The sequence below is a fragment of the Xenopus tropicalis genome, chromosome 9 (genome assembly GCF_000004195.4).
Source record: "Xenopus tropicalis strain Nigerian chromosome 9, UCB_Xtro_10.0, whole genome shotgun sequence".
Taxonomy (NCBI): Eukaryota; Metazoa; Chordata; class Amphibia; order Anura; family Pipidae; genus Xenopus; species Xenopus tropicalis.
In genome coordinates this window covers 85,786,773-85,858,861 of record NC_030685.2, presented here as the reverse complement: position 1 = coordinate 85,858,861, position 72,089 = coordinate 85,786,773, and positions in this window count along the sequence as shown.

The following is a 72,089-nucleotide window of genomic DNA, read 5'->3' as shown; positions in this document are numbered from 1 at the left end:
GGAGGAGTCAATGCTTCTTTCCACTTGCCCTGAACTGGGTCAGTAGCCTAGGTATAGGAAATAGGAAGGTTCCAATCCCTGTATGTTGGTAAGTGCTGGAAGAAACGTGGAAGCAGTTTGGATAATGTGAATGAACTTTCCTCAATCCCAATGTGTCTATAATTGTATTAGGATACACAATGTGTACTCCCCAGTACTTGAATTAATAAAAAATCATTTAATGTAATTTATGCCACCCCAGTCCAATTACTTTATCTATTAATAAAGTCACTTGGGTTGAAGGACAGGGTGCAAATTGCAAAAATTGGTCACGATCTGTCCTGCCACAAGTCTTTGTGCTCCAAAACAGAGACCTGTGTTCACTCCATGCATATAGTGCTGTTGCATGTAGGGTAAAGGAGGCAGCTAGGTGACTCCCCTCCTCTCCTGCACCCAACCCATTGCCTAATTCGGGTATCATTGAGATGTGCAAGTTAGAGGAGGCAGCTAGGTGTCTCCCCTCCTGCCCCCAACCCATTGCCTAAAATGGGTATCATTGAGATGTGCAAGTTAGAGGAGGCAGCTAGGTGTCTCCCCTCCTCTCCTGTACCCAACCCATTGCCTAATTTGGGTATCATTGAGATGTGAAAGTTAGAGGAGGCAGCTAGGTGTCTCCCCTCCTCTCCTGCACCCAACCCATTGCCTAATTCGGGTATAATTGAGATGTTCAAGTTAGAGGAGGCAGCTAGGTGTCTCCCCTCCTCTCCTGCACCCAACCCATTGCCTAATTCGGGTATAATTGAGATGTTCAAGTTAGAGGAGGCAGCTAGGTGTCTCCCCTCCTCTCCTGCACCCAACCCATTGCCTAATTCGGGGATCATTGAGATGTTCAAGTTAGAGGAGGCAGCTAGGTGTCTCCCCTCTTCTCCTGTACCCAACCCATTGCCTAATTCGGGTATAATTGAGATGTTCAAGTTAGAGGAGGCAGCTAGGTGTCTCCCCTCCTCTCCTGCACCCAACCCATTGCCTAATTCGGGTATCATTGAGATGTGCAAGTTAGAGGAGGCAGCTAGGTGTCTCCCCTCCTGCCCCCAACCCATTGCCTAAAATGGGTATCATTGAGATGTGCAAGTTAGAGGAGGCAGCTAGGTGTCTCCCCTCCTCTCCTGTACCCAACCCATTGCCTAATTCGGGTATAATTGAGATGTTCAAGTTAGAGGAGGCAGCTAGGTGTCTCCCCTCCTCTCCTGCACCCAACCCATTGCCTAATTCGGGTATAATTGAGATGTTCAAATTAGAGGAGGCAGCTAGGTGTCTCCCCTCCTCTCCTGCACCCAACCCATTGCCTAATTCGGGTATAATTGAGATGTTCAAGTTAGAGGAGGCAGCTAGGTGTCTCCCCTCCTCTCCTGCACCCAACCCATTGCCTAATTTGGGTATCATTGAGATGTGCAAGTTAGAGGAGGCAGCTAGGTGTCTCCCCTCCTCTCCTGCACCCAACCCATTGCCTAATTCGGGTATAATTGAGATGTTCAAGTTAGAGGAGGCAGCTAGGTGTCTCCCCTCCTCTCCTGCACCCAACCCATTGCCTAATTTGGGTATCATTGAGATGTGCAAGTTAGAGGAGGCAGCTAGGTGTCTCCCCTCCTCTCCTGCACCCAACCCATTGCCTAATTTGGGTATAATTGAGATGTTCAAGTTAGAGGAGGCAGCTAGGTGTCTCCCCTCCTCTCCTGCACCCAACCCATTGCCTAATTCGGGGATCATTGAGATGTTCAAGTTAGAGGAGGCAGCTAGGTGTCTCCCCTCCTCTCCTGTACCCAACCCATTGCCTAATTCAGGTATAATTGAGATGTTCAAGTTAGAGGAGGCAGCTAGGTGTCTCCCCTCCTCTCCTGTACCCAACCCATTGCCTAATTCGGGTATAATTGAGATGTTCAAGTTAGAGGAGGCAGCTAGGTGTCTCCCCTCCTCTCCTGCACCCAACCCATTGCCTAATTCGGGTATAATTGAGATGTTCAAATTAGAGGAGGCAGCTAGGTGTCTCCCCTCCTCTCCTGCACCCAACCCATTGCCTAATTCAGGTATAATTGAGATGTTCAAGTTAGAGGAGGCAGCTAGGTGTCTCCCCTCCTCTCCTGCACCCAACCCATTGCCTAATTTGGGTATCATTGAGATGTGCAAGTTAGAGGAGGCAGCTAGGTGTCTCCCCTCCTCTCCTGCACCCAACCCATTGCCTAATTCGGGTATAATTGAGATGTTCAAGTTAGAGGAGGCAGCTAGGTGTCTCCCCTCCTCTCCTGCACCCAACCCATTGCCTAATTTGGGTATCATTGAGATGTGCAAGTTAGAGGAGGCAGCTAGGTGTCTCCCCTCCTCTCCTGCACCCAACCCATTGCCTAATTCGGGTATCATTGAGATGTGCAAGTTAGAGGAGGCAGCTAGGTGTCACCCTTCCCCCCGGCTCCCAACCCATTGCCTAACTTGGGTCTCATTGAGATGCACAAGTCAGGGAGCGTTGGCGTATACAGGCTGCTTGGATCACTTAGGCTCTATCTGACAACCCTTAATGCTCTTTCAATGGCGTCCGGGGTCAGCGTAAACGACCCCCTACAATAGGCCAGATTCAAATCAATGAAAAAAAAATATTTTATGGTTCATCACATGAAAACTCAAGAGTGAGATTCCATTTGAGGGGCAAACACCTTTTTTCCTAATTCAGTTCTAGTTTTTCCCATATAATAAACATGAGTTTTTCTCATTGAATTGCATCTGGCTCCAGTGGACCACCTGGAACTGAATAAGGAGATAAGTCTTTCTCATCTGATTTATTCTGGCCCAATATGTTTTGTGTTTGTTCTGCTTCAAGTGGGCTCCTTGGGTCTAAAGGGTGGAAGACAAGACTGTTCTGAAGACCTAGTTCTCATGATATATCAGTATAGACCCACACTCCCCCAGTCTATATGGGCTTCAGATATCCACACATCAGTATAAAGATCATTTGTTTATTTTCAACAAAATATGTATTGCATGTGACTGTTATTTTATGACCTGGCAGAGCCCCAGTTCCAAGCGGAGCCAGCTGTTGGATCTGAGCAGAACTGCAATTAAAAGCCCTTAACCTATTTAGCAATTGTTACAACTGCACAGATGTGCAACGTTGCTAAGCCCTTTACTGCCTGCTCGTGGCTGCCCTTGTAGCATAGCAGGGTAATTGGATCAAAGACATCAGGTCTCCGATGTACAAGGGGGAACTATTACTAGGAGACCCTTGTGACCTTCTGCGTTCAGGGTAGCCAGCTGAAGTTTGTGGGAACATCCATGAATGTTGGTGCAACAGTTCAGGTTCTGCCTAAAGCAGCAGAGCTTGTGTGGCTCCCCACTACTTTTTGAATCTGCCTGTGGCTCACGAGTGAAAAAGGTTGGGGATCCCTGTTCTAGACTCACCCACTGCTTGGGTAAAAGCTCCCTGCTCCACTCACTGGAAGCTTCCATTACTGCATTTTAGTCCCACCTATTGTTTGAGTCACAGACTCTCTGCCCCTCCCCCTATAAGTTTCCATCAAAGTCTTCTAGTCCCACCTACCTTTTGAGTTAAACTCCTCCTTCTGTAAGATGCCATCAACATCTATTGTAAGCTACCACCCCAATGTTCTTGCCCCACCCACTGCCTCAGACTTCATTAAAGGCTTCATTTACCTTGTCCTGTAAGATGCCATCTTCTTGACCCACTCACTGCTTGGGTTAAAAGGTCTCTGCTCCACCCCCTGTAAGTTACCATTGAAATGGTCTAGTCCTACCCACTGCTTGGGTTGAAAGGTCCCTGCTCCACCCCCTGTAAGTTACCATTAGAATGATCTAGTCCCACCCACTGCTTGGGTTGAAAGGTCTCTGCTCCACCCCCTGTAAGTTACCATTAGAATGATCTAGTCCCACCCACTGCTTGGGTTAAAAGGTCCCTGCTCCACCCCCTGTAAGTTACCATTGAAATGGTCTAGTCCTACCCACTGCTTGGGTTGAAAGGTCCCTGCTCCACCCCCTGTAAGTTACCATTAGAATGATCTAGTCCCACCCACTGCTTGGGTTGAAAGGTCCCTGCTCCACCCCCTGTAAGTTACCATTAGAATGATCTAGTCCCACCCACTGCTTGGGTTGAAAGGTCTCTGTTCCACCCCCTGTTAGTTACCATTAGAATGATCTAGTCCCACCCACTGCTTGGGTTGAAAGGTCTCTGCTCCACCCCCTGTAAGTTACCATTAGAATGATCTAGTCCCACCCACTGCTTGGGTTGAAAGGTCTCTGCTCCACCCCCTGTAAGTTACCATTAGAATGATCTAGTTCCACCTACTGCTTGGGTTGAAAGGTCTCTGCTCCACCCCCTGTAAGTTACCATTAGAATGATCTAGTTCCACCTACTGCTTGGGTTGAAAGGTCTCTGCTCCACCCCCTGTAAGTTACCATTAGAATGATCTAGTCCCACCCACTGCTTGGGTTGAAAGGTCCCTGCTCCACCCCCTGTAAGTTACCATTAGAATGATCTAGTCCCACCCACTGCTTGGGTTGAAAGGTCTCTGCTCCACCCCCTGTAAGTTACCATTAGAATGATCTAGTCCCACCCACTGCTTGGGTTAAAAGGTCCCTGCTCCACCCCCTGTAAGTTACCATTGAAATGGTCTAGTCCTACCCACTGCTTGGGTTGAAAGGTCCCTGCTCCACCCCCTGTAAGTTACCATTAGAATGATCTAGTCCCACCCACTGCTTGGGTTGAAAGGTCCCTGCTCCACCCCCTGTAAGTTACCATTAGAATGATCTAGTCCCACCCACTGCTTGGGTTGAAAGGTCTCTGTTCCACCCCCTGTTAGTTACCATTAGAATGATCTAGTCCCACCCACTGCTTGGGTTGAAAGGTCTCTGCTCCACCCCCTGTAAGTTACCATTAGAATGATCTAGTCCCACCCACTGCTTGGGTTGAAAGGTCTCTGCTCCACCCCCTGTAAGTTACCATTAGAATGATCTAGTTCCACCTACTGCTTGGGTTGAAAGGTCTCTGCTCCACCCCCTGTAAGTTACCATTAGAATGATCTAGTTCCACCTACTGCTTGGGTTGAAAGGTCTCTGCTCCACCCCCTGTAAGTTACCATTAGAATGATCTAGTCCCACCCACTGCTTGGGTTGAAAGGTCTCTGCTCCACCCCCTGTAAGTTACCATTAGAATGATCTAGTCCCACCCACTGCTTGGGTTGAAAGGTCCTTGCTCCTCCCCTGTAAATTACCATTAGAATGATCTAGTCCCACCCACTGCTTGGGTTGAAAGGTCCCTGCTCCACCCCCTGTAAGTTACCATTAGAATGATCTAGTCCCACTCACCGCTTGGGTTGAAAGGTCTCTGCTCCACCCCCTGTAAGTTACCATTAGAATGATCTAGTCCCACCCACTGCTTGGGTTGAAAGGTCCCTGCTCCACCCCCTGTAAGTTACCATTAGAATGATCTAGTCCCACCCACTGCTTGGGTTGAAAGGTCCCTGCTCCACCCCCTGTAAGTTACCATTAGAATGATCTAGTCCCACCCACTGCTTGGGTTGAAAGGTCTCTGCTCCACCCCCTGTAAGTTACCATTAGAATGATCTAGTCCCACCCACTGCTTGAATCTCCCCTCAGTTCTGCCATAGCCCCAAAATGATAACACAAAACATCTCACCTGTACCTCTGCTGATAAATCGGTTATTTAATAATTCTAGGGAGAACATCAAGATTGTATCCTTGAAAATGAAATTGAACATCTGGATATTTTCCCTCACAACCATCTGCCGGTTGATTATAACGATAATGACACTGATTCTGTTAATAATTTCCCTTGACAACCGGCGCTCTTGGTCCTTTTCTTCTCTCTCCAGTATCCAGATGCGGCTAATTAATCCTGTATCTGCTGCTTGGGCCCATTGAGTCCCAGCCCGGGTGTGTCTACAGACCCACATCAGAGTGTCACGTCCGGAACTGGATTTGTCAGCGCATCCAGGAAATGTAGTCAAGTATTTGCCTTTGGTTCCAGATCTTCTCTCCAGCTTCTTCCTGCCCAGTAGGACTGAGGCTTCTTCATATAAATCAGGAATAATGAGAAGCACAAGGCTCAGATTTCAGCTCCAATGACCGTAGTGCTAACATTAGTTGTGATTAGTGATGAGCGAATCTGTCCCATTTGGCTTCGCCGGAAAATTCACAAATCTTTCAAAAGATTTGCGAAACAGCGTCAAAAAAAATTGCCGCCCGCAGCTTTTCTTTTGTCACGCGGCTATTCTTTTGTCGCATGGCTATTCTTTTGTCACGTGGCAATTCTTTTGTCATGAGGCTATTCTTTTGTCGCGTGGCTATTCTTTTGTCCTGAGGCTATTCTTTTGTCTCCCACGGCTATTCATTTGTCGCGCGGCTATTCTTTTGTCGCATGGCTATTCTTTTGTCGCGTGGCTATTCTTTTGTCCTGAGGCTATTCTTTTGTCTCCCACGGCTATTCATTTGTCGCGCGGCTATTCTTTTGTCGCATGGCTATTCTTTTGTCACGCGGCTATTCTTTTGTCACGCGGCTATTCTTTTGTCATGAGGCTATTCTTTTGTCGCTTGGCTATTCTTTTGTCATGAGGCTATTCTTTTGTCGCCCGCAGCTATTCTTTTGTCGCGCGGCTATTCTTTTATCACCCGCGGCTATTCAACTGTCGCGCGGCTATTCATTTGTCGCGCGGCTATTCTTTTGTCACATGGCTATTCTTTTGTCGCCCGTGGCTATTCTTTTGTCGCGTGGCTATTCTTTCGTCACGCGGCTATTCTTTTGTCACGCGGCTATTCTTTTGTCATGAGGCTATTCTTTTGTCACCCGTGGCTATTCATTTGTCGCGCGGCTATTCTTTTGTCGCCCGTGGCTATTCTTTTGTCGCGTGCCTATTCTTTTGTCGCGCAGCTATTCTTTTGTTGCAAGCGGCTATTCTTTTGATGCACACGGGAGACATTTTTTGGACGCGCGGCTAATTTTTCCCCGCCAAATTTTTTCATCTGTTTCGCGAAACAATCAGCCAATAGCGAAACGCTTAAATTCGCCGCAAATACATGCCTGTCGAAACATTTCGCCCATCACTAGTTGTGATGATTATCTATTTGGGCACTGATCTTAACACTTTCTGTGATAGAAGAGAATCTGAAGACATTGAGCTCATTTTTAAGAGGTGTAGACACAAGTTCGGAAGCGATTAGGAGCTCAAACTGGACCCCTGTTGGACTCATCCCTGTTCAGTACCAGCGAAAGGTGCAAGTGGTGCACTGTACCTTGCACTGGATTATTCCATTGGTAAGTACAGGGTTCCCTGGTGCTCCCGAGGTTGTACTTTTGAATGACAAAGCTCCAAAGGATGCCCACGTGCCACCCACCTCCTGCTACTTCTCTATGCAGTCCTATTGGACACAGGCGGTTCTACATACATGTGTGATTCTTGGCTCTCCATTTTTGGAAAATCATTTCAGTGAAGTGTTTCCAAAAGGACCTCAAACCACTGGTTGGAGGAGTAAAGTGCAAAAAAAAACAAGCCTGGAATACAATGGTTTTTGTCCACAACACACCCAAGACGTTGCAATTGTGACTGGGTCCTAGAATGGAGTTGTGCCTGTATTATATATTGTACTATTTGCATCTGCCAGGGGGTACATGAGTAGGGGCCTCTTGGCATTCCTATACACAGCATTTCATTTAGGGTTGAGACTCAAGGTACTTCTTTTCATCAAGACACACCCCAGCCCAGGGTACTGCTTGCAGATCAATGCACCACAGTCAGGACCACTCATTGCATTTCTGGGGCCTCCAACAGTCCCATAATTGTCTGTGTCAAATGGTTGTGCCAAATGTATGGCCTTTGTGAGCCTCTTAATCTGATCATACACAAACCAACTAGCTTGCCCATGGGACTTCATGAATGGCAACATACTCATTAGGTGTCTTTCCCTAAAAACTATCATGGCCCATAGTATGTGGGTCATTGGGACTCAGTAACCCATTGCAGCCAATCAGCAACAGCCTTTTTTTGGAAACTAAGCAGGGATTGTATGACCTTTATAGGCAAATGTTGGTGTTAAACGGCAAATAAATGTGGCAACCTTCAAACTGTTTTATTTTTCTCTTTAATGATAATGATATTTATGTCTGGAATTCCTGACATATTATTAACTGAATACTTTAGGCTCACTGCCATCATTATTAGATGGCATCCAATTCCTGGGAATTTCCATAGCTCTCCCAAGAGCCACACTGCTCCTCTGTTAGAACCAATGGCACCATCTCCTGCCCCTCGTGCCAGGGCACAATTATCTCCTGCTGGAATGATGCTCAGACAGATTGTCACTTTCCAGGAAATCTCTTGTTCATCTGCTTATTATTTCAGTGAATCTATTGTTCTTACCTCCTACGCTGGTGCCAAGGGAGAAGTATTTAACATTTGGGATGTTTTTATAACTGACTGAGATGCTATAATACATTACCTCTGCACCATTGTGCCTACAGTTGCCACCTTTTTCTGTAAATATACCAGCCTTAGGGTTGGAGGTGGGACATGACATTATTTGGGGGTGGGGAAAAAGCGGTTGGTCAGGGAAAGGTGTATAGGGCCAATAAATGGGCAGACTGGGCAGGGATATAGATGGAGCAGTGGTGGGTCCATAGTTTTAATGGGTGATCAGCAGCAGAGAGTGTTAGATTGTACATTGCCAGTAACTGGAATACCTTTGCTAGCCCTCAATGGTGATTTACGAGCAAGGCTGGTCAAATACCGGCCAGGTGGCCACCCTAATGGTGCCATTATATAGTTCTTGTCCTTGGTATTCCTCTTAGCAAGGTAATAAAAGCCACAGAACTCATTCTTTTTGTTATGGAATTCCCTTCAGTGGGGTGTTAATTAGCCAACTGGGAAATGGAGATGGAGCCCTGTCTACTGTGATTGGGGGAGTAATTAGAGACATCATAGACCAACCATGAGTATGACTCCTGCTATTGAACATTAACACTGACGTCCGTTGTCCATTAGGGGTTGTAGATCAACAAGAGATGGAGGAGAGCCAGTAGGATGCCATTGGTGTTGCATGACAACAACTGGTACCTCTTTGGCTCTGTAGGGGTTAGTTCAAGTGATTGGTGGCTGCAAGTTGGACATCCCCGGTTGTTGGGAAAAAAGTGTGTAAGGAAACCTAGTGCCATATTGCTGCAAAAGTCCAACTCCCAGCAATAAGGAGAGTCTGCAAGTAACAATAGATGCCCTGGCCATGGACATGGGGAGGAAGGGAAGACTAGTGTTGACTAGAGGTCTGGACTGGGGATCTGCCATAAAGATGAGAATTAAAGATCATTAAGAGACTGTTGGGTTTCAGTTGAGTGTCTGTCTACATTCAATGGAGCAGGTTCTATATGTTACTATGGCACAGAAGAGCTCTTGGGTATAAGCACAAATATATTCAGCTTCAGTGGAGCATTAAGATTATTCTTCCACAACATGACCCATAAGGGCTCTTTTTCCATTGGGCAGCAAACACTCATCTGGAAATGTTACTACTGCTTGTAGGTATGCTACTCCACCCAACACAGAAGCTGCTGTGTAACCATGGGAGCAGCCAATCAAGGTGAAAAAGAGCTATAGGGCATATGGATAAATAACAAATTCCAGAAATGCTGCACAGAACACAATGGGTTTCGTTCTTACACAGAAGATAAACAAGGTCAGGTACCACCCATCTCTACAGAACTTCCTGATATAAAATAAAACATTTGCCGCATAGATTTCGATTTTGTAAAAAGATACATCATTTTTATGGTTTTACTGGCCCTTCCAAAGGTTAGGAGAACTTGCCCTTTAATTTCCAGTACGGCACTGTTTTGTTTACATACGGCTGTCTGTGTCCCAACATGCTTTATGGATAATAGCTTGTTGTTTTCTGGCATTAATATGCATTAAATTATGAAGCAGCTAAATCAGACTGCTCCACCGCAAAGCTGGCAAGATAAAAATGTTGAACAATTAACTTCAAGTGAGGTGGTGACTCTGCGGTTTGGGTGGAATGCGCTCACTTTATTAGTCATTGTGTTACTCAGACAAGTACTTTTCTGGAGATTAAATGATTGCTATCAGGTGGAAGAATTATATTCTATAGAGGAATGTAACTGCGCTCGCTCAGCCGTCCTTATTCCTGAGTCTGTGTCACGTTATAGTAGCAGTGGGATAATAGCCTCTGGGAAGGGACTGGGGCTGTGGGATAGCAGGTATAGTAGGGAGAGATGGTGCCTATAGTAGCAGTGGGGGGATAATAGCCTCTGGGAAGGGACTGGGGCTGTGGGATAGCAGGTATAGTAGGGAGAGATGGTGCCTATAGTAGCAGTGGGATAATAGCCTCTGGGAAGGGACTGGGGCTGTGGGATAGCAGGTATAGTAGGGAGAGATGGTGCCTATAGTAGCAGTGGGGGGATAATAGCCTCTGGGAAGGGACTGGGGCTGTGGGATAGCAGGTATAGTAGGGAGAGATGGTGCCTATAGTAGCAGTGGGGGGATAATAGCCTCTGGGAAGGGACTGGGGCTGTGGGATAGCAGGTATAGTAGGGAGAGATGGTGCCTATAGTAGCAGTGGGGGGGATAATAGCCTCTGGGAAGGGACTGGGGCTGTGGGATAGCAGGTATAGTAGGGAGAGATGGTGCCTATAGTAGCAGTGGGGGGATAATAGCCTCTGGGAAGGGACTGGGGCTGTGGGATAGCAGGTATAGTAGGGAGAGATGGTGCCTATAGTAGCAGTGGGGGGATAATAGCCTCTGGGAAGGGACTGGGGCTGTGGGATAGCAGGTATAGTAGGGAGAGATGGTGCCTATAGTAGCAGTGGGGGGATAATAGCCTCTGGGAAGGGACTGGGGCTGTGGGATAGCAGGTATAGTAGGGAGAGATGGTGCCTATAGTAGCAGTGGGGGGATAATAGCCTCTGGGAAGGGACTGGGGCTGTGGGATAGCAGGTATAGTAGGGAGAGATGGTGCCTATAGTAGCAGTGGGATAATAGCCTCTGGGAAGGGACTGGGGCTGTGGGATAGCAGGTATAGTAGGGAGAGATGGTGCCTATAGTAGCAGTGGGATAATAGCCTCTGGGAAGGGACTGGGGCTGTGGGATAGCAGGTATAGTAGGGAGAGATGGTGCCTATAGTAGCAGTGGGATAATAGCCTCTGGGAAGGGACTGGGGCTGTGGGATAACAGGTATAGTAGGGAGAGATGGTGCCTATAGTAGCAGTGGGATAATAGCCTCTGGGAAGGGACTGGGGCTGTGGGATAGCAGGTATAGTAGGGAGAGATGGTGCCTATAGTAGCAACGGGGGGATAATAGCCTCTGGGAAGGGACTGGGGCTGTGGGATAGCAGGTATAGTAGGGAGAGATGGTGCCTATAGTAGCAGTGGGGGGATAATAGCCTCTGGGAAGGGACTGGGGCTGTGGGATAGCAGGTATAGTAGGGAGAGATGGTGCCTATAGTAGCAGTGGGGGGATAATAGCCTCTGGGAAGGGACTGGGGCTGTGGGATAGCAGGTATAGTAGGGAGAGATGGTGCCTATAGTAGCAGTGGGGGGATAATAGCCTCTGGGAAGGGACTGGGGCTGTGGGATAGCAGGTATAGTAGGGAGAGATGGTGCCTATAGTAGCAGTGGGGGGATAATAGCCTCTGGGAAGGGACTGGGGCTGTGGGATAGCAGGTATAGTAGGGAGAGATGGTGCCTATAGTAGCAGTGGGGGGATAATAGCCTCTGGGAAGGGACTGGGGCTGTGGGATAGCAGGTATAATAGGGGGAGATGGTGCCTATAGTAGCAGGTACAGTATGTTACATTTTGGTTAATGGTACCTTACACACTGGTTTTCATTTGTTGCTGAATAAGGTGAACAACTGCCGAAGGGCAAATGATTAGAGAGCCCTAATTAAACACACCATTTGGCCTCCTGTAAGTCTGCTTTGCCCTTGGTCCCACTGCCAATTAGACAGCCCTGCCTTTAAGTGAAATAAATGAGTTACTTCAGCCCTCACCCTCTTAACAACAGAATCCCGACATGGAGCAGAGCTTGTTTCTATAGATCCACCCATCAGTAGGAGCCAACAATGCCGGCGCAGGAGAGACGTTGGAGCTTGCACACTTCATGTCTGCCTGCAGGCACCGGTGCGAGGGGCCGAGAGCGGCTGATAGAGTATCTATCACACCGCGGAGTTTGCTTTTGTGTGCAGTAATTACCTAGCAACTAAAAAGGAACCCAAAAATTCTTTTTTTTTTTTAACTCATTCCTGGAACTTCATTATTGTTGATGTGCTACAGAATGTCGCTTGACAATAACGTTTTGGTGACACTTAGACCCCTGGGCTGTCGATAGTTTTACCAATACGTAGACTAAAGCAGACTTTGTGGGGCCCCATTATGGCTGACAAACCTTTGGCCTTTTGGCTTCTCCAAGTACCCACTCACAGTCCTTGGATCTTAGGTGCTTTTCAGTAGAACCGTTATTCACCTTCCAACCATTCTCTACCATAGTCCTTCTTCTCCTATTCTTCTTGATGCAGGGCATGTGTAGTGTGCCGCCGGTGGGTAACAGGTTCTGGTGCAGAAGACTAAACTGTGGGCTACCTCCTCTTAACAATGTAGGGATCCCAAAGAATTGGGCCCCTTAGGTTGGGTTCCCCTTTAGACAGACACCAATGGGTGGCCTTGTGAATTATGGACACCTAAGGGCGGTCCTAGCTGTTTATGTGTGAAAAGGGAGTTCCCCTGTTATTCAGCAGCAACCACTAGGTGGCAGTGTGCTGCAATATAAAAAGGGATGACACCCATTTTATGTAGGATCTTTAGTCCTGGGACCCCCCTCGGTAAGAGGCTAGCTACAGGCTAGGGAGTGTCCCTTGGTGGGAGTACCGGGGAGAGACCTAAGGGAGAGTCTCTTGGTGGGAGTACCGGGGAGAGCCCTAAGGGAGAGTCTCTTGGTGGGAGTACCGGGGAGAGCCCTAAGAGAGGGTCTCTTGGCGTGAGTACCAGGGAGAGCCCTAAGGGAGAGTCTCTTGGTGGGAGTACCGGGAATAGGCCTGAGTGAGAGGGTCTCCAGAGAGAAGTAAGGAGAAAGTACCTGAACCTGCATGTCATAATACTGGATACTGTGTGGATACAATAAAGAAGTTTATTTGGTTAATCAGCACTTCCAGTCTCCTGGTCAAAGAGTGGATCCTAAACTGCCTGATAAGCAACCACCCCAAGGGGGGCAAGGTCCCGGGAGTTGCAGGGAGTCCCTGCATTTGGAGGACTACACAAGGACTAAGAGAAGTTTCCCAGGGAGGGGTGTTATAGTTTAACCTGTCCCTAACCTGGGTGGAGGCACGCTAAGTATAAAGTATACCTGCTTCCCCATAGTAAGCGGGGGCACAGGGATCCTGTTAGCGCCACATGCATACACCTACGTGTTAGAAGTAAAGCCATAGCCAAAAGTGGACTACTATAATTTAACATGCTACCTGCTTGTTGGTTGACCCAGGAGACTGAACTTGTGGGCCACCTCTACTGAATAATGTAACTTGCTCCTACCTTGTTGGTTGACCCAGGAGACTGAACTTGTGGGCCACCTCTACTGAATAATGTAACTTGCTCCTACCTTGTTGGTTGACCCAGGAGACTGAACTTGTGGGCCACCTCTACTGAATAATGTAACTTGCTCCTACCTTGTTGGTTGACCCAGGAGACTGAACTTGTGGGCCACCTCTACTGAATAATGTAACTTGCTCCTACCTTGTTGGTTGACCCAGGAGACTGAACTTGTGGGCCACCTCTACTGAATAATGTAACTTGCTCCTACCTTGTTGGTTGACCCAGGAGACTGAACTTATGGGCCACCTCTACTGAATAATGTAACTTACTGCTACCTTTTTCGTTGAACCAGCAGACTGAACTTGTGTGCTACTTCCTCTGAATAGGTTTACATGCTTCCACCTTGTTGGTTGGCCCAGGAGACCAAACCATAGGTTACCTGCTTACTTAACAATGTACAATGCCCCAAACTTGTTGGTTGACCCAAGAGACTGAACTTTGTACTACGTCCACTAATAACATTATACGATGCACCTTTTTCTGTTGACCCAACTACCTCTGTATAACTGTACATGCTTCCACTTTGTTGGATGACTAGGAGACTTGGATTGTGGGCTATCTCCTTTGAATAATATAACAAGCAATCTGAAGGATGAACTTCTCCTGAAGGATGGGCTTCTCCTCTAGATAACTTATACCACGCTCACTTTGCTGGTTGTCCCAGGCGACCTCCTCTGAATAATATCTCACAGTCTCACCTTGTTGGTTGATCCAAGCGACTTAACTGTTGGCTCCCTCCTAATTTAACAACCTTTCACCATGTTGCTTGGCCCACGGTCCCTTCTGCATAGTGTAACTCCATCTCACCTTGCTGGTTGACCTACGGGCTCCTTCTCTCAACAGTATGTGACACAATCACTTCAGCTGTTGTATAACTATCATTTCCAGCTGGGAGTTAAACCTCAGCAACAGCTTTTAGACCTCAGTTTGACGTCTCATAAGACTGCTGGAATAAACCTTCCTCCCTAAAAAACTGTGTCTAGTTGGGTTGGTGTGGGGGTCTGAGGAATCCCCCTCCCATGACTGAACTTAAGCCATTTTTACAAGAGGACGGGGAAAGTGCCGGATATTTGTAACACGATGCTGCAACCTGCTAGTACAGCCGAAGACATATGGGTTGGGGTGGGGGAGTTCTATACGGTTGCAATGTAGAAGGACTTGACCTGCCAAAACAGTAAACAGCGGAACATGAACCTTGAAGGGATCTAAAGTCCTAAACAACGAAAGAATCCCACACATTGAATGAAAGTGCCTTCTAATATACATTTACTATTAGTAGTGCAAATCTGCTCCTCCGTATCCACACGAAACATCTGATCTTGTAATACATGGGCATCTACCGGGTGTCGTATACGCAACATCAAAATTCCTTTTCAAGAGAAAGCAAAAGGTTTCCCAGGAACTTTTGACTCCGAGCAATGAATGAAAAGCCAGCTGGGAGGCTCAGCTGTGATTGGTCCAAACATGTTGAGACTCTACTAACGTCTCATTGGTTTCTATCACGTGTAATGGGCAGCTCCGTATGGAGAAAGGACATGGGAATGTTTTTGTTTTTCTTTTGGGAGGCCTCTTGACTTCAAGTCAAAGGCTTGGGATTTAGGGAAGGCCAAGGTCCAAGACTGAAGACAAAAGTCCAACTGAGGTTTTGGTCCAAGGAGGTCTTTATGATCCTGATAAGGTCTCCATTCATCACAAGACGAGTAAATGGAAGCCCTCAAAACAAAATTTGTGTGAAATTTTTGGAGTGCTCTTCTGAGCAATTTAATTTAATTAGGAGCAGCTTAGATCTGAGCAGTTTGTACTCTGCAAGTATAATGAGTCTGGAACTTGGTAGGAGATTAAAGGGGAACTCCACCCAAACGTAACTTGAGCTTTTTGAAAAGTAAACATAATGTCAAGCAACTTTGCAATGTACATCAATTAACAAATATGTAATAATCTGGTTTGGAACAGTTCCCTAAGCCCCACCCCCCTGTTCCCCTGCTGGGTTCCCCTACAATGTAAAAGTAGTCAACTGTCCTCAGCCTGCCTTCATCCTGCCTCCCCCCAATCCCACAATCCCCTGCTGCACACGTGATGTCAATAAGAAAGGAAACATCCCAGTGCAATGCATTGTGGGTTATGTAGTTCCTGCATGCTGTCTGTAAGCTGTGGAGAAGTTGTTTCAATTTGTAACATCAGTGTTTTAGTCCCTCCTCCCCTGCCAGGATTTCAAATGATGCAGAAAGAGAAGAACTGTTTTGCGGCTGGATTTTCAACATATAAACTAGTATTTATTCATACAGATTACAGCGATAGGGATATTAGGGGTTTCTGTGTTGTGTGGGCTGTTCAACAAAGTTTGGTTTGGAAGTCGTAGTTCCCCTTTAATTTACTGAGCAGAGGAAAGCCTTGTGACGTTGCTCTGCTTGGAACTGACTGAAGAAAGGTCAAATAACTCTATTTTAGCTCACTAACTTCATTTTCCGAGCAGAGAAACATCACACGACTTTCCTTTTCTCAGTAATTACATTTTCCACCATCTCTGTTCACTTAGAAGGAATGAGCAGCAGCTGGTGATGGGCTCAGAAGTGAATGGTGAGTAGGGATGAACAAATTTTTTTGGCAGGCATGGATTTCCAGCGAATTTATGCATTTCGCCATTGGCGAATTGTTTCGCAAAACTTCCATGAAAATCCGCTGCGGAAAAATTTGTTGCACGGAATTTTTTTTTGTCATGCGTCAAATTGGGCATGGTCGCGTCAAAAAAGGGTGCAGTTGTGTCAAATTGGGTGTGGTCGCGTCAAAAAAGGGCACAGTTGCATCAAATTGGGTGTGGTCGCATTAAAAAAGGGCGCAGTTGCATCAAATTGGGTGTGGTCGCATCAAAAAAGGGCGCAGTTGCATCAAATTGGGCGTGGTCGTGTCAAAAAAGGGCACAGTTGCATCAACTTGGGTGTGGTTGCATCAAAAAATGGTGCAGTTGCATCAAATTGGGTGTGGTCGCATCAAAAAATGGTGCAGTTGCATCAAATTGGATGTGGTTGCGTCAAAAAGGGCGCAGTTGTGTCAAATTGGGCATGGTCGCGTAAAAAAGGCTGCGGTCATGGCAAAAAAAACACGGGCAACAAAAAATAGACGCAGGTAACAAAAAAGACACGGGCGACAAAAAACCACGCGACAAATGGGTTTCGCTCATTTTTTGCCATTTCGCAAATTTTCTTGCCGTTTCACGAATTTTATGGCGAAGCGAAACAGGACAGATTCGCTCATCACTAACGGTGAACAATTTGACTTTATTTATACATATCAATAAAATAAAAGGAACCCATGGTGGTTTGTTTCCCTGAGTATCGGGGGTTTTCTAATGAGATCAATGGAAACTGGTGCCAGTTCAAAGTCCAGTTGGGTTTATTCAACTCTCAACTCAACGAGGGCAAGGGCTGAGCTTCCATGATCCCGAAATCTTATTAATTCATGAATTAATTGTATTTATTTGTCAGGTTCCAGTTCACTCGGCAGCTCATTATCTCCTTCCTCTGCTTTCATGTTTTCCAGTGACCTCATGAAGTCTCCCGAGCCACCCAACGCGTAGGAAAACTCCGACACGCGAGAAGATCCAACATCTGAGGCTTCTGCTCCTGCAATCAGCTCGGATGAGATGAAGATGGAAAATCACGTAACGCCGGGAGTTCCAAAGCAAACGCGCGGAGTCACAGGGCTTGTGCAACGGCCAATCGGCCGTCGCTTGCCTTTCCCAGTAGGGAGGTGGGGAGTAGGTTGAAAAGGGCCGGTAAACATTTGCTCATTCGTGGATTAGTTGGTCAAACAGATGAAGTCATTGAATCGAAACCATCCACAGTCGGCATTAGATCTGCTACATTTCTGTTTGCTCGCCCCCGGCTCAGAACAAAGCTTGATTCTCTGTTGGTATAATGTATTTATACAGTAAGGTGTGCATTTTTATTTTATATTTCTGGGGATATTTTATTACTGAAGGGCTTCTTCCCCGTCCAGTGTTTAAAGGAACAGTAACACCAAAATATGAAAGTGTTTCTCAAAGGAGAAAAGGTGCAGGTTACATAGCAGATAACAGATAAAGCCCCATTATATTCTAAAGGTGGCCATACACCTTCAGGTCATGTCGCCAAGCGAGCGGATCTTCTCCCGATATCCCCCACCTACGGCCCTGGGGCCAAACGATCGAATTATAACGACTGGAATAGGCAAAGTCAGTTCTGGGACCACATCAACGAGCCGATGCGGTCCCTGATCCGACTAGATTTTTTAACCTGCCCGATCGATATCTGGCCAATTTCAGGCCAGATATCAGTTGGGCAGGCCCGTTGGTAGTGCCCATACACTTAGCTGCTGAGTCGGTCTAAGAGACCCATATCGGCAGCTCGAACCGGCCCGTGTATGGGCACCTTAACTCAGCCCCCTTGCTTTGTAAACAGCCATTAGAGTGCACTAATCCGGCCCACTTGCTGAGTCTGTGACCTGGAAGGAGAACCAAAGCTTAAGTAAAGTAATAGGCTAGAATTTTAGTGCATTATGTTCTGGGCTCCTCTACCAGCCCAAGGCAACCACAGCCCTGTAAGCCCCCAAATGTGCCTCCAGAAGCCCCCCATCTTCTCAAGTATCTGCGCTTAGGGACCGACGAACAATACACTGTATATATAGAATATAAATCTAACAGTATAAGGCTGATTAGTAATTCATTTAAATTCACAATACATGGAAACCAGTGCAATTAGTATCAGAATTAGTGATGAGCGAATCTGTCCTGTTTCGCTTCACCATAAAATTCGCAAAACAGCAAGAAAATTAGCGAAACAAGATTTTTTTTTGCCGCCCGCGTCTTTTTGACACGACCCCGCCCAATTTGATGAGACCACACTTTTTTTGACACGGCCACACCCAATTTGATGCGCCACCCAAAAAAAAAATCTGCGCAATGAATTTTTCTGCAGCGACTTCTTCTGCAGCGAATTTTTCCAGAAGTTTCACGAAACAATTCACCATTGGTGAAATGCGGAAATCAAAAAATTTGCTCATCACTAATCCGAATTTAATAATCAGACCTGTAGCATCAGTTTATATGGCAGGCCAACTTCATTTTCTGCTTGATAATTTGCGACGATCCCTAAGCTTAGATTCTCAGCAGCTGCTCAGAGCCCACTGAGCATGTGCAGTGCCCCGGGCAGCTCTAACATTTTTCATGCTTGTGTTGCTCTCCAAAAATTTTTCATTTGAATGTGGCTCGCAGTCATAAAAGGTTGGTAGATCCCTGCTCTATAGACACAAGTCAGATATCAGAGGGTGTTTGACTCCAGTAGATCAGACTTGATCTTGGTGTTGGGACCAGGGGTGGGCCAAGCCGACTGGGCCCCTGGGGGGCGTTTGAGATGGGATTGATCATTGCCCCCCACTGAGTAATGACAAGCGGCGGGGGCAATGACTAGAGCAGACTAGGGGTAGAATGTAGAGGCTCCTACCTGATGCCCCCCAATCGTTACGCCCTAGGCAGTTGCCCCTTCTGCCTACCCCTAGTTCCGGCCCTGGTTGGGGGTGCAGGGGGTGCCCATGGCATGGGGGGCAGCCAAGCATCTGACACCTGATTGCTCAACATTCACTCATCGCCCCTCTGGTTACAGCCAATCAAGTAGAGTGAGGATATATATATATATAATACCGTTGGTTGAAGGTCAATGCAAAGCCCTTTGGCTTCATATGCTCATGGAACAGCTCACCTTCCTATTTCCCAGTACAGTAGGGGTACAATATAATTCTTCTTAATTTCTAATCCCTTCAGTTTAGCAATATCAGACCCCTCCAGTAAGAAAAAAAAAAAAGCAATGGAAGAAATTTTTTTTCCATGATTTCATCATGAGATCAAAACCAGACTTCGCTTAGACCACACTGAGAAATGGCCAAAAATCATACTTTTTAATACGGATAATTAAAGTTTTAAATAAATCCATCCCTTTTCCAACAGACTCCCGCTCGGCCGCGGAGGAGCGCGGGGCCTCAACCAGTTTAATAACCCAATAGATGATCTCATTCTCTAAATACATTCGGCTTCTCTCTCTCTCCGCTTGTTTATCTTTATTCTCTGGGGCGGCCGTGCCAGCCGGGGGGTTCTGGGCTCCGGCCCTGGGAATCTTTTTAGCCCAATTGGTGTCTCTTCCCTGGATATACGACGGGGAGAGGAGCCGCCATTGAGCATAAAGGAAAGGGCCGCAGGTTGCTGTTGGGCGTCTTTAATCCCCACGTTGGGCGCCACCCACAATAAAAATGTCTTTTTTTTTTCATTATATTCCAGCCCTGGCTATTGTTAATATCCCCAGCCTTTATTTTTATAGGAGGGCTAAACGGAATGGATCTAGTAAAATATACAGTAGGGTGTGGGACAAAGTCTGTGTAAATTCCCTGTTTTATTCGGGATTTTAGCTCCCGACTCGTTCTCGTTTACGTTGCCATCAGTCTGACAGAGATGGATTTAAAGAGACAGGATCCGTATCCCGTTCATGCAGGTAACAATAAACAAACCCCTACCTTCCCCCAGATGCAGGCTGTTAGGCTGTTAGATAAGGAACAGCTCACTGTACTACTGAGGCTTCTCTGATGTGTTTTGGTTGTGATCGTTGGGACCAGGAAGTAGAATGTGACAATTTCAGATTTTACCCTGTTTTGTACTAGAAATATCTAGAAAACCATAGCATTTCCTAATTGAAACAATAAGAATAAAGTATGTTTAGAAGAAGCCACATTTATTGAAGTAATATTAAAAGGGGGATATAATGCCCCTTTAAGCTTCAGACAACCCGCACTTCCCCTTTAAATTGTCATCAGTGTGATCCCAGTCCCACCCACTGCTTGAGTCACAGACTCTCAGTCCCTCCCCCTGTAAGCTATCACAAGACTGTTCTAGTCCCACCCTCTGCTTAAGTAATAGACTCCCCGCCCCTCCACATGGAAGCTGCCATTAAAGTGTTCTAGTCCCACCCTCTGCTTGAGTCACAGACTCCCAGTCCCCCCCCTGTAAGCTATCACCAGACTGTTCTAGTCCCACCCTCTGCTTGAGTAACAGGCACCCTGCCCCTCCCAGTAGAAGTTGCTATTAAAGTGTTCTAGTCCCACCCACTGCTTGAGTCACAGACTCCCAGCCCCTCCCCCTGTAAGCTATCATCACACTTTTCTGCTTAAGTAACACATTCCCCGCCCCTCCACATGGAAGCTGCCATTAAAGTGTTCTAGTCCCACCCACTGCTTGAGTCACAGGCTCCCAGCCCCTCCCCCTGTAAGCTATCATCACACTGTTCTAGCCACACCCTCTGCTTAAGTAACAGATTCCCCGCCCCTCCACATGGAAGCTGCCATTAAAGTGTTCTAGTCCCACCCACTGCTTGAGTCACAGGCTCCCAGTCCCCCCCCTGTAAATTATACTCACACTGTTCTAGTCCCACCTTCTTCTTAAGTAATAGACTCCCTGCCCTTCCACATGGAAGCTGCCATTAAAGTGTTCTAGTCCCACCCACTGCTTGAGTCACAGACTCCCAGTCCCTAACCCTGTAAACTATACTCACACTGTTCTAGTCCCACCTTCTTCTTAAGTAATAGACACCCTGCCCTTCCACATGGAAGCTGCCATTAAAGTGTTCTAGTCCCACCCACTGCTTGAGTCACAGACTCCCTGCCCCTCCCCCTGTAAGCTATCCTCGCACTGTTCTAGTCCCACCCACTGCTTGAGTCACAGACTCCCTGCCCCTCCCCCTGTAAGCTATCCTCGCACTGTTCTAGTCCCACCCACTGCTTGAGTCACAGACTCCCAGCCCCTCCCCCTGTAAGCTGTTTCAGTCCAGCCCACTTCCAGCATCTTACCATCAAAAGGGTTTATTTACTAATGTGAGGTGGCACGGGGGTGGGAAATAGGTGTTCTGTTACGCCCCCTGTAAGTGGCACAAAAGAGAGCCCCTAGGGGCACAATATGGGACAGGGAGCCCTGTATTTAGTGCTGGTCGGGGCAAGTGTTAGATGAGGGGCCCTTGTACCTGAGTGTTGCCCCTTTTGCCTCATACACCAAAGCAGGTGCAACTGGAAAACTGGCAAAGTGGGCAAGAGTGCATTGGTTATGGCACTTTAATGGGTACAGTCTTGCACCAATCTGCTTTCAATCAAAAATAAGTGACGTACTGTGCTGGAATACTGCTTAAAGGAGAACTAAAGCTCAAAAAAGAGTTTGGCTAGAAGCCTGTGTATATTATATAGGGTGTTGGCGGCCCCCGTGGTTACACCGTCTCTTGGCACCGGGGTGCAGATGGCAGGGTGCTCGCTAGCGCTCACCCATATCATTACACTTTATTAGTTGTGTTTATGTACTTAGTCTCCTTTATTGCAGCGCTTGCCCTGATTACATGTTGGCACTGGGTCTGATTAAAGGTTATTGGCACACAAAGCGCCACCACTCCCGCTGGCACCAACGCCGATCCCATGTTCTACCTCCAGCTGCAAATAAAAACTCCTTCTCTGTAAATATCAGCGATGGAACCGACGGCACTCGGGCCAAAAATCCCTTTTATTGCTGCCACTGACTCTCTCCTGACCGGCCGAGCAATATTCTCCCATACGGGACCCATTCACGTTCCTCACAAGTCGTTTTCTCGTGGCGCCTTGCAGCGACCAATGTAGAGAGCCGCACCCCAATGTACCCCAACCATTAGCCTCCCTTTTACCCCAGAAAAGAAACACAGCCTAGGGTGGGTGTATCTAGGCTACAGCTTTATTAATACAGTGATCAATAAAATGGGGTGAAACCAAGATCTAGAACTGATACCGAGCACCAAGATCTAGAACTGATACCCAGCACCAAGATCTAGAACTGATACCGAGCACCAAGATCTAGAACTGATACCCAGCACCAAGATCTAGAACTGATACCGAGCACCAAGATCTAGAACTGATACCCAGCACCAAGTTTGGATACCTGTAAGTACCATCGCTCCCCCAATAGCAGCAATGTAAGCAGGCCCGTTTATTTTAAGCAGGCCACAAGGGCCCAGGCCTAGGGTGGCAAAGTTCAGGGGGGGGGGTAGCATGCCGCCCACTGGCTGCATCTCCACAGGGGACTGGGCAGGAGATTTTGACTGGCGTTTGAATTTCCTGCCTGCCCAGTCCCCAATGGTAGCAATTGTGAGGAAGCTAGGGGTGGAGGTGTGAGCGGCAAGGGGGGTGAGTAAGCAGTGGGGGGGGGGGGGTGAGTAGCAAGGGGAGGGTGAGTGGCAATGGGAGGTGTGAGCAGTGGGGGGGTTTGAGCGGTAAGGGGGGGTGTGAGCAGTGGGGGAGGGTGGCAAGGGGAGGGTGTGAGCAGTGGGGGGGGGGTGTGAGCAGTGGGGGGGGGTAAGTGGCAAGGGGGGTGTGAGCAGTGGGAGGGTTTGAGCGGCAAGGCGGGGGGTGTGAGCAGTGGGGGGGGGTGAGTGGCAAGGGGGGGGTGTGAGCAGTGGGGGAGGGTGTGAGTGGCAAGGGGGGGGTGTGAATAGTGGGGGAGGGTGTGAGTGGCAAGGGGGGGGTGTGAGTAGTGGGGGAGGGTGTGAGTGGCAAGGGGGGGTGTGAGCAGTGGGGGAGGGTGTGAGTGGCAAGGGGGGGTGTGAGTAGTGGGGGAGGGTGTGAGTGGCAAGGGGGGGTGTGAGCAGTGGGGGAGGGTGTGAGTGGCAAGGGGGGGGTGTGAGTAGTGGGGGAGGGTGTGAGTGGCAAGGGGGGGTGTGAGCAGTGGGGGAGGGTGTGAGTGGCAAGGGGGGTGTGAGCAGTGGGGGAGGGTGTGAGTGGCAAGGGGGGGTGTGAGCAGTGGGGGAGGGTGTGAGTGGCAAGGGGGGGGTGTGAGTAGTGGGGGAGGGTGTGAGTGGCAAGGGGGTGTGTGAGCAGTTGGGGGGGGTGAGTGGAATGCGGGGGTGGGAGCAGTGGGGGTGGGTGAGTGGCAAGGGGGGGTGTGAACAGTGGGGGGGACGGTGAGTGGCAAGGGGGTGTGAACAGTGGGGGGGACGGTGAGTGGCAAGGGGGGGTGAGCCGTGGGGGGGGGGTTTGAGCGGCGGGAGGGTTCAAACGGCACGGGGGCCTAGGGGCACCGAAATGTTATGTCCAGCCCTGAATGTAAGTCTAGGCAGGCCCGGATTTGTGGAGAGGCCACAAAGGCCCGGGCCTAGGGCGGCAGAAGTTTAGGGGCGGCATGCCACCCGCCGCAAGAAAAATGTTAAATTTGGCTCCCATACGGAGCAGTCGGGACCTCTCCCCACTGCTCCGTATGGGAGTTTAAAGGAGTGCATGCGCACGGGTGGGGAGGGGGCGACCAACAGGGGCGGCCTCGGGGCGCCCAAAACAGAAATCCGGCCCTGAGTCTAGGTGCATATGGAGGGGGGGTGCTGGTGGGGGGGATGAGCAGGCAGCCATTAGGGGCCCCTGGGGTAGCAGTCCCAGTAGTCCTCAGAATCCAGTCCAATGCTGTGTCAGGGGTGGGGCAGATGATACCAAGGGTGGACAGGTGATGTCAGGGGACAGGTGATGTTGGGGGTGGGGCCATGATGTCAGGGGGTGGGGCATTTAAGGAGATGTCTGTCTGCATTCCCTACTATGGAGGACCAGGCAAGCAGTTTTGAAAACCGGGTTATCTGAGTCAAAACTGGACTGGTGGTTGCCCCAGGTGGTAAGCTGCACTCTGAACCCCTATCTCAATACCCAAGGAGGATCCTACTGAACTCCATTAACCAGGGCGGGAGGGGGGGGGCGGCTGCTCCCCACGTTGCACACGTGAAAAAGATACAGAGAAACGACTTGAGCTTCGCCTGAAGACTTTTTCATTCTTGACAAAGAGTCTGGGAAAATCCATGAAATACATAAAAAAAATGCAAAGGTTTAGTAACCCATAGCAACCAATCAGCAGATTGTGACTGTTCTAATTAAAGACCCCCCCCCCCCGGCCACTGCAACTGTCATGCCCAGGATACAAACAGCCAGCTCAGCAGATTGCAATTCAATACCGGCCACAAGGTGGCAGTCGACTTTCCTCCAGACTCGGCACTGAAATTCCCCGTTTGGGACGTCTAACAATGTCACCGAGTGACCCCCCCGAGTGAAAAATCAGAACAAGTGAATTGTAATTTTTTTGCTGCTAAAACTGCAACTTCAACCTGCTGCCCAGTCTCCATAGGAACAAACTGGGGTTTACTGGTGCTGTTCTGGGCTTTATACACGGTGCCGGTTGGGCCTAAAGCAAAGCGGAATGTTGTTGGGCTGCGTTTATCTCACCAAAGTACCAATAAAAAAGGTCACAGCTAAAAGCTATAATACAGATACGTGGGCACCGGTGATTCTGTGCCGGATAAAATTCCGGTTATAATGAGAAGGCAGCGGAGACCAGTAACATGCAATTGTAGGAAAAGCGGCAATTGCAGTCATTAAAATGCCGTACATAGTTACTCCTTGTGCTAATTCCTGTGGAGAACAGACCCTATGTCTGTGGGGGGGAGGCCCAGTAAGGACCAACGGAGAGATGGTTTGTGGGTTGTTCCCCCCAACTGGGGTGGATTTATTTAAAAACATGTGCCAAATTTGCCTCCATTGACTAAAAAAGAGCAAGGGACCCCTGTGAAAATATCTTTGGGGGGCCAAGCTCAGGCAGTCCCTACACTTCTTACACCCCTCTGGGCTAGGGAGGGTGGCTACCATAAACCAGACACAGGGTCGGACTGGGGGGTGAAGGGCCCACCGGGGCTCCCGTCCCAGGGGCCCTGCAGGTGCCCCCAGCCAGGCACGTCACCTAACCCCCCCTCCGCAGGGGCCCCCCTAACCCCCCTCACAGGGCCCCCCCACCCGCCGTCCTTCTCCGAGATCGTAAATTTGACGCGTCAGGGGAGGAGCAGTCGGGAGGGGGAGTGCCGGCAAGGGTCGGGTCTACTAGAGCCGGGGGCTCACCGGGATTTTTCCTGGTGTCCCGGCGGCCCAGTCCGACCCTGACCAGACACCATGGTCCAGGTCAAACACCCCCCGCGTAGTTCGCCACTGGAGTAAGCAAAGGGCTTCCTTGGTGCATTGCACCTACTGGGAAACCATTTGGCGCTCAACTGAGCCAATTCTAATGTATGTATTCTATGGGCTTCTGGTTATAATGAGGCCATTGTTCATTATACGCTTATATTCAGTAGGGACACCCTATGGCACCTACACAAGGAGCCCCCCCCCCTGTTTGGATGTAGCCGTCCTCATCCCCTGCCCTGGTATAAACTCTCTGTTTGGGACAAATGACTTGCAAGTCTAGTGAGAAAAGGTTCCCTGAATATACACAAGGATTCAGTTCCAAGTGACAGTTAATCCCCCTATCTCTTACCATCTCTCAGCACCTGGATTTGACTTATCTGACCGCTGGGGTAGACAGTCCTGGGAGGCCGGAGAGAATTGCACAAAGTGCTGAAACGAGGAGCGGCCAAGTCATTTTTGGCATAGCGAGAAGCCCCGAGTCTGCCTCATATTCACTGACCCACAAAACTTGGGCTCTCAGTTACAAATCCCTTAATTGCCTGATGCTGACACACGGTGTTATGGGTATGAAGACGGTGATGTTAAGTGAAGCTGCTCTGGACGCGGCACAGATGTTAGGTGTTACTCTGACAGGGTTCCTTGGGTTTCCATTTCATCCCCTGCTCTTGGATGTCCCTCTAATGCTCTGTCACACGTCTCCAGCCTCTGGTAGCAGCTAACGAGCCTGAAGTCACTTGGGAGGTCATTAGATCATTGCTATAGGGGTTTTTATTTTTTTTTTCTACAGCCAGACAGAAGCTCCAAGTTTGTCCTAATTTGTTTTTCAGCCATTAATCAAAGAACAGTACATTAGCAGAAACTGTGGGACCGTTCTCCAAGGCAGGAAGGAAGCAATGACCGTGTCCAGAAGTCTGCACACTGCACCCTTGGCAAGAATCCCCCCGCAAAGCTCTATAAAATGTTCCAGGAAGATGTTTTTTTAACATTCGCCCGTTTATTGTAAGTGACGAAACCACATAAAAAGGCAAAGCGGATGGGTATACCTCTTACCTTGGGTTGGAGACGGGCAATAGGGGTTTGTGGGGAGTTTTTGGAATTGGTTGTTTTGGAGCTTCTGAATCATTCCATGAAGGTTGAGTAGCTAAAGGGTTTTGGCACCACGTGTGGAAGAGTAGATGTAACCTGGGATCACTTCAAGCAGAAGGTCCGGCCCCAAGAAACAGCTCAGAATTGACTCATGGTCATGACTAATTGTCACTGATAGGTCAGCTCACTCATGTGATAATATATGAGGGAAGTTTGAGCTTTGATTACATGTTTTTATATCATTGCTTGCCCCAGCTTAATAGTGTAGTCTCGTCTAAGCCTGTATTGTTCTATCTCTTGTCTCTTGTCCCATAATGTAGAGTCATAATACCCTTAGAAAGACGGTTGTCTTTCTTTACCAGTTCCAGCCCCCTTAGGAGGTCCAGTGCTTGGTCTGGGACCTCCTTATCTTATAACAAGTTTATAATATTGGTGTATCACGCATTCAGCCAAACTAGCACATTTGTTTTTTTACACCAAGTCTCACCATAACCTTGAATGTGGGCTTTCAAGTCCTTCAGGCTGAACCTCCTCTGCTACATCTCTAAGACATTCCAAGGGGCTAGCCCTACAGTTTTGGAAGCAATGCCTTAGAACCCTAAACCTTTCTTATTCGTGAGCCACAATCAAGTGTAAAAAGACTTGGGGAGCAACACAAGCACCATAAAAGTTCATGGAGGAGCCAAATAAGGGCTGTGATTGGTTATTAGGCAGCCTCTATGCACCCTATCAGCTTACAGGGGCTTTATTTGGTAGGAAATCTTGTTTTTATTCAACCAAAACTTGCCCCCAAGTCAGGAATTCAAAAATAACTCCCTGGTTTGGGGGCACTGAGAGCAACATCCAAGGGGTTGGGGAGCAACATGTTGTCCCTGAGCCACTGGTTGGGGATCACTGCCTTAGACGATGCCTCTGTGGGTTGCAGTCTTCCATCTGAGGAGCATGGAATTATATCATTTGGAAGATGCCATGAAAAATGGCTGTTGATTGAATTACAAGAAGCAGAATGAACAACACCCAACATAAATTTTATCTTCATAAAGATCTAGTAAAACACACAATCTCACCCAACGACTCCCTTGGTGACCAAATTACTATGAGAAATGGCAGAAGGCTGGCTTGACTTAATCAAGAACCAACTGTTTGGTGAATCATACTTGGAAGAGCAGGACCTGTTGGGCTAGGGCAGGGATCCCCAACATTTCTTACTCGTGAGGCACAGTCAAATGTAAAAAGACTTGGGGAGCAACACAAGCACCATAAAAGTTCATGGAGGTGCCAAATAAGGGCTGTGATTGGCTTTATTTGGCAGTAAGTCTTGTTTTTATTCAACCAAAACTTGCCCCCAAGTCAGGAATTCAAAAATAACTCCCTGGTTTGGGGGCACTGAGAGCAACATCCAAGGGAGGAGCATAATAAGGGCTGTGATTGGTTATTAGGCAGCCTCTATGCACCCTATCAGCTTACAGGGGCTTTATTTGGTAGGAAATCTTGTTTTTATTCAACCAAAACTTGCCCCCAAGTCAGGAAATCAAAAATAACTCCCTGGTTTGGGGGCACTGAGAGCAACATCCAAGGGTTTGGGGAGCAACATGCCGCTCACGAGCCACTGGTTGGGGATAACTGTTCTAGATGATACAAGCCATGCTCTAGAATGCTGATGCTGAATGTGTCTCCTTGGAGATGCAAAATAAACTGCGACCGTTACGGTGCCACACCCTTAGATGTTGAGAGCACCCGAGCCACTGGTTGGGGATCACTGGGCTAGGACCACATCAACGAATCAATACAGTTTTTGCCTGATGAGATTTTCACACCTGTCTGGTAGATATCTGCCCAATTTGTGACCAGATATTGGTCAGGCTGTTCAGAGCCCCCCATATATATCTGACTGGAGGGGCCACATCAACAGCTTTTTTGGGCCTGTATATGGGCAGCTCAGCCTCGGGCACCTATGCACAGACCAGCATGAATTCTAAATCGGCAGAGGTATACATTTTACTCAAGGGCGGAGGTCGCCTGGCGCACATCGAGAATATTTTCATGCTCCCTTAAAAACACCCCCCGGGCCATTATTTTTTTTCCCCAGATGCAATAAGAAGATCTTTAAAAAACCAAAATAGACATTTCAGATGGAGATGTATTGTCTGTACTTTCTAATATATATTTACACCCCTGAAACCATTTATCCATAATTATCTGCAGGAATAGTTGAAATCCTTTCAATGCCGTATTGATACACAAACCATAAATTATCCCGAACGTTATGTGGAAGTGGAAGTAAATACCATGTGAGAAGGCTGATTACTGGCCCACGCTGGAAGCCCAGAAAACCGCTTGCTCTAATTAGTATTTAGAAACTGAGGTTTTGGTTGTGTTTTGGCTGAAGTACAGAATTTGCTACTTATGTGCAACTTGAACAAAAGATCCAAAGATACATAGAAATGAGAAGGAACGTTTCTTTGGAACGTTCCAGGGGTCATACAGTAGTGTGTTCTACTCCCAACCAACCGCGGTTATCAAATGATCCTATTCAGCTTGTGTATGGGAAGGTAAGTTACTCATTGGTACCTACTGGTTTGGTGTAGTGTTCTTAGCCTGGGATAAGGGTATTATTACTGTCAAAAGAGCCTTACCCAAGGGGCTCCTCCTCTTTATTCAAGGGGCTGGGTTTCTTTTGACGTATATGCAAGTAGAGGGCCCCTTAAGTGGTTGAGATGAGTTGCACTTGAAAAACATGAAACTCAAGGCAATCAGCTTGGGAACTAAGAGTTGTACCTGACCTAGCACTGCCAAAGTGTGGGCAAGTTGCATTGTGGGTAAAAATTGTGATTTGTGCCAGTATTTTGCCCTTTGCATCTTGCCCGGCCTTCTGGATTAAAATTGTTAGAACAATTATTGAGTATATGATGATTTTCAAACCATGGCAGGGCTTCAAGGTTGGCAGGAACAGAGTGTAAGAACTTAGGAGAAGAATTGCAAATAGAGAGGTACCAAAGGGGTCATACATGAGCATAATCCATGGTTCGGGCAAATATCTGGGTATGCAGCGGGTAGTAGTTGAGTTAGGAACAGTCTGAGAGCAAGGGGCCAGGGGTCAGAACATTATAATCACACCCAGGAGCTACTCACCAAGGAGACCAGGAGGCAGGACAAAGTATTTAGGGTGCAAATCTCCATGTTTTTTTTAACAATATGTAATTTATCCCCATAATTCCAACTTAATTTTAGCAGTGAGGGCAACAGGGATCTGACACAATCAATGAATTAGACACGATTGTGAGCCAGGATTGTGTCATTTCCAGTACTCTGTGTCTACTGTTCCTATTGACATTGGCCATTGTGATTTTTCTTCTTCCCACCATTCTCTCTCCTTTTCCACCATTTTCTCTTCTCTCTCACCATTCGTTCTCCATTCCCACCATTCTCTCTCCTCTATCACCAGTCTCCTCACTCACCATTTGTCCTCCACTCCCACCATTCTCTCTTCTCACTCACCATTCGTTCTCCACTCCCACCATTCTCTCTTCTCACTCACCATTCATTCTCCATTCCCACCATTCTCTCTTCTCTCTTACCATTCGCTCTCCACTCCCACCATTCTCTCTTCTCTCTTACCATTCGTTCTCCACTCCCACCATTCTCTCTTCTCTCTCACCATTCGTTCTCACTCCCACCATACTCTCTCTTCTCACTCACCATTCATTCTCCATTCTCACCATTCTCTCTTCTCTCTTACCATTCGTTCTCCACTCCCACCATTCTCTCTTCTCACTCACCATTCGTTCTCCATTCCCACCATTCTCTCCTCTCGCTCACCATTCGTTCTCCACTCCCACCATTCTCTCTTCTCTCTCACCATTCTCTCTTCTTTCTCACCATTCCCTCCTCTCACTCACCATTCGTTCTCCATTCCCACCATTCTCTCTTCTCTCTCACCATTCATTCTCCACTCCCACCATTCTCTCTTCTCACTCACCATTCTCTCTTCTCTCTCACCATTCGTTCTCCACTCCCAACATTCTCTCCTCTCTCTCACCATTCTCTCTTCTTTCTCACCATTCCCTCCTCTCACTCACCATTCGTTCTCCATTCCCACCATTCTCTCTTCTCTCTCACCATTCATTCTCCACTCCCACCATTCTCTCTTCTCACTCACCATTCTCTCTTCTCTCTCACCATTCGTTCTCCACTCCCAACATTTTTTCTTCTCTCTCACCATTCATTCTCCACTCCCACCATTCTCTCTCACCATTCTCTCCTCTCGCTCACCATTCGTTCTCCACTCCCACCATTCTCTGTTCTCTCTCACCATTCTCTGTTCTCGCTCACCATTCGTTCTCCACTCCCACCATACTCTCTTCTCTCTCACCATTCTCTCTTCTCTCTCTTCTTTCTCACCATTCTCTCCTCTCACTCACCATTCGTTCTCCATTCCCACCATTCTCTCTTCTCTCTTCCCATTTGTTCTCCATTCCTACCATTCTCTTTTCTCTCTCACCATTCGTTCTCCACTCCCACCATTCTCTCTTCTCACTCACCATTTGTTCTCCATTCCCATCATTTTTTCTTCTCTCTCACCATTCATTCTCCACTCCCACCATTCTCTCTCACCATTCTCTCCTCTCGCTCACCATTCGTTCTCCACTCCCACCATTCTCTCTCACCATTCTCTCCTCTCACTCACCATTTGTCCTCCACTCCCACCATTCTCTCTTCTCACTCACCATTCGTTCTCCACTCCCACCATTCTCTCTTCTCACTCACCATTCATTCTCCATTCCCACCATTCTCTCTTCTCTCTTACCATTCGCTCTCCACTCCCACCATTCTCTCTTCTCTCTTACCATTCGTTCTCCACTCCCACCATTCTCTCTTCTCTCTCACCATTCGTTCTCACTCCCACCATTCTCTCTTCTCACTCACCATTCATTCTCCATTCTCACCATTTTCTCTACCCTCTTACCATTCGTTCTCCACTCCCACCATTCTCTCTTCTCACTCACCATTCGTTCTCCATTCCCACCATTCTCTCCTCTCGCTCACCATTCGTTCTCCACTCCCACCATTCTCTCTTCTCTCTTACAATTCTCATTCCACTCCCACCAGTCTCTCTCCTACCATGTTATCTCCTTTCTCACTATTCTCTCAGCTCCTCCTGTAGTGACAATGATACATTCCCATGGCATTCTCATCCTTAGATACTTGGCTTTTACCAACTCAACCTGTTCTAAAACCCACCTTTTATATGGATCACTTATTCTGAGAATACTACTTCTCCCCACAAGAGAGAATTGCAATGCTGTTACAAACCATCAGTGCATTACATTATTTGGGAGAATCCTAGAGAACACATTAATAAAGCCAGACCTTTCCTGTGTACTCAGACTATTATTATGCAACTGCTTTGGTTAGAATTACATTCTCATTCATTATCTAAAGGGAAGCAGAAATATTTCATTTCTATGTAGCAATTTGTGGTTAGATATCATTAGAGGCCTTCAATAGATAAAGCGTTTATAGAATGAAATGCTGGCTGTCTGTATTAATGAAATCAATCTCATTCTTTATCCATCCCCAATTTCCTCACTATTGGATAACCGCCCTGACCAGCCCCATAAAGGTAAACTAATCCTGAGACCTGAATATCATCCAAGGGACACTTGGCAATACATTTAACTGATACATGATCTCTCCAAGGTACAAACATACAGACAAATGCTGAGAATACTCATGATATTAAGTCCTCCTAAAGTTCTAGGAGGTTAATCTCTCAATAATGAATGCAGAAAAAGACCAAATGTATTGCTTGTTGGGAACAAGAGTCTGGCATTAAAGCCAAACACTCACTTTTCCAACATTTTCTCAAAAATTCAGGAAATGAATTCTAAACCTCCTGCTAGAGATATAACACACTGCAAGACCCCACTTGGCCAATGGTGGGAAAATATCTCTTCTGAACTGTCTTCTGAGAAAAGGATTGGCCTTGGTCCTCTTGTCTTTTTTATTGAATCCCAAAGGATCATCAATAATAAAAATAGTGGTCAATTTAGCAACCAAGGTTGGATAAATACCACCTCAGATACAAACCATCCAACCTCAACTCTTTGAGATAGGATCCCTTATCATAAAAGTATCATTCTCCCCAGTGTTGAGCCCCAATCTACAAGCCTGAGGGAACAATCAAGCCACAAGGAAAGGCTTTGGTATACCAACTAAGCACCTACAGATTGGCACCAGTTTTAGACATAACTGATAAAAGGAAAGAAGTAAGAAGTTGACTGGCAGTTTTTAATATAAACCCTGTAGAGCAAGACTTTTTTTCTTCACATTCCCCTTTGAGGCCCACCATCTGGTCCGGCAGCCCCCTTTTAGCTCATAACAAGGTTATAGATTTATGAAAACATTGCTGAATCATCTAATCATCTATTTGGTGCTCTAGAACATCACCCCAAGTCTCCCCATGTCTAAACCAACTGGCCTTTAGGCTGCCATTTTTCCCACTGCTATGAGCCCATCTGGATGGGTCAGCCCCGCAGTTTGGGAACAAGTGCCAGCAACCAGCAAATGAGTTCATGTCTCCTGTATAAATAAGTGCAGTTAGGCACAAGTTATTCTTCAACTGCATGGGATTCTCCTGGTGCCTATAAGGGCAACATACCAATGGAACCCAATGGTACCAACTGGCCAAACCAGGTACGAGGCTTCCCGGGATCTTCAATCCTACCTGCCACCTTTAGCAGCTAACCCAATATGGCCCATTGCTTAGCTCAGCTGTACTCAATATTCTCCAAGGGGAACCCCAAGGGTGATTACACTCTTAAGTTCTCTCCTTGCCTCTGACCAATATGCCCCTGGGGGCACCACCCTGTGGAATGAGTAGGAGTAGGAGCAACCAGCAAATGAGTTCATGTCTCCAGTTTTAATAAGTGCAATTAGGCACAAGCTATTCTTCAAGTGCATGTGATTCTCCTGGTGCCTATAAGGGCAACATACCAACGGAACCCAATGGTACCAATTGGCCAAACCAAGTACGAGGCTTCCAGGGTTCTTCTATTCTAGCTGCCACCTTGAGCAGCTAACCCAATATGCCCCATTGCTTAGCTCTGCTGTACTCAATATGTTCCATGGGTGATTACGCTCTCAAGTTCTCTCCTTGCCTCTGGCCAAAATGCCCCTGGGGGCACCACTCAGTGGAATGAGTAGGAGAAGGAGCAACCAGCAAATGAGTTCATGTCTCCTGTATAAATAAGTGCAATTAGGCACGTTATTCTTCAGCTGCTTGTGATTCTCCTGGTGCCTATAAGGGCAACATACCAATGGAACCCAATGGTACCAACTGGCCAAACCAAGTACAAGGCTTCCAGGGTTCTTCTATCCTACCTGCCACCTTGAGCAGCTAACCCAATAGGCCCCATTGCTTAGCTCAGCTGTACGCAATATGTTCCAAGGGTGATTACGCTCTCAAGTTCTCTCCTTTCCTCTAGCCAAAATACCCCTGGGGGCACCATACAGTGGAATGAGTAGGAGTAGGAGCAACCAGCAACTGAGTCCATGTCTCCAGTATAAATAAGTGCCATTAGGCCCAAGCTGGTTGCTCATCGTGGTATTTTAATGGGGGGCATGGCCCCTAGTAACCACGTAAGTATCATAACTTGTGCAACATCAGTCGCCTCCTTCTCTCCGTTGTCACATTTGAGAGACTGTCACGGGGTGATCAATGCCAGTTTGCATTATTCAGCAGATGTTTGGGTGTGTGGGAGCCTGCCATACCCCGGCCTCCATCTGCATGTAATTTGCCCTAATTACTCTGTACAACAATGTCATTAAAAGCATATGAGCGATGTGATGAATATGTTTGAAAATATGGAATCAGCACATATCAGGCCCCCGAAAACAGCCATGTCAGTGAAATCTCCTAAAGGGGATTGGGTTTTACCTTTTATTTTTTTTTCCAACATGGAGGATTTATAGGAGGGGGGTCCCAGGAGATATAGAAAGACCTGCCCCCACCATGGGGGAGTATAGTATAAATCAGATATATCTGTCCTATAGCCTTTAGTTCCTGCCAGTTGCAGTTTAATCCCAAAGGGAAACTTGGGGCCCCCCAGCCGACTGTCCTATCTCCGCTGCTCTAGAGGCGCGGACCCATTCCACCGGGACCACCAAGTCCGATATAAATCCCTTATGCCGTGGCCCATTCCCTTTAAAGTCACGATGATTAATGCATTAAATATAATGATCCTAAATGATCCGTGATAGAACGTGGAAGCATCTGAGAAAACAATCCATCATGAATATTCTCAGGGCACATAACAAACGCAAGGGGAACCGTATTTCATAGGGAGCTGAGACAGAAGAAGTGGGGGGGACCCCGTCCAGATTCCGGTCCCAAAGGCCTCGGCTCGGAGGCGACTAAAGCCCAGAAGACAAAAGATCCGAACGACAAAAGCGTGGGACATTATGTCGGGAATATTTCTCTTTTTCCTTCAGAATGAAAACAATAATAATAAAAAAAAAATAGGGAAAACAACCCACAAGCCATAACTCTGGCGAGCGGCCCAAGGCCAGATGGGATTCTCTTTCTAAGAAAAAGCGCCGCGAAGGGGAACGTATTCACTTGGAACGCCAGTTATTGTGGAGATATAATGTTCTGCTGTTGTCGTCGCACCGGGTTTGTTTGGATCCAGCTGAACGGCACAAGAAAGAAATGAACCCGAGCAGAAATCGTTTGATCCGTGTGTTATCATTGGCAGGTCAGGGAAAGGGGGCTGAACTACAGGTGCACCAATGGCGCGGGAGCTGGGCATGCTGGGAAATAGAATCATTGGGAGCACAGTCAGGGGGGGGGGGTCTGGCGCAAATGTATTTTGCAGGTGTCTAAGGGCTTGTTGTGTTAATGTGGTCCCTAAGCCAAGTCAGCGCTTAATGGCTAAAAGCTGGGGGGACAAGACGTTCTTTCTGGTGTCTCTGATTAATGCAAGGCAGTCTTAGTGGCCCAATGAGCATCTAATCTTAGGCATTGCCTATATTATATCACCTTATAAATAGGGATAGGTACCTATCTAGTGTCCCCATATATTAGGTACCTACCTAGTGCTACCAACCCCTATTTCTGTAGGGAAATGAGAGCAGGCCAGGCAGTAACCCTTCCAACACTTTCCCCTGTCTCTGCCCCTATATATTAGGTACCTACCTAGTGCTACCAACCCCTATTTCTGTAGGGAAATGAGAGCAGAGCAGGCAGTAACCCTTCCAACACTTTCCCCTGTCTCTGCCCCTATATATTAGGTACCTACCTAGTGCTACCAACCCCTATTTCTGTAGGGAAATGAGAGCAGGCCAGGCAGTAACCCTTCCAACACTTTCCCCTGTCTCTGCCCCTATATATTAGGTACCTACCTAGTGCTACCAACCCCTATTTCTGTAGGGAAATGAGAGCAGAGCAGGCAGTAACCCTTCCAACACTTTCCCCTGTCTCTGCCCCTATATATTAGGTACCTACCTAGTGCTACCAACCCCTATTTCTGTAGGGAAATGAGAGCAGGGCAGGCAGTAACCCTTCCAACACTTTCCCCTGTCTCTGCCCCTATATATTAGGTACCTACCTAGTGCTACCAACCCCTATTTCTGTAGGGAAATGAGAGCAGGGCAGGCAGTAACCCTTCCAACACTTTCCCCTGTCTCTGCCCCTATATATTAGGTACCTACCTAGTGCTACCAACCCCTATTTCTGTAGGGAAATGAGAGCAGAGCAGGCAGTAACCCTTCCAACACTTTCCCCTGTCTCTGCCCCTATATATTAGGTACCTACCTAGTGCTACCCACCCCTATTTCTGTAGGGAAATGAGAGCAGGGCAGGCAGTAACCCTTCCAACACTTTCCCCTGTCTCTGCCCCTATATATTAGGTACCTACCTAGTGCTACCAACCCCTATTTCTGTAGGGAAATGAGAGCAGGGCAGGCAGTAACCCTTCCAACACTTTCCCCTGTCTCTGCCCCTATATATTAGGTACCTACCTTGTGCTACCAACCCCTATTTCTGTAGGAGAGCTGCAGCAATAAGGTCAGGGTACAAAGTACAGAGAATATAGGGGGTTGTTTCTCTGTAAAAGATACTTCTCTGGGCAGCCCCCATGTATCAGTTCAACTTACAATGAAATCAGAAAGCTCTTTTATTACACTTTTTGTAATAAAGCATCTGCCATCACCAACAGTCATTTCCCTTGGCTTGTGATGTGGTTTAGCTGACAAATGTCAATACATGACTACGGTCTTTGATGTTGTTATTAGATACCAAGCCTGAAAGAGACACATTCATGTTAATGTAACATCTATTTGTCTTCATTTATCCTTCTTTCTGAGCTGGACATGCCAGAAGCCCCTTCGGGCCACGGTAGTTCCTCTACTTGGCATCCCTTTGAGAAGAAACATGGCAGATATCTGTTATATATCTGTGTCTGGTATCTTGTAAGTGCAAAACAACAATCTTTGCCTTCATGGATGCCTGAATTGTGTTGGGAAACATCAAGCAATTAATGGCACAGATAAATGAGCTGCTGAAAGCTCAGGTGAATGGGTGTGCAAGGTTCCTATGACAACCCAAAGTACAAGTCTAAATACTTCAAAACAGAAGAGATGGGGATGTCGAGGGGACAAGATGCTGACAGCAACTACGCACTTGTGTGGAACGTCTTAAGAGTTATTTATCGAGCTTAGAACATTGTACAAAGTGTAATAAATGCTTCTAGAATGGAGTGCAAAATGCCAGTGGTAAGGGAGTAGGTTAAAAAAATCCTCATGCTTTATTTTATTAAGCCCAAGGTGCTAGCTTTGGCATACCAAAGTGCAAAAAAAAACTTCATATGGGTGCCTTAGGCCTTCAAACCCTTCTTCAGAAAGGAAAGGCTCCTTTATCCTCAACCCCTTGGCCAGAACGCTCTTCAGGGGCAAGGGCCTTAGCCTTGCAGAGAATGAGGGTTTGAAGACCCTTGCCCCTGAAGAGTCTTCTGGCCAAGAGGTTGAAGATAAAGGAGACATTCCTCTCTTAAGAAGGGTTTGAAGCTTAAGGCATCCATGTGAAGTTTAGGCATTAGCCTTGCAGAGAATGAGGGTTTGAAGGCCCTTGCCCCTGAAGAGTGTTTGGCCAAGAGGTTGAGGATAAAGGAGCCATGCCTTTCTTAAGAAGGTCCCCTTTTCCCCCAAAACCCCACCGCAAATGCCTACAGAGTCAAGGGTTTAAGAGTGTTAGGGTGTAAACTTTTCTTGGCCAAGGCTAGAGCAAAAGAAGGCAGAATTGGCTAAAAGTCAAAGTCCAAAAAGTAAACGACTAGTGACCCCTTCAGGCCTGTTTGATTTTTGGGCACCACGAGTTGCCATTCTAGAGGCACAGTGGACCTTGAGCTTCTATATCACTCAAACCTGCGATGAAATCAGAAAGTTCTTCCATTACACTTTGGATCTGCCGTCGATAACGTTTATTTTCTTGATGTGTGATGTGGTTTCGCTGACAAATCTCAACACATGACAATGGCCTTTGAAAAAGAAGAAGAAATATCTAATAATAGAACAAAAAAGCACAAAAATCAGCGTTCGTACAGAACCATGCCCTGAGGTAGAGCAATAAACCACAAATAGCGAACCAGACACTCCTCCCTCCCACCCTGGGAACTCTCAGGATGCATAAATTAGAGTCACTCATCACATAATTTTATTAGAAAGAGAACCCTTAGGGCAGAAAAACATTTTTCTTCCCTTCTTTATTTTTTTTTTTTTAACAAACGGCAGAGTAATATTATTATTATTTTTGTAATTTGAATTATTAGACAAGATAACCTTAGGGAAGAAGCTTCAGAACTGTACCTGAGTCCTCTCAATGTCTTTGTGCTTGGCTACGTCCTGCTCAGCTGTACGTCTTGTGGACTTAACCAGTCCCAAGCCAATAAGCCGTTAATTAATCTGCTATTACTTATGATACTCCATATCCAAAGGAAATCTGGGTTTTGTCAACTTGCAACCTTTTGACTTTATTGATTGTTACTTCAGTACATCTGGCTTCCAGGGTTTGATTCCCAGAAGTTCCATCATGACTAAAGATGGTGCTGTCTGTATGCAGATTGAGATGGGGGGGTGTAAAAAGGTAACGAGCAGATACGTGGTCAGGAATGCAAATTCAGGAACTTTATGGTCCATAAATGGTCCATAAAGTACAAAATCGAAGGCAGGTCACATGTGGAGGTTAAGACAAGAAAAGATATCAAGACTGCCTTGAGAAGGTCCCTTTCCATCTTCAACACCCACAAATAACTGGGCTCAGTATAAACACCCTACAGATTAAGTTAATATTAATGAGTAAGACCGGGGAACCTGTACATAGCTTCTCTATGGAAGAGGTAAGGAGACCAGCCAGTGAGAAACAGGCCCCAGGGTTGGATCCAGCTGGAAACAAGTCCTGAATTGAGAATTTCAGTTCTAAGTCATGATGCTTCCAACATAAATTGCACCCGATTCAATAATACTGATGTAAAGTTTGTGCTCATTAATTTGGCTCTAGTTGTAGGGTTGCATTTGGGTTTGCCAGATGGTGGGCACCAGCATTATCATTGTGCACAACTCAGTAGGAGAACTGATAGATGCAACTGACGTAGGGAACCCTGGATCTACTGCCTACTCAAGGCAGGTAGGAAGCACGTAGATGAGATAGGCAGGCACTCCAGATATCCAATAAGGTAGAATAGAAGTTCAAATATTAAGGTAAAATCACAGGTAATTTATTGACATGCCTATGATTAAGTGCCCAGATAGGCACGAAACGCGTAAGGCTTAAGCATTTATGTGTATACTTCAATAAATTACCTTAATATTTGAGCTTCTATTCTACCTTATTGGATATCCGGAGTGCCTGCCTATCTCATCTACGTGCTTCCTATATGACCCCCTTATGCTGAGGGTCTGGGGCATGAGCACCCAGACTATACCAAATACATGGATAAGCTTTTCTTCTACTTCCTACGGCTTAGATATATATATATTTCAGGATCTGTACTCAAGGCAGGTGTCAAATATAGGGCTTCATTGCACCAAAGTACTTTGCCCCTTGTGCCTTATCTCCTATGTGTTGGTGCAAGTACTGGGTGGCACCTTGATTGGTGGAATTCTGCACTTACATTGGCACCTAATGCTGCACCTTTCCTTAGTAAAGTACCTTTTATGCCTGCTTTTATTAAGAGATGTATATATATAGCCTAGGGAACATGTAAAGTCCAACCTATAGTCTTCAGAACAGTTGTAGAAAACTCTTGTCTCTGAGCATTGCAGCTCCAGGGGCTTCAATAACAGGGCCACAGACTTGGGCTTGATAAAACGTCTGCTTATATCGAGGTCCAGAGAGAGAGAAGTAGGATTCATTTTGGAAAACATTTTTTTTTGTGTGGTCAGAGGATCCTGAGTTCAGTGAAAGGAAGCATGTCAATACCACCCACGCGCTCTCTGCCTAAATATTCGGCCTTCTGTTTCACTGATGATCTAACATGAGGCTCAAATTCCCCCCCCCAAAAAAATCCCAGCATCAACACGAATATCAATCATTTCTTGAGGAACACCCTTCTTCCTGATTGTCAGTTCCATAAAACATGAAGCCAATGGGCTATTAATAAACTTGGTTGTTTTAGGAAACCACCATGTAAGGAATCAGAGAAGAATCCAGGAATATTTTAGCTTGAAACATGGAAAGTGGGTCTCGGCAAACTAAATATAGGCCTGGGGCTTCTACGGTGCCAGACTGCGCAGCCGAGAGCATGGATTTCCATCTCTGACTGAAGCTCTGTTATTTTTTCCCCACTATGTTATTTTTACCTCCACATAGTTTAAGCTTTGATTAATTTTAGATCCGCGGAAAAAAAACGAGAGAGAAAAAAATAGGAACCAGCGAGAAACCTTGGGCCAAAATCCTGCCATGTGCGGCCGCGACGGCTTTACTATGTGGGATAAGGAACTTTTTTCCAGTATTTTTCTTTAAGCTCTTCTAGTCTGTGTCACGGGTTCATCTTGCTTCTTCATCAATGTTTTGCCAGCCGATTGCACAATTATTTCCCAAGCTGTTATTATTAACCACGAAGCCGTGTAATACAATCAGTCGAAATGAAATAATAAATATTAGTGGTTCTACTGAGTGTGAAATGCAAAACCCATTCCCTCATTGCCCCAAAGATGTTCAGCAATTCCTATTACCATGGAAACATTTTATTAAAAAAAAGTTTGTTTATTCATCCATTGATATAGCCCCTACATACAGTACGGTAGTATCTATTGTGTATGGAGAACACCTATGGTGGCCTTGATGGCTCATAGATGGCTGTGGTGGCCTTGATGGCTCATCAATTATACAGTTATACTTGTAAGGCTTGGAATTCTGGCCAAACGGCAATTCAACAGAGTGTTTTATCTCTTTCCCCAGAATGTCACTTCATTGGCAAAACTATGTTGGCCCAAATGTGAGCATCTTGTGAGTGAGGCTTGGGCATTATTTTTTTCCACCCTTTTCCACCATATAATTGGTGAAAAATGATTATGGCTCCCTTGCCCCTAAAGCACATGTGGACTTGGGATGGGGGGGGGGGGGGGGCTGTAAAAAGGTAACAAGCAGATAAGGGGTCAGGAATGCAAATTCAGGAACTTTATGGTCCATAAATGGTCCATAAAGTACAAAATCAAAGGCAGGTCACATGTAGACTTATGGAGGTTAAAACAAGAAAAGATATCAAGACTGCCTTGAGAAGGTCCCTTTCCATCTTCAACACCCACAAATAACTGGGCTCAGTATGAACACCCTACAGATTAATTTAATGTTGATGAGTAAGACCTGGGAACCTGTACATAGCTTCTCAATGGTAGAGTTAAGGAAACCAGCCAGTGAGAAACAGGTCCCAGGGTTGGATACAGCTGCAAACAGGTCCTGAATAGAGAGTAGGAGCCCACGTTTAAGTTTGCCAGATTGTGGGCACCAGCATTATCATTGTGCACAATTCAGTTGGTGTAAGTAGGAGAACTGATAGATGCAACTGACGTAGGGAACCCTGGAAATCTGTAGTTTGCAAGCTCTTATACCTGCAAGAGCCATCCTGGACTTGATGGATTGTTCCTACAAGAAAATGGTTCCCAGAATTTCCAGCATGGCACCATCTATATGCAGAAAGTTGAGGGTAATAAAGTAACAAGCAGATATGTGGTCAGGCACACAATTTCAGCAACAGAATGGTCCATAAAGTACAAAGTCAAAGGCAGGCATCAGGGATTTAGGGGAAAATCCCCAATGGACAGATAAGAGGGTAGTAGGTCCAGGCAAGGAGATGTTTAGGAGCCAGCAGGACAAACTGGAGTAGGATGGAGTGGGTGGAGAAGCAGGATAGGCTGGAGTGGTATGGAATGGTTGGGAAAGATGGAGCAAGTTAGGGCAGGACCAAGGCAGGACAAAAACAGGACAGGACTAAGAGCAAGGAAGAGCTAGAACTAGGGGCAAGCCACAATGCTCAAGCCACAACTACACTAATGTTCATGCCAGGAAGTGAAGCATGGGAAGCTCGTAAATAGGGTACAGTTGGATTTCATTGGCTGCCCTCAAATAACTAATCAATCTGCAGGGAAGTCATAGGGAAGGTGAAGGATTTTTTTGTTCTCCTGGCCCAGTGGTAAAGGCAGAGCAGCAGAATGGGTATGGCTAAAGAATGTATAAAGGAGTAATTATAGCTGTAACCCTAATCCTAATTGTAATGATGTTCCAAAAAAATGACGTTTGGTTGCTGACTAGTTGTATGTATCTGATGCTTGGGAGAAAAAGGCTGTAGGTATAAATGTATAGATGCCTCCAAAGTATTCTTAGCAAGCTGTTTAAAAACTAGGAGGCAAAATCAATGTACATTGCAAAGTGCTCTGATCAATTCTAGATGAATTTGTTTTGAGGGTTTACATTTCCTTTTATCTTTCACCTCAATGTCTCCTTATCCACTGTTCATAGCAGTTTGTTAGCAAATTGGTCATCTGTCCAGTCAACGCTACCTGTCGTGTAGAGCTCTTCCTCCATAGGGGCCATAGCAGACAGGTCTTTCCGCTGTTTCTTTTGGTTCCAACCACCCCCTCTCTATCTACCAGTCACTTCATCTGTCCCCAGTAAAGGTAAAGGCAACGGAGGTTCCCACCAAACATGCCCTAAGCCTAAGCCTGAAGGGGTGACCTTCACTTTACCAATGGGTCCCTATGTGGAGGCATCTTCTTCCAATATCCTCTGTTTTCTTTATTTACCCAAATGTTAGGTTTATTTTAGACCTTTCTACTGGAAACCATATTGTGACTCTCCATGATAGGCTATTATCAGAAAATGAACTAATTTTAGACACAACTTCATGTGCAACTGCTCAGCAAATAGTTTCAGATGGCGTCCATCTTCCCTTGGCCACATGTCCCCAGAGGTAGCAATGCTTCGGAAAGTTGGTCGTGGCTGCAAGCTACAAAAGCATCATTATTTCTGTTCAACAGGATGCCATTGCTATAATTAACAAAAACATCCATAATAAGACCCTAAAGCCACCCACCTAAGAGGGTCACGTGCTTATCCTTCTAATTTGGCATAAACCACCGTCTAAAAATAGAGGCAAATGTTGTTTAACCCTGTAGAAACCACAGGAATCTTGTTTATTTTGAGACACTAAAAGGGAAGAAGACAATTAGCCTTCTCGCAAGCGGCAGCCGCTAATACGGAACAGGCCGTGGCTCCCCGGGGATTTGCAGAAAGACCTGCTCATCAGCACTAAGCACCTTTTAGGAACGTTCTCAGTCATTACTTCCATTAGAAAGGTGTTGAGTTGGCAGTTTATCTTAAGGAGGTGCCTTGACAGTCGCTAATTGTCTTGAATCAGATGTTTGTACAAAGGATTACTAAGATCGTGCAATTTTTTTTTGTCACCCCACAGCTATTTTTTTGTCACCCGCATCTATTTCTTGTCGCCCACGGGTTTTTTGCCGCGACCACACCCGTTTTGAAACGACCATGCCTAATTTGACACACGACAAAAAAAAAATTCAGTGAGAAAAAAATTTTCGTGGCAAATTTTCATGGAAGCCAATGGCGAAATGCAGAAATTCGCGGCGAATCCATGCCTGGCGAAAAAATTTGCTCATCACTAGTGATCAGCGAATCTGTCCTATTTCAATGTTGCCATAAAATTCGTGAAACGGCAAGAAAATTTGCAAAACGGCGAAAAATTTGTAAAATGCATTTGTCGCGCAATTTTGTTGGTCGCCCGCTGCTATTTTTTTGTCGCCTGCGGCTATTTTTTGTCAACGCAGCTATTTTTTTGTCGCCCATAGGTTTTTTGCCACGACCGCGCCCAATTTGATGCACAACAAAAAAAAATTCAGTGCGACAAATTTTTCCGCAGCGAATTTGCACGGAAGCCAATGGAAAAATGCGGAAATTCGCTGCGAATCCATCACTAGTGATGCGTGAATCTATCCCATTTTGATGCACCATAAAATTTGCGGATTGGGCAGAAAATTCACGTAACGGTGAAATATTTGCGAAACCCATTTGTCGCCCGCATCTATTTTTTTGTCACCTGCGCTTTTTTGATACGACTGCGCCTTTTTTTGGCGCCCGATTTGACACGACTGAGTCCTTTTTTTACGCTACATGCCCACTTTGCCACACAACAAAAACATTTCCGCACGACAAATTCTTTTGCAGGAAATTTTCATGGAAGTTTTGTAAAACAACTCGCCAATGACGAAATGCGGAATTTCACTGCGAATCCATGCCTGCCGAAAAAATTCGCTCTTCACTACTCTTTATTATCAGCAGCAGCAAGAGCGCTCCTAATGGTCATATAAGAAGAGGTGAGCTTTGGGAATGGAGAATGGCCCCCACGAGACGAGCAGGGTGGTTGCTCACAATCATTTTTTTTTTTATCGAGCTGAATCTGCCCCTTAATTCTAAAACTTTTTTTTTTTTAATTCAAGTTTCCTTAACTTGAATTTTTGAAATTTAAAGATTGAAAAAATTTAATGAAAAAAAACAGAAACTAAAATCTGGCAAGTTTCTATTTAACGTAACTGGAGATATATTTTTCATATTCAATCAATTTTATTTTTTTTAAACAGAAAGAATAGAATAATGCGATTTTTGTAGTCATGGGCGAAATAATTTGCTGATTATTTCGCGAAACGGGCAACAAAATTTGTTGCATAAAAATTCTGGAAGCGACAAAAAATTGTTAAAATTATGACGCGCACAAAATTTTTTATGACGTGCAACATTTTTTTTACACGCGTGACTTTTTTTTCAAAGATTTGCATATTTTTCAGCGAATCGAAATGGGACAGATTCGCTCATCGAGTTTTTTCCTCGACTTAATAAAATCAACTTTTTCAATTTTTAGCGATTACGAAAACAAATTACAAACATGCAAGTTCTGATTTTGTTTTTATACTTATTCACTTTTCTCAGTGATTAAGTGAAAGTCAATCTCTCATTTTTTTCAGGATTCAAGTATTTGAAACTTATTTTTTCAAGATTTCTTTTATAGTAAAAAAAACCCTAAAGATTTGAATAAAAAAATCTGGCGTTCTCCTATAGTTAATGGGAGGTTTATTTTCAATAGGGATGTAGCGAACCTCAAAAAAAAAGTTTGCGCACGCGTTCGCGAACTTACGGCAAAAAGTGCGAATATTGGCGAACTTTGCAAACCCCATAGACTTCAATGGGAAGGCGAACTTTAAAACCTAGAAAAGCCATTTCTGGCCAGAAAACTGATTTTAAAGTTTTTCAAAGGGTGCCACGACCTGGACGGTGACATGCAGGAGGGGGATCAAGGGCAAAAATTTCTCTTTGTTGACACAGCGTTGCGTAAAACCGCAAAGGCAGCTGGCAGACCTAGCGGAAATACGCGGCATTTTTTGCTATTTCGCGCTATTAGCACCATGGAAACGGGATTTGCTGAAAAACGCCATGTGTGGCTTGTGCTGCATTTTTAGGCCGAGAAAAAACGCAGCGGAAAAACGCCACGTGAACCCAAATTGCGAACATACACGAAAAGTTTGCGAACTCGCGAACACCCGATGTTCGTGCGAATTAGTTCGCCGGCGAACAGTTCGCTACATCTCTAATTTTCAACATAAAAACTATTTTATTTTTTTTAGGGATGCACCGAACCCACTTTTTTCTAAACCAAATCCAGGATTCGGTGCATCCCTAATTTTTTTTTTATTTTTAAATTATTTGAGCACTCAGATTCCTAAAAATGAACAAAACTATGCAATTGTTGGCAAACAAGTTTATTTAAAAAAAAACACTTTCAATTGAGTGTAATTGTGTTTTTTTATCAAGTTAATGAAAAACTCAAATTCAAAAACATTTCTGTGATTTTAGAAAATTGTGCCAAAAAAACTGATTTAGAAATTATTTGAGTTTTCCAAACTTCATTTGTGAAGATCAAGGAAGAAAGTTGACAGTTCAAATAAAAAAAATCTGGAGGCATCTATAGAAGTCATATGGAGATGGATTTTCAGTAGTGATGGGCGAAAAGTTTCGGCAGGCATGGATTGGCGGCGAATTTCCGCGTTTCGCCATTGGCGGATTGTTTCGCGAAACGGATGAAAAATTTCGCCGCGGAAAAATTCGCCGCACGTCCAAAAATTGTCGCCAGCGTCAAAAAAGAATAGTCGCGGGCGACAAAATAATAGCCGCGGGCGACGAAACAAGAGCCGCGCGACAAAACAATAGCCGCGGGCGATGAAACAAGAGCCGCGTGACGAAACAAGAGCCGCGGGCGACGAAACAAGAGCCACGCGCGACGAAATAATAGCCGCGCGACAAAACAATAGCCGCGGGCGACGAAACAAGAGCCGCGCGACGAAACAAGAGCCGCGCGACGAAACAAGAGCCGTGGGCGACGAAACAAGAGCCGTGGGCGACGAAACAAGAGCCGCGCGCGACGAAATAATAGCCGCGCGACAAAACAATAGCCGCGGGAGACGAAACAATAGCCGCGCGACAAAATAATAGCCGCGGGCGACAATTTTTTTTTGTCGCACAACATTTTCGCCGTTTCGCGAATTTTTCGCCGTTTCGCGGATCTTTTCAAAGATTCGCGAATTTTTCGGCGAAGCGAAACGACACAGATTCGCTCATCACTAATTTTCAGCATTCCGGCTATTTTTTAGTTTTTTTGAAAATTTGAATTTGTAAAAATGAATAAAACAATGCAATCATCACCCCAATTGGGGTTTTTCTGATTTATCCCAAAATGTTTTTGCGTAAATACAAGAACAAGAAAATAAACAGTTTAATCAATAGTGATTTTTTTCACAATCGAGTTTTAAAAGGTTTTCAAAAAAATGTCAAATTTATCTGACTTTTTTTAGAATTTAATACAATAGCCATAAACAATTTCTAGCACAACTCGTTAAAGAAAGAAAAAAAAAATGAAAGCTAATAAAATCCCAATCCGTTCCCTTTATCACTCGCCTTTCCATCTCGGAGTCACTGGCATCTCAGGAGAAGTCATGGGATTTGCTCTTCTGGGTTCCAAAAATGATTTTGTGTTTGTAATAAAGAAACTGAACAGAATATTCCGATCTTATAAAAATTTTTATTGTTAGGGAAGTTCTAAGATCTTTATAATCACTAAAGGAATATATTGGAGTTGGAATAACCAGAGATGGAGGCTACAGGTTGGAAGAACAAAATAATATTTCACAAGGGGTGTATGGGGAATACGTTCTGGAAATAAAAGATATTCTATGCAGAAATTGGAAGGGCCCAAGCTGGCGAGGTAGGTGGGCAAAGGAATGCGCCCAAGACACATTTTTATGATGCACAAAGTTTAATATTTAATATTAAGACAGAAGGTGATGCAGAGCAGGAGGCTGCCCAGAAGTTCTCCGATTAAACTTCTAACGTTCTCCACGTTTTTTGCATTAATCATGGGAGTAAATAACAATGAAATCCCTCAAAAAGAGATCAACTGCCATGTTAGCAGAGGGGTAAACTGTCAACTAAATGAAAAATGTACCCCCTTCTTAAGTTTTCATTTAATTACATTTTATACCAGTGTATCATTCATATAACATACCCAGGGTACCAGGTCAAGATGCCACGGCCATTGCCCTAAATGTGGCGAAGCTCTGCTTAAAAACTGATCACTACTGATGAGCAAATTTTTTTGGCAGGCATGGATCCGCAGCAAATTTTTGCATTTCGCCATTGGTGAATTGTTTCTGTGAAAATTTGCTGCCCGCGTTTTTTTTTTTGTTGCGCGTCAAAAAAAGCACGGTTGCGTAAAAATGGGCGCGGTTGTGTCAAAATTGGGCGCAGTCGCATAAAAATTGTGCACGTCGCATCAAAAAAGCACGGGTGACAAAAAATAGATGTGGGTGACAAAAAAAAACACGGACGACAAAAAAATTGTGCGACAAATGCGTTTCGCAAATTTTTCGCCGGTTTGCGAATTTTCTTGCCGTTTCGCGAATTTTATGGCAGGGGCAGATTCACTCATCACTACTGATCATCATTTCATTCTTTCATTTGTAAAATATGGCTACTGCATGACTTTTTTGACACGCAACCACAACCTATTTGATGTGACCAATTCAAATTGTGGAAATTCCTAGCAAATCCACACAAATCCATCACTAAATGTTTGTCTAATAATATGTATTATTATTCCACTTCCTGTCACAACTTTAATATGGTGCATGGAATGGAGTGGCACTTCCTCTTTGGCCCTCATCTGTTAAGCTGGGTTGATGTCTCTGGGGAGACTGAAGTCAACAAGTCAACCCATACTTCCTGCAGAAAGACTAGCCAATTGCTCCCTGACCAATCAAGACATGGTCAGAGCTCACCTGGCTAGTCTAGCTAGTTCTGTAGGGAAAGTTGACTGATGACCAAGATGTTATTCTTCTCTTGAAACCCTATCAGGGAAATAACAGAGCTTAATAAATCTGCACAAATGTAATGATTATGGTGAAGCATAAATGAGAGATGAAAGGAGCGTGGAGGTAGAGGGCATCATGGGGGAGAACTGGGGGAGAGCCAAAGCCCTGACACCCATTAAAGCTTCATCTTTAGCTCAATTGTAGGTGGGACACCACCTTGCCCATCTGGTGAAAAAAAAAACATTTAAGGCCTAAGGTATAAATAAGACAGTAGGGTTACATGGTGGGTGGGTTCCAGAGAGCCTAGACACAAGGAAGCCTCAATGTGAACAGGATTTTGGTGTTATCTCTGGCTAGTCTAGCTACTTTTGAAGGGAAAGTTGACTGATGACCAAGATGTTATTCTTCTCTTGAAACCCTAGCCGGCATCAGTGGAAAAACTATGTGGAAAGAGAAATAACAAATGCAATGAGGGAGGGAAGAAATGATTGTGGTGAAGCATAAATGAGAGATGAAAGGAGTGTGGAGGTAGAGGGCATCATGGGGGAGAACTGGAGGAGAGCCAGTAGGTAATGTTCAAGGAGACGTATGGATGATGGAATGTGTTCATGGCCTAACACCTATTAAAGCTTCAACTTCAGCTCAAATGTAGGGGGGACACCATCTTGTCCATCTGGTAAAAAGACATTTAAGGCCTAAGGTATAAATAAGACAGAAGGAGTACATGGTGGGTGGGTTCCAGAGAACCTAGACACAAGGAAGCCTCAGCGTGGACAGGATTTTGGTCTTATCTGCAGCCAAATATGACAATATGACTTGGCCAAAAGTCCACAAAGCTAGAGAAGGGATCTCTCAAAATGTAGGGTTAGTTTGGCCATGGGAGGTAGATGGAGCTACATTTTGCAGGGGCTGAAAAAAATAAATATTTTGGTCTCAAATTATCTAACATAATTATTTTTTATGAGCCCAGCAACTTCATTCTGTAATGGAATAAAATGATTCCTTATCTAATGTAGAGAGGTACCTGCATCTTTGCTAAAGAAGGTCCTACACATATTGAATCATTTATACGAATATGTAGGAACCACCAATCAGCTCTTGTAGATGGACTGAAACTAATTGCTGATTGGTTGCTATGATGACTGCGCCGGTGTAATTTAGTATTTATGTTAGAATACAGAATACTGTAGGAGAGATCTTGCCGTACAATTACACTTTAAATTACACAATTACAACGTTTTAGGCACAGATTGTGTTTATATTGAATGCACAATCCTCCAGCCGAGCACTTACCCGATATTAATAACACTGAGCGGCAGGAACTTCCAGGGGTGAAAATGATCTGTAACAGAGCCCTGACAGAACATCACTCACAGGAACAGCTTTCCCTTAACAACTAGAGGTCTTCCAAGTGGAGGGGGGGCAAAATACATCCAGTTTTTGGGGGATTTTCCTGTTTTCAAGTTGGCAAAAAATATCAATATGTTCCAGTTATGGGATAGACCTCTCTGCCAACCTCCAAGGATTAGTAAACTGATATCCTAAAATACTTAAATAGAAATGTTTTTATGCTGAAGTCCATGTTTTCTCTCCAAAATGTAGTCGAGTCTCTTAACACAACATGATTACAGATATATCTTCATAGCAGTCTTATTCTGCTATAGTTCCAGGGGTACCCAGGGCACAAATAAGCACTCACCCCAAATCCCCCCCTAACTGGCCTTCAGGCTGGGCCCCCTTAGCCCATAACAAGGTTACAGATATATAGAAACATTGGGGTAACAGTCACCCTGCTATAGTTCCAGGGGTACCCAGGGCACAAATAAGCACTCACCCCAAATCCCCCCCCCTAACTGGCCTTCAGGCTGGGACCCCTTAGCCCATAACAAGGTTACAGATATATAGAAACATTGGGGTAACAGTCACCCCACTATAGTTCCAGGGGTACCCAGGGCACAAATAAGCACTCACCCCAAATCCCCCCCTAACTGGCCTTCAGGCTGGGCCCCCTTAGCCCATAACAAGGTTACAGATATATAGAAACATTGGGGTAACAGTCACCCTGCTATAGTTCCAGGGGTACCCAGGGCACAAATAAGCACTCACCCCAAATCCCCCCTAACTGGCCTTCAGGCTGGGCCCCCTTAGCCCATAACAAGGTTACAGATATATAGAAACATTGGGGTAACAGTCACCCCGCTATAGTTCCAGGGGTACCCAGGGCACAAATAAGCACTCACCCCAAATCCCCCCCTAACTGGCCTTCAGGCTGGGCCCCCTTAGCCCATAACAAGGTTACAGATATATAGAAACATTGGGGTAACAGTCACCCTGCTATAGTTCCAGGGGTACCCAGGGCACAAATAAGCACTCACCCCAAATCCCCCCCTAACTGGCCTTCAGGCTGGGCCCCCTTAGCCCATAACAAGGTTACAGATATATAGAAACATTGGGGTAACAGTTACCCTGCTATAGTTCCAGGGGTACCCAGGGCACAAATAAGCACTCACCCCAAATCCCCCCCTAACTGGCCTTCAGGCTGGGCCCCCTTAGCCCATAACAAGGTTACAGATATATAGAAACATTGGGGTAACAGTCACCCTGCTATAGTTCCAGGGGTACCCAGGGCACAAATAACAAGGTTACAGATATGGAGAAGAATTGGAAGAGAAGTCAGTAGAAGAAATAAGTGGAGGCTTCTCAGAAAGTCAATTAGGAAGTGAGAATGAGATTCCTGGGATTTCCACGGGATTTTTGTGGGAGAACTGGATACCGATATCGATGGGATTACAGTATAACAGACTATGCAGCTCAGCAATATCATAACCGTCTATCAGAAGACGCTTTGGAGAGTTCTCCCAACAGCCGCTATGGAAGTCCCTTACGTTCAGTCAATATAAAGGCCGTGCCAAATGCTCATAACGAATCGACGTGAGATAAGTAAATACCTTTCAATACAAAATGTTCCTGTTCCGCGTCTGCACAATGTACCGCCGACAGATGTTCTGCGCTCGTAAGGACAGACGAGATGAATTCACTTAATGACCTACTTAAATAATGGCAGCGACCTCTCCTGCCATTCCAACTATTCAGCCGCAAATGTAATATAGAAACATTCCGAACACGAGTTTGTTTTTAGTGCATTTGTCTTCGGTTTGTGAGAAAACATATTTTAGTAAAGGCTGGAATGTTCTAATAGGAGGTACTATAAATCCAACCCCTTGGCCAAGGGGTCCAACATGTCACTATACATATATTACTTACAAGGAACTTGGTACATTCCATGGCCGTTCAGATTTTGCAAACAAATTCCAAAATGGATGGTTTTTGGAAATAAACTGTGATGGAGGATCGTGCAAGGCCTGGAAGACGACCAATGGACATTTGACCATTGATGAAGCCAACCGTTGATCCTGTTGATCTTGCTCAATATGACCCATTTACGTAGGGTTTATTTCTTATTGAATAATCATTGAAAACAAACTTTACGGTATGTGGTTGTAGCCCTGTTTGGTTTGGTGGAGAATGCACCAGTGATGTCATGATCTAGATTGATAGGTCCCACCTCCTTCTGGCTTTTGAGATGAGATTATGTCCTAATAGGAGGCCTAAGGGATGGTGATAAAGAGTTTGTAGTCAGTCACACTATCTATTATCAAAAATGCTTGGGAACTGAGATGTTCCATAATATCTATCGCAAATTCAGCACAAATTAAACTTCAGAGTTACTTTTGATGTATGGCAAATTCAGTCTCAACATGATCCATCAAAGCTGTTCAAAAACAAATCTTAAAAGACCCTTCAGTGTCTGGTAAACAAAAGCCAACGTTTCTGCATTTAGTGTCCTACAGGCAACTGTTCCTCTTGATATAAGGCACCACTGTGTTCCTAGTAACTACTAATGAGCTTGAGGCACCATCTCTCCCTACTATACCTGCTATCCCACAGCCCCAGTCCCTTCCCAGAGGCTATTATCCCCCCACTGCTACAATAGGCACCATCTCCCCCTACTATATCTGCTATCCCACAGCCCCAGTCCCTTCCCAGAGGCTATTATCCCCCCACTGTTACTATAGGCACCATCTCTCCCTACTATACCTGCTATCCCTCAGCCCCCGTCCCTTCCCAGAGGCTATTATCCCCCCACTGCTACTATAGGCACCATCTCTCCCTACTATACCTTCTATCCCACAGCCCCAGTCCCTTCCCAGAGGCTATTATCCCCCCCACTGCTACTATAGGCACCATCTCTCCCTACTATACCTGCTATCCCACAGCCCCAATCCCTTCCCAGAGGCTATTATCCCCCCACTGCTACTATAGGCACCATCTCTCCCTACTATACCTGCTATCCCACAGCCCCAGTCCCATCCCAGAGGCTATTATCCCCCCACTGCTACTATAGGCACCATCTCTCCCTACTATAACTGCTATCCCACAGCCCCAGTCCCTTCCCAGAGGCTGTTACTAGTAAATTACATTTATCAGTTTATCATTGCAAATGATTACAGGGCAATAGTCATAACAATTCTTTAGTTATATCTTATTTTGCCAGTTCCCCCGAGAAGCTGGTTTTGATTTTGCAGAATCCTGGGTAGTGACTGGACACATTATATGAGGTGAAAACAAAAATGTTTGGCTTGGTATCAACCTAGTAAAAAGGTACAGCCAAATAGTAACCCTATAAAAGTGAAAAAGTAAAATAAATACTGGGAGACATCCATTCGGATGATTTGTATCCAGAGTGTGATCCCAACCAGCCTCTTTCCAATTAACGGAGCAAATATGTCTAGGGAGTGGGCAACTGATTGAATTTGAGCTGAAAGCAAGGAAAGCACTTCGGTAGATATGTTTGTCTGGGCATCAGTCGTTGTTTTTGTTTTATCCCATGTTTTCTGGTATGTAGTCATCTTTGAAGTAAATCATGAATTTTATGGTGGGCGTGCCAAACATCTAAATGATTGTTTTTCCACGATGAAAGCTGTGTTTACTAAAGATGGACAACCTGTACCTATTATTGGGAAACCCAATGAGTTAAGATGGACAACCTGTACCTATTATAGGGAAACCCAATGAGTTAAGATGGACGACCTGTATCTATTATTGGGAAACCCAATGAGTTAAGATGGACAACCTGTACCTATTATAGGGAAACCCAATGAGTTAAGATGGACGACCTGTATCTATTATTGGGAAACCCAATGAGTTAAGATGGACAACCTGTACCTATTATAGGGAAACCCAATGAGTTAAGATGGACGACCTGAATCTATTATTGGGAAACCCAATGAGTTAAGATGGACAACCTGTACCTATTATTGGGAAACCCAATGAGTTAAGATGGACGACCTGTATCTATTATTGGGAAACCCAATGAGTTAAGATGGACAACCTGTATCTATTATAGAGAAACCCAATGAGTTAAGATGGACAACCTGTACCTATTATTGGGAAACCCAATGAGTTAAGATGGACAACCTGTATCTATTATAGAGAAACCCAATGAGTTAAGATGGACAACCTGTACCTATTATTGGGAAACCCAATGAGTTAAGATGGACAACCTGTACCTATTATTGGGAAACCCAATGAGTTAAGATGGACAACCTGTACCTATTATTGGGAAACCCAATGAGTTAAGATGGACATCCTGTATCTATTATTGGGAAACCCAATGAGTTAAGATGGACAACCTGTACCTATTATTGGGAAACCCAATGAGTTAAGATGGACAACCTGTATCTATTATTGGGAAACCCAATGAGTTAAGATGGACTACCTGTATCTATTATTGGGAAACTCAATGAGTTAAGATGGACAACCTGTATCTATTATAGGGAAACTCAATGAGTTAAGATGGACAACCTGTATCTATTATAGGGAAACCCATTGAGTTAAGATGGACAACCTGTATCTATTATTGGGAAACCCAATGAGTTAAGATGGACGACCTGTATCTATTATTGGGAAACCCAATGAGTTAAGATGGACAACCTGTATCTATTATAGAGAAACCCAATGAGTTAAGATGGACAACCTGTACCTATTATTGGGAAACCCAATGAGTTAAGATGGACAACCTGTACCTATTATTGGGAAACCCAATGAGTTAAGATGGACAACCTGTACCTATTATTGGGAAACCCAATGAGTTAAGATGGACATCCTGTATCTATTATTGGGAAACCCAATGAGTTAAGATGGACAACCTGTACCTATTATTGGGAAACCCAATGAGTTAAGATGGACAACCTGTATCTATTATTGGGAAACCCAATGAGTTAAGATGGACTACCTGTATCTATTATTGGGAAACTCAATGAGTTAAGATTGACAACCTGTATCTATTATAGGGAAATTCAATGAGTTAAGATGGACAACCTGTATCTATTATAGGGAAACCCATTGAGTTAAGATGGACAACCTGTATCTATTATAGGGAAACCCAATGAGTTAAGATGGACAACCTGTATCTATTATTGGGAAACCCAATGAGTTAAGATGGACAACCTGTATCTATTATTGGGAAACCCAATGAGTTAAGATGGACAACCTGTATCTATTATTGGGAAACCCAATGAGTTAAGATGGATAACCTGTATCTATTATAGGGAAACCCAATGAGTTAAGATGGACAACCTGTATCTATTATTGGAAAACCCAATGAGTTAAGATGGACAACCTGTATCTATTATTGGGAAACCCAATGAGTTAAGATGGACAACCTGTATCTATTATTGGGAAACCCAATGAGTTAAGATGGACACCCTGTATCTATTATTGGGAAACCCAATGAGTTAAGATGGACACCCTGTATCGATTATTGGGAAACCCAATGAGTTAAGATGGACAACCTGTATCTATTATTGGGAAACCCAATGAGTTAAGATGGACAACCTGTATCTATTATTGGAAAACCCAATGAGTTAAGATGGACAACCTGTATCTATTATTGGGAAACCCAATGAATTAAGATGGACAACCTGTATCTATTATTGGGAAACCCAATGAGTTAAGATGGACACCCTGTATCGATTATTAGGAAACCCAATGAGTTAAGATGGACAACCTGTATCTATTATTGGGAAACCCAATGAGTTAAAATGGACAACCTGTATCTATTATTGGGAAACCCAATGAGTTAAGATGGACACCCTGTATCTATTATTGGGAAACCCAATGAGTTAAGATGGACAACCTGTATCTATTATTGGGAAACCCAATGAGTTAAGATGGACACCCTGTATCTATTATTGGGAAACCCAATGAGTTAAGATGGACACCCTGTATCTATTATAGGGAAACCCAATGAGTTAAGAGCAAGGAACCTCCCTTGTTTTTCTGGAGAGAGGATGGAGGATAGACTCACCAGGTGTGAGGTCAGATGCCAAAGTCTGGTTAGAATCGCACGTTGTAGAGGCTTTATCAGAGAATCATAAAAGGTTGGATGATGTTCAGCTTTGGAAGTCCATCTCTGAAGAGATGGAGCCCAGAATCATGTAGGCGCCAAAAGAGCTAGGACTTGTGAATCTCATGAATGAGTTACTAACTAGAGTACTTTAGTCGTAGGAGATAGTTGCCACTGGTAAAATCGGGGAGCACAAAGCCCTTTGGACTTCTTACCTTGTTGTAATAACTTCATGAAAAGGTACAGACCAGAGACGTTATGATATTGATAACTTCTGCTCAATGTGTCTGATAAAGCACCATTTGATGGAGATGGATAAAGTGGCACTTTTATACGCCTCCATGTTCATTACAAGAACCCAGGCTGAGTGCATGGGTCCAGTGCTACCCATGTTCTACCTTAGCAGCAATCAAATAGGAGTGTTGGGGAACCCCTCACAGCAGCACTATACCACATGGAGAGCCTTGGCCTGCTTCACTACTCCTATCCTCCTTGGTGTGGTCTGAAGCACAATGTCTCCATCCCTGTACTTCCATCTGTCATAGATAGTAATGAGCGAATCTGTCCCATTTTGCCTTGCCAAAAAATTCTCGAAATTTTCAAAATGGCGAAAAATTCCCGATACATAGAACATTTTGCACTTCAAAAAATACAAAAAAAAAAGTACATTTTTTGTCCTAGGTGACAGTTTTCTGACACGTGCAGAAATTCACCAAACCTGCCAAATTATATCGCCCATCACTAGTCATAGATCCTTTTCCACGCAGTTAATCCAACATTGACTGCCCCAAATATTATTTGCCCATAGGTTTTTGTTTACAGACGGCCTTTGCACATCTTTCATTTACTATGCACTCAGGGCTCAGTGTTAAAGGAGAAGGAAAGGTAAAAAATCAGTAAGCTTAATGAGAAAGGTCAATGTAGATACAGCCATAAGCACTCTGAGTCCTCTATCAAAAGAAACACAGGATGTCTTTTCTTCTTTTGTGTCACATGTTCTTCTGTGTCAGACTTCCTGTTTTTAGAAACATCCTTCAGGGCACAGATATGAGTCTGCTCAGTTTGCTCCTCTCTCCCCCTCCCTTCTCCTGCTCCCCCTCCCATCAGAATTCACTCTCCCTCCCATCAGAATTCACTGCCCCTCCCACCAGTATTCACTCCCCCTCCCAACTCTGTGTAATCTGAGCTACGAGCAGCCAGAGCTGCAGCAGGAAGCTACTGAGACCAAGCTAAAATGGCAGCTGCTATCTTAAACAAACAGAGGGAGATTCTAGGGCTGTTATTTGGGCAGGTAAAGCTTTCTGCAGAATAAATATAGGGTTCTAGGGGGCACTAATGTGGCCAATCTATTGGCAGTAACATGCCAAAATGTCTATTCTTTTCCTTTGAATGCTAAGATTACTGGTGAGGGAATTTGAGTGTTGAATGCTCCTTATCACCAACATTCTTACACCTGATTGGCAGCCTGATTATAAAGCTCTAGATAGATAGTTCTACAGTAAGAATCTAATTCCCATGTTTTCAGCCCAATCATTTTGCAGCTGGTACCTAAAGCAGAAACACATGCCGGCCCGGTACATGTGGCCTGCACATTGAGAAAACATACAAAGCCCAGGATATAGGTTTGCCAGATTCATTTTTTGTGCTTTTGGGGCTTATGCCAAGTATTCTCGAATCAGCTGCACAGCAGATTCTCTAATATTAGAGTAGAGAACATTTTAGGAGTGTTACAAAGCACAGACTTTGATAAGGTTATTGCTTATTAGGGATGCACTGAACCTACTTTTTTGGGTTCGGCCGAACCCCTGAACCCACCCCGACGGATTCGGCCAAATACCAAACCGAATCCAAATCCTAATAAGCATGTGCTAATTGGGATCAGGAAGGGTTAAAAATTGTTGCATGCGCATGCTTAGGGGTAGTGCAAACATACGGAACATACCAACTCCAACAAAGCATTCAGATAACCAGAACTCCAGGGTCCTCACCTAGAGATAGAGAACAGTTGTACCTTCTTCAGGATTCTGGCTTTAGACATGGAAGGTCCCTTAAATGCTACTAAACGAATCTCTGTGATGTAAAACTCATTTCTGCTCATTTACTTAGGCCTTCTATGACTTGAATTGAATTTTGGTCTTTATGCAACACCTTGGACCTTATTGACTAAACCCACCATGAATGAAGTCCTTAAAAAGGTGCCCTATAGTTTAAGCTTCGATGGGTCATGTTGAGACTGAATTGGCCAAGCATCATAAACATTTAGTAAGTGAGCCATGTAGCCTTTTGTTTGCACTCCATGGAACTTTTTGCTGTTATCCTAAAGTACAAAACTTAGCTTGATTCGAGTCCTGACCTTCTGAGAGGCTTCCTGCTTGTGACCTGAGCCCTGTCCACTGATAGTGAAGAACATGTTCTCTATACATAGGGTCTCTTTAACTCAGTGATTCCCAAACTGTGGGACTGGCCCTGCCCTGGGTGGTGTGGAATATTAAACAGGGGGGAACATTCTAGACTTTACTTTGGACTTAAACCGTGTCGGACTGGGATGCCAGGGGCCCACAAGAAACCTTAGACCATGGGCCCAGACTGTTTTTCATCCACTTCTTACTCAGTCTCTATATTTTCCTAGTTTTTTTTATCTTTACATACTATAATCTATTCTTCTATATATTTAGTTCCTTTGTTCCCATAGCAATATAAGTAATGACCATGAATTAGGCCAAATGGCTAGAAGCAGGAGGGCCCACTGATACCTGGGCCCACCGGGAATTTTCCTGGTATCCCTGTAGGCCAGTCCGACACTGGACTTAAATATAGAGAAAGGAGGACCTTTAGGACTGGAAGAAAGTGGATGACAAGGTTTTGCTATGTATATTTATATTTTCTAATAGTTATGGGGTGAGGTCTGACCAAACATTCAAAAGCAAATGATGAACATGAGCCAAGAAAGTCTAAAAATTCCATCAAACAGACGTTTTTAGTCCAATTATTTGGAGCTATGCATCTCAGTTGTCCACCACAATGTTCTAGTTAACGATTAATTTCTATTGGCTTCCATTCTAGTAGCCCCTTAACCCCTTTTCACATGATAGAGAAGCAAGTTGGCCATCTTTTTCATTGTACTGCCAAAATATCCGTCGTCCAGCTCGCCGTCGCTGTGGGCGTCACCTCCAGCTAGGGTAGGGGGCACATTGGGCCTAAATCTGACCTTACAACTCCTCTTCCCTCACAGTCACCAAAGTTCTGTTTCTCGTTGTGTCAGGAAAAATACTGGGCAACGGGTGCTAGTGAAGAGCAAATTTTTTTGCCAAGGCCAAATTCTGCATTTCGGCACCGGCGAAATCGAAAATTTTTCACCGTTTCGTGATTTTTTTTAGCAGGATCCGGGGGAATCAAACAAGTAGAGAGGTCTTGGCGCAACTTCGGAAGGCAACATTCTGCTTATGGAAATGCATCTGATTTATAAACGGTTTCCTTCCCTACCAGTAAATGGGACCCGCTTGTTGAACGGAAAATATTTGAATCATTTATATTTCATTGTGCTTTGTATACACTCCCGCTCTGTCCTTCTAAATCTTCTTTTATGCCCTTCCTTTAAAAGGGGAATTATCAGCAAAAGAACAGGAATAAAAAAAGAATTAAAAGGACACGTAAACCCTACATTTCCCTACCATGTATATAAGTTGGGCACATCTCACCCACTCAAATCGCACCATTTGTACTGTGTATATCCCCTCCATTCACCAGCTCCATCATATTCTTTTTAAAACTAATAGCAGCTTTCACCCAGCAGCCATTTTCCATTTGTGCTGCAAAGTACGTACTTACACAGGCAGTAGTAAGTGCAGGCTTACACAGGCAGCAGTAAGTGCAGGCTTACACAGGCAGAATTTACTTTGATAAAAAGTCCTGCTTGAATTATGCCTTATAATAGTTAAGCTAAGCTCGGGACAGGAAAAAAAAACCATGTTTCTCCAGCAGAGTGCTCAGATAGAGCAGAGTTTCTATGGAAACCAGCAGTGCCATCACTTCATTGGCTGCTAGACTGGAGGGCGTGTTTGGTAACCTGAGTTGAGAAGTACTGAGCATGCTCATTAAGCCAAGAGCAAGTCAAACCTAGTTTTGTACAATTTTCGGACCATATGTGGGCTCAGAATTATCGCCCTGATTATTTTAGTACCACGCCGATTGGTCGTTTAGTCGAGGTTAGAAAATTTTGGTCGGATAAGGATAAACTCTGTGCATGTCTTGTGTATCTGCCGATATCTTGGGGGACCTACAATGGAAGTCTCTTTCGTACAATTGGTCCTTGCCAGCTATTTCATGCTCAGAACCTCCTCCCATTGGTTATATTTAGGGCTTTATCCTACAATTTCAGTCTGAGCATGAGTTTTAGATCTTCGATATCTCGGAAGAAGGCTAAAATCTGAATGTGTATGGGCAGCTTTAGTCAACGTGAAGTCCCCTTAGATGTAGAACCCTCCACAAGTCCTGGGCAGTTTATGGAGGCGGCTGAGTACTGGGCAGTTTATGGAGGCGGCTGAGTACTGGGCAGTTTATGGAGGCGGCTGAGTACTGGGCAGTTTATGGAGGCGGCTGAGTACTGGGCAGTTTATGGAGGGCTGAGTACTGGGCAGTTTATGGAGGTGGCTGAGTACTGGGCAGTTTATGGAGGCGGCTGAGTACTGGGTAGTTTATGGAGGTGGCTGAGTACTGGGCAGTTTATGGAGGCGGCTGAGTACTGGGCAGTTTATGGAGGCGGCTGAGTACTGGGCAGTTTATGGAGGCGGCTGAGTACTGGGCAGTTTATGGAGGCGGCTGAGTACTGGGCAGTTTATGGAGGCGGCTGAGTACTGGGCAGTTTATGGAGGCGGCTGAGTACTGGGCAGTTTATGGAGGCGGCTGAGTACTGGGCAGTTTATGGAGGCGGCTGAGTACTGGGCAGTTTATGGAGGCGGCTGAGTCCTGGGCAGTTTATGGAGGCGGCTTAGTCCTGGGCAGTTTATGGAGGCGGCTGAGTCCTGGGCAGTTTATGGAGGCGGCTGAGTCCTGGGCAGTTTATGGAGGCGGCTGAGTCCTGGGCAGTTTATGGAGGCGGCTGAGTACTGGGCAGTTTATGGAGGCGGCCGAGTACTGGGCAGTTTATGGAGGCGGCTGAGTCCTGGGCAGTTTATGGAGGCAGCTGAGTCCTGGGCAGTTTATGGAGGCGGCTGAGTACTGGGCAGTTTATGGAGGCGGCTGAGTCCTGGGCAGTTTATGGAGGCAGCTGAGTCCTGGGCAGTTTATGGAGGCGGCTGAGTCCTGGGCAGTTTATGGAGGCAGCTGAGTCCTGGGCAGTTTATGGAGGCGGCTGAGTACTGGGCAGTTTATGGAGGCGGCCGAGTACTGGGCAGTTTATGGAGGCGGCTGGCACTAAACCCAATGGCCCTACAAACATGGAAATGACTATTGGCTCGGTGGGAATCCACATCAGTATCCCCCAACCCACTGAAGATATTATCTCTAGATTTCCTTAGTCGCGGAGAAATCCCATCAGCTTTGTTGACCTTTTCATAGGTTGTTTATCCTTAAAAAAACAAAAAACCCCAAAGTGCTCGGAATCAATCTCCCATTGTATTGCCTTCACGCCGCTCTCTGCTGCTCTCCCGGTAACTATGAAATGTTTCATGATTTCCAAAAACACAAAGTGCACCCTGCAGATTCATTTATTTTATAGCATTCCAGGAACAGTTTGCACAGCTGCCATAACTTGTTAGCCAGAACATGTGCTCCGCGTGGGGATGGGATCTGGCTCCATCTTCCCATCAACATGTTGGTTCAATAATTGCGATGACAATATATGCACTCCGACGGGAAAGCCGAGTATGGGGGGAAAGCGATGGTTTCGTTATGAACATGGGTGGATGTTATGGGCTTTACGTTAGGAGATGGACAACCCAATATAGTCATGGACAACCCAACATAGTCATGGACAACCCAACATAGTCATGGACAACCCAACATAGTCATGGACAACCCAACATAGTCAGTCGCGGGGGACGATGGCCGTTGTTCTACCTGCAAGGGAGGTGAATTAATGATAGATGCCAAGAACCAATAGAAGTCTTGGAGAATGAGACCCTGAGATGATGTCACAAAGACAGTGAAGGATGTGTCTTAAAGGGGCGGTTTACAATTGGTCTTCATAATTGTTTGCCGTCTTTGCAGCTTTCCAATGGGGGTCACTGACCCCGGCAGCCAAACCTATTGCTCTGTGAGGCCACTCCCTGGTTGATAAGGTCATTTGGACCCTAGCAAGCAGATAGCTGTTTTAACGCCAAGCAGGAGTTGCTGAACAAACTACAAAAGATAAAAAATGAAGACCAATTGCAAATTGTCTCGGAATATTACTCTCTGCATCATACTAAAAGTTAACTCACTATTCTGAGCAACTTTTCAATTGGTCTTCATTATTTATTTCTTATCGTTTTGGATCTATTTGCCTTCTTCTAACTCTTTGCAGCTTTCAAATGGGGGTCACTGACCCCGGCATCCAAACCCTATTGCTCTGTGAGGCTCCAGTTTTATTGTTGTTGTTACTTTTTGTAACTTTCTTTACTATTCAGTCCCTCCCCTATTCATATAACAGTCTCTCATCCAAACTGCTCACTGGTTGCTAAGTAAACTTAGACCCTAGCAACTAAATAAATGCTGAAACTCCAGACTGGAGAGCTCCTGAACTGAAAACTAAATAACTAAAAAACTACAAATAAAAAATAAGGACCAATTGCAAATTCTCAGAATATTACTCTCTCCATCATACTAAAGGTGAACAACCCCTTTAGAGCTTCAATGGAACGTTCCAGTATGGCACAATATATATTTACATTTTGGAAAAGGAAAGAATAAACCAAATATCCCAGTGCAGAAATCAAGGTAAATCCCCCAATGTGAAATGATCAGGCAGAAATAATATGAAACTACGTGCGTAACACGACTGCGTCGGGGCTGCAGGGGTTAAGGTTAAAACGCCAGACCAAGCAGTTTCTCCAGTGCTGAAACCCGATATAGAACTCTAACCATAAAAAAAGCCCAATTGAGCTATTCAGGGGAATTTAATGGCTTTTGTGGAATGCGGGAGCCCCCCACCTTAATTACCTGGAGCAGAATCTTAAATCAATCCGGGCTCTGGATCCCCGGCAACAGCTGAATTTCATTCTGTTTGTTTTTGCTGAGGGTTTTCTTCCCCCACTTTCTCTCTATCAAGAGGGACTTGTGAAGCGCAGAACAGATTTTAATGTGTTACTTAGGGGCCATTTATTTGTGGGACTTTAATGTCAGGAACTGGTTCCCTCCATCCCCACGTGGGAACAAACCACTGCCGGACCCTGGGAATGCTCCGACGGGGACATTGGCTCCATTAAAAGTCAATATTACTCCAATGCAATCAATGGAGTCGCTAATACTTGTTTATATCCGGGAATACCCCCCATCATGGACTGGAGAACCCCAAGAGATCAGCTGCCCAGAACCCCAAGAGATCAGCTGCCCAGAATCCCAAGAGATCAGCTGCCCAGAACCCCAAGAGATCAGCTGCCCAGAACCCCAAGAGATCAGCTGCACAGAATCCCAAGAGATCAGCTGCCCAGAACCCCAAGAGATCAGCTGCCCAGAACCCCAAGAGATCAGCTGCACAGAATCCCAAGAGATCAGCTGCACAGAATCCCAAGAGATCAGCTGCCCAGAACCCCAAGAGATCTGCTGCCCAGAACCCCAGGAGATCAGGTGCCCAGAACCCCAAGAGATCAGCTTTGCATAACCCCAAGAGATCAGCTGCCCAGAACCCCAGGAGATCAGCTGCCCAGAACACCAAGAGATCAGCTGGCCAGAACACCAAGAGATCAGCTTTGTATAACCCCAAGAGATCAGCTGCCCAGAACCCCAGGAGATCAGCTGCCCAGAACACCAAGAGATCTGCTGCCCAGAACCCCAGGAGATCAGGTGCCCAGAACCCCAAGAGATCAGCTTTGCATAACCCCAAGAGATCAGCTGCCCAGAACCCCAGGAGATCAGCTGCCCAGAACACCAAGAGATCAGCTGGCCAGAACCCCAAGAGATCAGCTGGCCAGAACCCCAAGAGATCAGCTGGCCAGAACCCCAAGAGGTCCGCTGCCCAGAAGGCCGTTGCATTTCTATTTTCTAACCATCAACAGGAATTGTAAATATTGGTTCATTTAGATCCAATCATTGACCTTCTTCAACATGGAAACCACTTAGTACTATGAATTGTTCATTCTTGTACCAGGGAACCGGGAAGTTGGGAGCCTGAAGACTGGATAAGCTGGGGTATAAGTGGTAGGACCAAGCTGAAGGGACATGATATTAATTCCCAAGGTTTTAATGAAGGCAAATAACAAAGAGAAATAGGTGCAGAACCAAATATAAACCAAATATACAGGCCAGAAGTAATAGAAACAGGCTGTCAGAAACGTAGTCCAGAAGTCAGGCCAAGGTCAAACCGGGAATCCAAATAACAAGTCAAGGAGGGGATAGGAGCGAAGGGACAAGGTAGGGGTCACGGAATAGGAACACAGGGACAGAACCTCAGAAGGCAGGAAAACAGGGACAGAACCTCAGATGGTGGGAACTCAGGGACAGAACCTCAGAAGGCAGGAACCAGGTACAGAACCCTTAGAAGCCAGGAACACAGGGACAGAACCTCAGAAGGCAGGAAAACAGGAACAGAACCTCAGAAGGCAGGAACCAGGTACAGAACCTCAGAAGGCAGGAACACAGGGACAGAACCTCAGATGGCGGGAACACAGGGACAGAACCTCAGAAGGCAGGAACCAGGTACAGAACCCTTAGATGCCAGGAACACAGGGACAGAACCTCAGAAGGCATGAACCAGGTACAGAACCTCAGAAGGCAGGAACACAGGGACAGAAACTCAGATGGCGGGAACACAGGGACAGAACCTCAGAAGGCAGGAACCAGGTACAGAACCCTTAGAAGCCAGGAACACAGGGACAGAACCTCAGAAGGCAGGAAAACAGGAACAGAACCTCAGAAGGCAGGAACCAGGTACAGAACCTCAGAAGGCAGGAACACAGGGACAGAACCTCAGAAGGCAGGAAAACAGGAACAGAACCTCAGAAGGCAGGAACCAGGTACAGAACCTCAGAAGGCAGGAACACAGGGACAGAACCTCAGAAGGCAGGAACACAGGGACAGAACCTCAGAAGGCAGGAACACAGGGACAGAACCTCAGAAGGCAGGAACCAGGAACCAGGAACATATCCTCAGAAGGCAGGAACCAGGAACCAGGAACAGATCCTCAGAAGGCAGGAACCAGGAACCAGGAACAGATCCTCAGAAGGCAGGAACCAGGAACAGATCTTTAGAAGGCAGGAACCAGGAACAGATCCTCAGATGGTGGGAAACAAGGACCGGAACAGGATACCAGAGGCCAGATCACAGAATGAAGCTCCATGACCAATTGCTGAACATTCGTTAGGGACAGGCTTTTAAAGGGTCATGATTACAGGATGGAAAACACATGAGGATAATGAGGTGGGTGGAGGAAAGGGAGGAGACAACAAATATAAGGAGTGACAGGAGAATTGGTCAGGGCCAGCCAAAAGCACCTCCAGTGGCTCAGGAGGCACGTGCACACTGCCATAAACACACAAACCAGTGTTTGAGTCCCGGCTGATCCTGATCATTGTTGGTGCAAAAATGTGTTCAAGTCTGTTGCTTTACTTGAACCCACACTGTCCTTCCACCTTCCCCATCCCCTCATTATTTTACTTTATCCATTGCCATCTCTCTTAGAACTTCTATCTGCCGACTGCTTCCCATCCTATTTGCCACCAAGCCACCTCTGCCTAAAACCCTTGTCCCCCATATTATCCATCCCCAACATCTCCTACCACTTTCCCTGTAAGAAGGCTTTTACTTCATCCACTTTGCCTTTATTTCTTCCTCTCGTAGCCACCATCCTCTCCTACCATTCCTGCCTGCAGCTACCCTACATAGTTACATAGTTACATAACTAAGTTGGGTTGAAAAAAGACTAAAACGCCAGGATAACAGCTGACCAGGTTCCCAACTACAGACCGGATTCCCTGCACTACTCACTAATGAGCCTCAAGAAGGACAAAACCGCTCTGTAGTTGGGAACCAGATCAGCTATTATCCTGACTTCTGGAACCCAGTGGGGGAGCTTCAGCCTATAGGATAAACCCATGGAAATAGGATATTGTTGGAGCTCTTTGGGACTAGTTCCCAGAATTCCTTGTGTTATTTCTTACATTAAGTTCCTTCCAATACATGATACATCTCCAGTAGGCCATGTAACTCCAGATGGTAACCCAGCCCAATAAATTCTCCTTACGCAATACATTCTGTAAGAAGGGGTGATGCCAGTGTAATCCCTCCGACAGATGTACAACAATCTCTTTAGTATCTCAGATAATCCTGACCACAGGCAAGTCATGTTGGGCTCGTGCCTAAACCACAAGTTGCCTGTCGGAGAGACTGAGCCATTACATAGACTTATCACCATGGCGCTCCCATAAACATAGAATTGTATGAAACGATATCTTTATGGAACGTAGGGGAAAGCGCGGAGATAAAACGATATTCATCTATTTTTAAAGAAAGATTTATCTCATGTAGCGATGAGCCCCCAACCTTTCTCTGGGCCCCCCAACTCTGGATGTGGCTCAGTATGGGGCTTTGTGTAGCCGCCACACTCATTGAGAAGCTACAGACCGCCGTGCAGGGGGGGGGGGGTTCGTTAGGAGGATTAATTAGGTACAGCCCTGACTGGGTGCCACTTAGTGGTGTTTTGACAGTTCCAAGACACAGTATCTGACGGAGGTTGGAGATACCGGAGCCTGACGCAGGGAGTTGCACAGACTGGGGGCAACGGACATAGGAAATCTGTACTTTCCATTAAGGGCGAGTGTGATTGACAGGTGCTCTTGGTGCTTTAGCGCAGTCGAGTGTGATTGACAGGGGCGGAGCTCTTGGTGCATTAGGGCAGTGGGCGTGGCCTGTGAGGGACGGTGTCCCGGCGGCCCAGTCCAACCCTGCCCCCCATTCTGACACTGGAGCAAGGTGCCTACATATACTCACAAGCAGCCAGGGTCAGACTAGGGGGTGCAGGGCCCACTGAGGCTGCTGCCTTAGGGGCCCCTGCACCCCAAATGGACCCCCGCCACGCAGGGCCAGATTTCTTACGCCACGCCCTAAGCCGCGTCTGGTCCCCATTGCTCTGTATGCAAGCAAATTGCGGCTGGGCAGCACGCCTTTACATCCCCTGTAGGGACACCCACCATCCTGCTGAACCCCTAGGAGTCACACAAACGAGCCAAGGCACACATAGATGCTAGGCCCCATCAGCCAATGAATGGGCAGAGTTCTGCCTTTGGCTCCCACTCTACTTCCTGTTACAGTTAGAGCTGCATCACTTCCTGTCAGCTGATCTCTGAGGGAGCACACAGCCCATTACAAAATGGCGGCTCAAGGGAAAGGATGTAAAAGGGCAATATTTACTGATATATATATTCCAGTTTGGGGAGATTCTTTAATAGGCCACTTAACATAATATAAACTGTCTGTTGGGTAAGTATTCATTCTGGGGGTGTAGTTTCCCTTTAAAGAACTGGCTGGCTGAGGAAAGAAAATTATAAAAGTCACATGTCTCCATCTCCTGGCGGAATAGGGTATTGCAATGGATGTTGGTTCCTCTGTATTTAACCCCGCCTATGAGGAGCTCATTTGTCAAAAGTAATGGGTTGGTCCCGATCAGCAGGGATTGGTAGCCTCTCTCCTCCCTTTACCTGAATTTAGAAACAATGAATAACTCAGATCAGAGGCTGATCTCAGGGAGGCGACTGACCAATCAGATGCAAAGGAGTTTAAAACTAAAAACCCATATCTCTTAAAAAAAGTAAAAAAAAAAAATAGGTATTTGTGTTAGTTTGTATTTGATAAAGACTTTGATGTTTCTTCAACTCAGAGAGGGAAGGGCAATAGCAGAGCAAGAAGGGGCAGGTATCCTTTTTCTTTTTTAATGGCCTTTGACCGGATGGGTCTCCTGTTTGTCGGTATTTTATTTCGGTTCTTATGTTACTGGGGGATTAACCTATCAACATAGTCAGAGTTCTTGCAAAGTGCTAGGTATAGTGATAGGTATGTATGTGCCAGCGAGGGAAATGGGCCTCTTGCGCTAATGATTTCATTATATTTCATTATATGGTGACTCAGTACCAAGCTATGTACTGGCCCACTTGTCTCCTTAGCTTTTGCAACACTTTATCCCATAGAATTGAATTTCCATAGTGCAGTTATAAACCTCCAGATAGATATATGGATAGGTATATAGATACAGTAGGTATATAGATACAGTAGGTATATAGATACAGTAGGTAGGTATATAGATGCAGTAGGTATATACATACAGTAGGTAGGTATATAGATAGGTAGGTAGATAAAGTAGGTAGGTATATAGATACAGTAGGTAGGTATATAAATAAAGTAGGTAGGTATATAGATACAGTAGGTAGGTATATAGATACAGTAGGTAGGTATATAGATACATACAGTAAGTATATAGATACAGTAGGTAGGTATATAAATAAAGTAGGTAGGTATATAGATACAGTAGGTAGGTATATAGATACAGTAGGTATATAGATACAGTAGGTAGGTAGGTATATAGATACAGTAAGTATATAGATACAGTAGGTAGGTATATAGATACAGTAGGAAGGTATATAGATACAGTAGGTATATAGATAAAGTAGGTAGGTATATAGATACAGTAGGTAGGTATATAGATAGGTAGGTATATAGATACAGTAAGTAGGTATATAGATACAGTAGGTAGGTATATACATACAGTAGCTATATAGATACAGTAGGTAGGTAGGTATATAGATACAGTAGGTATATATAGTAGGTAGGTATATAGATAGGTAGGTATATAGATAGGTAGGTATATAGATACAGTAGGTAGGTATATAGATACAGTAGGTATATAGATACAGTAGGTAGGTAGGTATATAGATACAGTAGGTATATAGATACAGTAGGTAGGTAGGTATATAGATACAGTAGGTATATAGATATAGTAGGTAGGTATATAGATACAGTAGGTATATAGATACAGTAGGTATATAGATACAGTAGGTAGTTAGGTATATAGATACAGTAGGTATATAGATATAGTAGGTATATAGATACAGTAGGTAGGTATATAGATACAGTAGGTATATAGATACAGTAGGTATATAGATATAGTAGGTATATAGATACAGTAGGTAGGTATATAGATACAGTAGGTATATAGATACAGTAGGTATATAGATATAGTAGGTATATAGATACAGTAGGTAGGTATATAGATACAGTAGGTAGGTATATAGATACAGCAGGTATATAGATACAGTAGGTAGGTATATAGATACAGTAAGTAGGTATATAGATACAGTAGGTAGGTATATAGATACAGTAGGTAGGTATATAGATACAGTAGGTATATAGATATAGTAGGTATATAAGTACAGTAGGTAGGTATATAGATACAGTAGGTAGGTATATAGATACAGTAGGTAGGTATATAGATACAGTAGGTAGGTATATAGATACAGTAGGTATATAGATACAGTAGGTAGGTATATAGATACAGTAGGTATATAGATACAGTAGGTAGGTATATAGATACAGTAGGTATATAGATACAGTAGGTAGGTATATAGATACAGTAGGTAGGTATATAGATAAAGTAGGTATATAGATACAGTAGGTAGGTATATAGATATAGTAGGTATATAGATACAGTAGGTAGGTATATAGATACAGTAGGTAGGTATATAGATACAGTAGGTAGGTATATAGATACAGTAGGTAGGTATATAGATACAGTAGGTAGGTATATAGATACAGTAGGTAGGTATATAGATACAGTAGGTAGGTATATAGATACAGTAGGTATATAGATTGAGGATTGTATAACAGTCGCCCCAAACAAACAGCCCAAAGGAGATAAAGCCTTCAGACATGAATGGATAAAACCGGCCCATTCAGCTCAATACTTTCAACATTTTGTTTGGTTTACTGTTCCTTTAAAATTTAGACTCTTAAAAAAAAATCCCTCTTTTAACGGATATTTGTAACGTTTTACCTTACAGGGTTCATTTCTAATTGGATACTGAATGTTCCATGAAAGCCCGGCCTAACGAACGTACAATACGGCGCTGCAGTAAATGAGTTCATCTCTCGCTAATGACAATACTCTGGGGTCTCCTGGCATCAAACATTATTCCATTAAATTCCTAATTATGATCTTAAGTTTCTTTAATTAATTAGGACTCAAGCGACCTCACCAAATGCCGTGTCCTGGCCGCTGTAACGAGTTACCTACTAGGGCTTAATGATACAATTACTTACCTTGCCCTGAACGTTTCCCCTCCCCCGGCCCCGTTGCAGATACGCAAACATCGTTAAACCCATTTGGCACAATATAAGAGGTGGAAATTATCTGGGGGGGTTGGAAGAGTTATTAAAGTTTAGGAACTATTTACATAACCGCAATGAATTAGCGCCGCGCTGTGTCTGGGCACCTCGTTAGCCCTAATCCTACAGGCAGTTCCTTCTCATTTCCACCGGGAACAATCGGCTGATGGATGGGGGGCTCTCACTGCGCAATGAGAAGTATTTCCCCAATTGGCTCTAAGTATGGAGGGTGTAAACACTGACCCGGGACACGTGTGTGACTCCCAGATGTTGCAATCTCACTTCTATTTGTATATGGGAACAGAAGTAGCTGAAGAACCTCGATGGGCTCACTCGGGTTCCATTTTATTTGCAGTTAACTGATGTTTGTTCCTTTGGGAGAAGGGGGAATCGTTCCCGAAAAGTTTAAGCTGGATCTTCACGCAGCTATGAATGATCCTGAAGATAAACGTTGTTGTTTGCTTAGAGACTTTCTTCAGGGTCAGGGTTGCCTGTCACAACCAAAACCGGGTGCAGAGCCTCAATAATGGAGTCATTGGTTGGGGGTGGAAGTCATAGAGACCAGTAGTTGTAGAAAGGGAAAGCTGATAAAGTAGGGGGAGATGCTGAAAATAGGGCAAGATGGGAACAATACAGCAAAATGGAGACATCAAGTCAAGACAAAAACTGTAGGTCCTGATGGAGACAGTAGGACAAGTGGAAGACAGTAGGGCAAGATGGAGACAGTAGGGCAAGATGGAGACAGTAGGGCAAGATGGAGACAGTAGGGCAAGATGGAGGCAGTAAGGCAAGATGGAGACAGTAGGGCAAGATGGAGACAGTAGGGCAAGATGGAGACAGTAGGGCAAGATGGAGACAGTAGGGCAAGATGGAGACAGTAGGGCAAGATGGAGACAGTAGGACAAGTGGAAGAAAGTAGGGCAAGATAGGGCCAGTAAGGGCAAATGGATACAGTAGTGGAAAATGGGGACAGTAGGGAAATATGGAAACAGAAGTGCAAGATGGATACAGTAGAGTCAGGTGGTTACAGTAGGACATAATGGAGAGAGTAGGGCAAGATGGAGACAGTAGGGCAAGATGGAGACAGTAGGGCAAGATAGAGACAGTAGGACAAGATGGAGCAGTAGAGCAAGATGGAGATAGTAGGACAAGATGGAGACAGTAGGGCAAGATGGAGACAGTAGGGAAAGATGGAGACAGTAGGGCAAGATGGAGACAGTAGGACAAGATGGAGGCAGTAGGGCAAGATGGAGACAGTAGGGCAAAATGGAGACAGAAGGGCAAGATGGAGACAGTAGGGCAAGATGGAGACAGTAGGGCAAGATGGGGACAGTAGGACAAGATGGAGACAGTAGGACAAGATGGAGACAGTAGGGCAAGATGGAGACAGAAGGACAAGATGGAGACAGTAGGACAAGATGGAGACAGTAGGACAAGATGAAGGCAGTAGGGCAAGATGGAGACAGAAGGGCAAGATGGAGACAGAAGGGCAAGATAGAGACAGTAGGACAAG